Source organism: Armigeres subalbatus, unplaced genomic scaffold (assembly GCF_024139115.2).
Source record: "Armigeres subalbatus isolate Guangzhou_Male unplaced genomic scaffold, GZ_Asu_2 Contig1205, whole genome shotgun sequence".
NCBI classification, from domain to species: Eukaryota; Metazoa; Arthropoda; class Insecta; order Diptera; family Culicidae; genus Armigeres; species Armigeres subalbatus.
In genome coordinates, this window is record NW_026941963.1 from 5,731 (window position 1) to 77,604 (window position 71,874).

The 71,874-nt window shown below is 42.5% G+C and overlaps 2 protein-coding genes across 2 annotated transcripts; both read left to right on the forward strand.

Annotated features, from left to right (window-relative positions):
* Positions 1 to 35,296: 35,296 nt before the first annotated feature.
* On the forward strand, positions 35,297 to 36,484 carry LOC134202406 (uncharacterized). The gene has a single exon (XM_062677408.1). The coding sequence runs from the start codon at positions 35,297 to 35,299 to the stop codon at positions 36,482 to 36,484; it is 1,188 nt and encodes a 395-aa protein (XP_062533392.1).
* Positions 36,485 to 36,662: 178 nt separating this feature from the next.
* Positions 36,663 to 37,841, forward strand: LOC134202407 (uncharacterized). Its single transcript, XM_062677409.1, has one exon. The coding sequence runs from the start codon at positions 36,663 to 36,665 to the stop codon at positions 37,839 to 37,841; it is 1,179 nt and encodes a 392-aa protein (XP_062533393.1).
* The last annotated feature ends 34,033 nt before the right edge of the window (positions 37,842 to 71,874 follow it).

Below are 71,874 nucleotides of genomic sequence, written 5' to 3' on the forward strand. Positions count from 1 at the left end.
AGTAGAAGATGAATAATGGAAGTGACAGGCCGGAGTGAGGCGGCGAACGAGCCCACCCGGGTGGGACATCGCATCGAAGGGATGAAGACAAATGTGCACCGGGACGGGACCGGATTCACCTTATTGGCCGTCATTGGGCCGGATCCTAATGGACATCGATGGCTTTTTGTGCAGGGATTTCACTTTACCGGCAGGAAGCGGGCGGTGGATGGCGTCGTCTGGGACTGTCACATCAGCCCGGAGTGATTTGTGGCGTCTGGATTCGGAATGTTTAGTGACTGATGAAGATCGATCCGGAGGGGTTTTATTGATTCCATTGAATTGATGCAGATGGTGGAAAATTTTTGGAAGCTAACGATGAATGCGAATGCTGATGCTGTCATGGAAGAATTTTAATACAACATGATGAATTATCGTTTTTGATTGACTGGTAAGAGAGAAATGCTCAGAGCAAGACAGATACCTTGAAAAAAAATAATGCAGATGTTAAATAATTGACGAAACCTAAATATAAAAGATTTAAAAGCGAGTTGCGAGTTTCCCTTAAAGGAATAAAATCAAATCAACTTTAGATATTGTATACACCGGATACTTATACCATGACCAGTAGTGGCTGAAAAAAAAGTATTTGTGAGACCGCAGAGACCGTATATAAAAAGAAAGCGGAAGAAAGAATTTGGATTGCGTTCAAGAAAAGGCTAAGAAATCCTTTCTACACTTGGCGAATTGCCAGCAAGTTCAGCGGTTCTCAACCTTTTTCTTGAGAGGTAACCGTTCGAACTTTTGCATTCATTGTGGTAGTTACCTCTATTTTCGGGCATTAAATGACAATATGCGTAGCTAAAAAGAAACGTTAACTTAATTTTTTAATTTTAATTTTCATTATTCCGTGAAATTTTCCAATTTGAATTAATATTATACATCAGGCATCCTACACAACTTTGAGGACCTTTGGTTGCTTCTCAGAAGCCTCCTTCCGAGAGTTTCGAAAGTGTTATTTTAAAAGGTTTGGGAGCTTCCTTTCAAAAGACCTTTGAGCCTCCTTTTAAGAAGCTTGGAAGCTTCCTTTTCAAAGGCTTTGAAACCTCCTTTCCAGAGGCTTGAACGTCTGCTTTAAAAAATAACTTGGAAGACTCCTACCAAGCCTCCTAGAAGACCACTTTTTAAAGGCTTTTAATCCTCCATTTGAAGGGCTTTAGATTCGAAATGGTTAAAAACCTTAGGTCTATAAAAGTCAAGGACAGTGGAGGACAACCTAGAGGAACAAGGAGTACTACCCGAGAAATGGTGGCACAAAATGGCAGCTTTTCATCACATGATCCACAGGATGCAGACGATTCCCCTGAGCGAAGAAGGAAAAACGAAGGAGCTACAACACATCTTGGAAACAGCGAGGATCAATGGATACAAGGAAAGAACAATACAAGCAATCATCAACAAGAAGCAGAGGAACCTACGGAAAAACGAACTGACAACACTGACACCGATCGATGAACCGCTGAAGAGGGTATCGGTCCCCTATGATCGACACATCACCCACCAGCTACGCCATCGACTGAGGAAATTCGGCATCGATTTAGTATTCTCCAGCAGAAGCAATCAACTGAAGACACTGTTGGGCTCCACAAAGGATAGAGTAGAAATGTTAAATAAGGCCGGGGTTTATCAAATTAATTGTTCACAGTGTGATAAAGTATATGTAGGTCAAACTAAAAGATCGTTAGATGCAAGGTTCAAAGAACATATTGCAGAAGTAAGTAAGGCTAAGAGGGAAACTGATAAGGGATTAAATTATGAGTTTAGGTCTAAGGTAGCTGAACATGTATATCAGGAAAATCATTCAATTACGACATCAAACATTAAAATTTTAAGAAATGTCTCTTCTCCGTGGAAACTTGATGTTGCTGAGAGCTTGGAAATCAACCGACAGGTACAAACGCGGTTGTTGAATAAAGATCAAGGAAATGGTAGCTCCTGGCTCTTCAAGTTTATACCTAAGCATTAAGCGCATCAAGCGAGTAGAAATAAGCACCGTAGTAAGATAAGTACCTAGATAAATTATTATACCTACGCATAGTATAAATAGTGTAGGCTGCGATCATTTTCTTCAAGTCGAGTCAAGTACGAGACACTGAAGACGGCCTTACTGTTGAGGTCGAAATACGTATCTGTCAAGATACAATTAAGTGGTGGAATTCAATGGGATTGTATAAACTCGTCTTATGACAGGTAAAAACCTTATTTGAAAAGGCTTGGAAGCATCCTTTAAAGAGACTTGGAAGCCTCTTGCAAGGAGGCTCCTAAGCCTTTTGAAAAGAGGCTTCCGAGCCTCTTGAAAGGAGTCTTCCAGAACCTCTTGAAGAAGGCTCCCAAGCTTCTTGAAAAAATGCTTCTAATCCTTTTAAAAAAAGGCTCGGAAGAGGCTTCCAAGCTTCTTGAAAGGAGGCTTCAGGCCTCTTGAAAGGAGGCTTCGAGCCTCTTGAAAGGAGGCTTCGAGCCTCTTGAAAGGAGGCTTCAGGCCTCTTGAAAGGAGGCTTCCAGGCCTCTTGAAAGGAGGCTTGAGGCCTCTTAAAGGAGGCTTCAGGCCTCTTGAAAGGAGGCTTCAGGCCTCTTGAAAGGAGGCTTCCAGGCCTCTTGAAAGGAGGCTTCAGGCCTCTTGAAAGGAGGCTTCTGAGCCTCTTGAAAGGAGGCTTCCTGAGGCCTCTTGAAAGGAGGCCTGAGCCTCTTGAAAGGAGGCCTGAGCCTCTTGAAAGAAGGCTTCCAGGCCTCTTGAAGGAGGCTTCCGAGCCTCTTGAAAGGAGGCTTCCAGGCCTCTTGAAAGAGGCTGAGCCTCTTGAAAGGAGGCTTCCAGGCCTCTTGAAGGAGGCTCTGAGCCTCTTGAAAGGAGGCTTCTGAGCCTCTTGAAGGAGGCTTCTGAGCCTCTTGAAGGAGGCCTGAGCCTCTTGAAAGGAGGCTGAGCCTCTTGAAGGGCTTCCAGGCCTCTTGAAGGAGGCTCTGAGCCTCTTGAAAGGAGGCTTCCAGGCCTCTTGAAAGGAGGCTTGAGGCCTCTTGAAGGAGGCTCTGAGCCTCTTGAAAGGAGGCTGAGGCCTCTTGAAAGGAGGCTTCCAGGCCTCTTGAAGGAGGGCTGAGCCTCTTGAAAGGAGGCTGGAGCCTCTTGAAAGGAGGCTTCTGAGCCTCTTGAAAGGAGGCTTTGAGGCCTCTTGAAAGGAGGCTTCTGAGCCTCTTGAAAGGAGGCTTCCGGGCCTCTTGAAGGAGGCTTCTGAGCCTCTTGAAAGGAGGCTTCCAGGCCTCTTGAAAGGAGGTTTCCAGGCCTCTTGAAGGAGGCTACTGAGCCTCTTGAAAGGAGGCTTGAGCCTCTTGAAGGAGGCTTCCAGGCCTCTTGAAAGGAGGCTCTGAGCCTCTTGAAAGGAGGCTTCCAGGCCTCTTGAAAGGAGGCTTGAGGCCTCTTGAAAGGAGGCTTCTGAGCCTCTTGAAAGGAGGCTCTGAGCCTCTTAAAGGAGGCTTCCAGGCCTCTTGAAAGGAGGCTTGAGGCCTCTTGAAAGGAGGCTGAGGCCTCTTGAAAGGAGGCTCTGAGGCCTCTTGAAGGAGGCTTCCAGGCCTCTTGAAAGGAGGCTCTGAGCCTCTTGAAAGGAGGCTTCCAGGCCTCTTGAAAGGAGGCTTGAGGCCTCTTGAAAGGAGGCTTCTGAGCCTCTTGAAAGGAGGCTCTGAGCCTCTTGAAGGAGGCTTCCAGGCCTCTTGAAGGAGGCTGGGGCCTCTTGAAAGGAGGCTTCTGAGCCTCTTGAAAGGAGGCTCTGAGCCTCTTGAAAGGAGGCCTGAGCCTCTTGAAAGGAGGCCTGAGCCTCTTGAAAGGAGGCCTGAGCCTCTTGAAGGAGGCTTCCGGGCCTCTTGAAAGGAGGCTGGGCCTCTTGAAAGGAGGCTCTGAGCCTCTTGAAAGGAGGCCTGAGCCTCTTGAAAGGAGGCTTCCGAGCCTCTTGAAAGGAGGCTTCCGAGCCTCTTGAAAGGAGGCTTCCGAGCCTCTTGAAAGGAGGCTTCCGAGCCTCTTGAAAGGAGGCTTCCGAGCCTCTTGAAAGGAGGCTTCCGAGCTGTCGTAGCCAAGCAAATCCAAAAAGAGCCTGATAAGTTCTCACCATGATTGCATGACCAAGATCAGTGGTTCCCAAGTGTAAGAGATAGAACATGTAAACGGTGACATGGAGAAAGGATTGTTGATATTTTTCTGATTTTGATGCAGTATTGATGTTCAAGAGCCTGATAAGTTCTCACCATGATTGCATGACCAAGATCAGTGGTTCCCAAGAGTAAGAGATAGAACATGTAAACGATGAAACGAAAAAAAAAAAGTTGTTGATATTTTCTGATTTTGATGCAGGATTGATGTTCAAGAGCCTGATGAGTTCTCACTATGATTGCATGACCAAGATCAGTGGTTCCCAAGTGTAAAAGATAGAACATGTAAAAAGACGAAATGGAAAAAGGATTGTTGATATTTTTCTGATTTTGATGCAGGATTGATGTTCAAGAGCCTGATAAGTTCTCACCATGATTGCATGACCAAGATCAGTGGTTCCCAAGTGTAAGAGATAGAACATGTAAACGGTGACATGGAAAAAGGATTGTTGATATTTTTCTGATTTTGATGCAGGATTGATGTTCAAGAGCCTGATAAGTTCTCACCATGATTGCATGACCAAGATCAGTGGTTCCCAAGTGTAAGAGATAGAACATGTTAACGACGAAATGAAAAAAAGGATTGTTGATATTTTTCTGATTTTGATGCAGGATTGATGTTCAAGAGGCTGATAAGTTCTCACCATGATTGCATGACCAAGATCAGTTATTCCCAAGTGTAAAAGATAGAACATGTAAAAAGACGAAATGGAAAAAGGATTGTTGATATTTTTCTGATTTTGATGCAGGATTGATGTTCAAGAGCCTGATAAGTTCTTACCAAAATTGCATGACCAAGATCAGTGGTTCCCAAGAGTAAGAGTTAGAACATGTAAACGATAAAATGAAAAAAGGATTGTTGATATTTTTTCTGATTTTGATGCAGGATTGATGTTCAAGAGCCTGATAAGTTCTCACCATGATTGCTTGACCAAGATCAGTGGTTCCCAAATGTAAGAGGTAGAAAATGTAAACGGCGACATGGAAATAGGACTGTTGATATTTTTCTGATTTTGATGCAGGATTGATGTTCAAGAGCCTGATAAGTTCTTACCATGATTGCATGACCAAGATCAGTGGTTCCCAAGAGTAAGAGATAGAACATGTAAACGATGAAACAAAAAAAGAAAGTTGTTGATATTTTCTGATTTTGATGCAGGATTGATGTTCAAGAGCCTGATAAATTCTTACCATGATTGCTTGACCAAGATCAGTGGTTCCCAAGAGTAAGAGATAGAACATGTAAACGGCGACATGGAAAAAGGATTGTTGATATTTTTCTGATTTTGATGCAGGATTGATGTTCAAGAGCCTGATAAGTTCTTACCATGATTGCATGACCAAGATCAGTGGTTCCCAAGAGTAAGAGATAGAACATGTAAACGATGAAACAAAAAAAAGAAAGTTATTTATATTTTCTGATTTTGATGCAGGATTGATGTTCAAGAGCCTGATAAGTTCTCACCATGATTGCATGACCAAGATCAGTGGTTCCCAAAAGTAAGAGATAGAACATGTAAACGAAGAAACAAAAAAAAGTTGTTGATATTTTCTGATTTTGATGCAGGATTGATGTTCAAGAGCCTGATAAGTTCTTACCATGATTGCTTGACCAAGATCAGTGGTTCCCAAGAGTAAGAGATAGAACATGTAAAGGGTGACATGGAAAAAGGATTTTTGATATTTTTCTGATTTTGATGCAGGATTGATGTTCAAGAGCCTGATAAGTTCTTGCCATGATTGCATGACCAAGATCAGTGGTTCCCAAGAGTAAGAGATAGAACATGTAAACGATGAAACAAAAAAAGAAAGTTGTTTATATTTTCTGATTTTGATGCAGGATTGATGTTCAAGAGCCTGATAAGTTCTTACCATGATTACATGACCAAGATCAGTGGTTCCCAAGAGTAAGAGATAGAACATGTAAACGGCGACATGGAAAAAGGATTGTTGATATTTTTCTGATTTTGATGCAGGATTGATGTTCAAGAGCCTGATAAGTTCTTGCCATGATTGCATGACCAAGATCAGTGATTCCCAAATGTAAGAGATAGAACATGTTAACGATGAAACAAAAAAAAGAAAGTTATTGATATTTTCTGATTTTGATGCAGGATTGATGTTCAAGAGCCTGATAAGTTCTTACCATGATTGCATGACCAAGATCAGTGGTTCCCAAGAGTAAGAGATAGAACATGTAAACGGCGACATGGAAAAAGGATTGTTGATATTTTTCTGATTTTGATGCAGGATTGATGTTCAAGAGCCTGATAAGTTCTTACCATGATTGCATGACCAAGATCAGTGGTTCCCAAGAGTAAGAGATAGAACATGTAAACGGCGACATGAAAAAAAGGATTGTTGATATTTTTTCTGATTTTGATGCAGGATTGATGTTCAAGAGCCTGATAAGTTCTCATTATGATTGCATGACCAAGATCAGTGGTTCCCAAGTGTAAGAGATAGAACATGTAAACGGTGACATGGAAAAAGGATTGTTGATATTTTTTCTGATTTTGATGCAGGATTGATGTTCAAGAGCCTGATAAGTTCTCATTATGATTGCATGACCAAGATCAGTGGTTCCCAAGTTTAACATGTAAACGACGAAATGGAAAAAAAGGATTGTTGATATTTTTCTGATTTTGATGCAGGATTGATGTTTAAGGGCCTGAGAGTTCTTACCATGATTGCATGACTCTTCGTTTTCTTATGTTTATGTACAGGGCATTAAAATTGTTGGTAAGTTTCGTTTCAATTTATTATTATGATTATTGTGATTCTACATCTTTTCTATCTTTTCAGACTATAGAATTATGCCTGCTATATCCTGGAATATTTTAATAAAGAATTGAAAATTGAATGTAATTTATACAATATGTTCTAATGTTTTAGAGTAGAGGAGGAGAAGGATGTAGGGAAGCAATATAATAATAATAATAATAATAATCGAGTAGGTGGGAGCTGAAGGCCCAATTCCTAAGCACCAATGAAAAACCACCCTCGGGCGAGCACTGGCGCTTGAACCTAGCTATTTAGCACTGTAAAGAATTAAATAACTTTACAGAACCCGTAGCTTCCGGGAATGAAAGCACACCCAAATATGGAGTTACGCTCAAGAACAATACCACCCATGCGATTGCCCGAGGAGGGAGCCCCTACTGGAGCTGGTCCTGGAACGGGGGCAGAGCGAGCGGCCAGCGGCTAGAGGAAGGAGAGGTGCAACAGCGACCCTCTAGTCATCGGGCTCAGCCCGTGCTGACAAGGCAAAACAGAAACGGCAGCAGAAGAAATCACCAAGGCAATGCTGCACCTGCTGATGTTGCTGTGGTTGATCGACGTCAATCACTCACGTTAGCGGGCCGCCGACGGCAACGGATCATGTGGACAAGGGAGATGAATCAGTACGTGATCCGTTGCTACTACGTTTGCACCAGGATGGAGACGGATATGTCCGGCAGACCGGCGATGCTGGAGATGTTCAATGAGAGGCCTCGGTTTGCACCCCAGCTTGACCAGAACAAGTTGTACACACGCCAGAGAGCTATTATGTCACATAATATGCTGACTCCAGAAGACGTAGAGTACATCAAGCGGGAAGTGCAGAGGGAATTAGGAGAGGAGGAGGAGGCAAGATCGAGCGATACGTCGAGAAGGAGTTCTGTTGGGTTGGATGCATCAATCGCAAGTAACCGTCGCGATTCGATTGCACCCGCCGCTCCAGGACCAACAGTGGAATTGCAACGACAGCAATTGAAGGACGAACTAGCTAATCATATGGGCACAGCAGTTACACAGTTCCGTGGGACAGACCCCATGTCCCGACACCGGATACCCAAGTTGCAGTACTCCTATCGGTTGACGAGTACAGTAAGCATCCTTAACCAGGATATTTTGCCACAGTACTTGGAAACCGTGGAGAACCTTGAGGAGCTGCAATTTATCGTGTATTCGGCTGCAGTGGCTGTTGTAAGAACGTTGGGATTGCGAACGCGCCCACAAGGTGAGAGTGATGGACGCGCACGCCCCAAAGCACGAAAACCCGCGTGGATGCGACGTCTGGAGACCCGCATCGCCACACTGCGGTCAAAGGTTGGTCGATTAACACAGTACAAGCAGGGGAATCGATCAACCAGGCTAGTTCGGAATGTTGCTGAAATTGTGAAACCCACAGAACTCCGTGATCTCACCGAGGCGAACATAACTGAGATCCTCGACACCCATGTACAGCGGTTGAGTGCTCTTGCTAAACGACTGCGACGTTATGGAGAATGTTCGAAGAGGAAGGAGCAAAATCGAATGTTCAACATCAACGAAAGGGAGTTCTACAACCACATCCGAAACGACAAAGCCGACTTTGGCGAGGGCCTTCCGGAGATTGGAGAAGTCACGCAGTTTTGGTCCAATCTATGGGAGAACCCCGTCATACACAACGGCGACGGGGTGTGGATGGCAGAAGAAGAGCAATATTGTGGTGGAATTGGAGACATGACCGCTATCAACGTGACCGCCCAAGACATACGTGAGGCTACTCGGTATACCAGGAATTGGGCTGCACCAGGACCCGATTTTGTGCATAATTTCTGTTAAAAAAACTCAAAACGGTCCACGGGCGGATGGCGGAATGCTTCAACACGGTACTAGATAACCCCGGGCAGCTACCGGAATTCATCACTAGGGGTGTCACTTATCTTCTGCCGAAGTATTGGAACACTTTGAACCCAGTCAAATATAGACCAATAACGTGCCTTTCAAGTCTGTACAAAGTGCTATCCTCGGTAATAGCGAGGAGGGTACAGAATCATTTAGACCTTACCAACCTGATGACCGAGGAACAAAAACGCAAAACATGAGGCTGCAAGGATCAGGTCATCATTGATGCAGTTGCTGTTGGGCAGGCTACCCACAAGCAAAGCAACCTTAGCATGGCGTATATCGACTATAAAAGGCATACGACTCAGTACCTCACTCGTACCTTCTTAAGGTACTGCAGTTGTATAAGATAGACGGTAACGTCATCAGGCTAATGCAGCACGCTATGGGGATGTGGAGCACATCCCTACACATTACCGACGGAGAAAAGGTGTTACGGTCCAGGACTCTCAGCATCAGGAGGCGAGGCGATTCCAAGGCGATACCTTTAGTCCTCTATGGTTTTGCCTTGCCATGAACCCTCTTAGCAGAGCACTCAACCAACACAACTATGGCTATCATTTGAAGAGTGGGGAAAGGAGTACAAACATTACCCACACCTTCTTTATGGACGACTTGAAGCTGTTTGCGGAATCTGTGGAGAAGCTGCACCAATTTCTGCGGCTTGTAACGGTATTCAGCAACGACATCCGGATGGAGTTTGGTATCGATAAATGTCGATCCATACATCTACACCGGGGTCACCTGGTAGATGCCGACAGTTTCCGCGTCAACGAACAGGAGGAGATTCGAAACATGGTTGAAGGCGAAACGTACAAGTTCCTAGGTTTCCTGCAACTGAAAGGAATTCGCCATACGACGATCAAGAAAGAGCTGCAGGAAAAGTTCTTGCATCGTGTCAACGGTATTTTGAAGAGCCTCTTGGCGGCCGGCAACAAGGTGAAGGCGATAAACACGTTTGCTGTGCCTTTGTTGACATACAGTTTCGGTCACCACCCGACCATCGGACCAAGACTGACTTGGAGGCGTTAGAACGAGCAGTACGAGTGGCGTTCACTAAGCATCGCATGCGCCATCCAAAATCGTCCATTGAGAGAGTCACCCTGCCACGTACAGTAGGAGGAAGAGGCGTCACCGATATACAAACACTATGTGTTTCCCAGATCCAGCAGTTGCGAAGATACTTCGTGGAAAGCCAGAACCGCCACGAAATCTATCGCGCTGTGTGTGAAGCTGACCACGGATTCAGTGCCCTGCATCTGGCGCAGGAGGACTATCAGCTGAATTGCGACATCAAATCTGTCGACGAGATGATCGCATTGTGGAAGCAGAAGGAGTTACATGGGACGCACCCCATCAACTGGAGCTGGAATATATCGACAAAGCGGCGTCGAATACGTGGCTGGTGCGGGGTGAACTCTTCTCGGAAACAGAAGGATTCATGGTAGCCATCCAGGACCGGGTAATTGCGACGAAGAACTATCGGCACTATATATTGCACGAAAACGTGGAGGACCGCTGCAGGAAGTGCAATTCAGTAGGAGAGACGATCGAACATATCGTGTCCGGGTGTTCAGCCTTAGCTGATTCAGCCTATCTCGGTCGTCATAACGAAGTAGCCAAGATTGTGCACCAACAGCTTGCTTTAAAGCACAACTTGGTTAACCAGTTTGTCGCCTACTACAAATATGTGCCTGTCCCGGTTCTGGAAAATAGTTTCGTGAAGCTGTACTGGGATCGCGAGATCATAACGGATGTCCTCATTCGTGCCAATCGGCCCGATATTGTGGTCTACGACAAAAGGATGAAGCGGGTAACCCTCATCGACATTGCTGTACCGCTAGACCATAATGTCCAAACAACATTCTCCAACAAGATAACGAAGTACCACGACTTGGCGGAGGAGTTGAAGCAGATGTGGCACCTGGAGGACGTGCGTATAATTCCGGTTGTTATCTCAGCAACCGGAATCGTCCCGAAGTCTCTTATGAGATCCTTAGGAGAACTGGAACTGTCTCATAACCTTCATAGCATCCAAAAGACAGTGGTTCTTGGAACTTGCAGCATCGTTAGAAGATTCCTGAACCACCATAACTAATACATCCGGTGCAAACGTTTATTATAGGATTTTAAGTCAACCGGCGAATGAGATCCACAGAGCCTAATCCCCTTTGGCATTCAGATTGCCCGGGGTAGGTGAAAATTCCCAGCACGCTTGCTGAGGAAGTGCCAAAACTCTATAATAATAATGATAATATTAAAATTAGAATTAAAATTATTCCATCCTTTTCATTGGAGTAAAACATAAACGAAATACGCCATGTGAGAAAGTAAGATTATATATGTAAGAAAGAATGAATATTTCACATTTCGATAATGTTATCTAATTTATTTGAGTGTTTAACTTCATACATATTCGAAAAGTGTTAGACAATTTATTAGGGTGTTGGTCCCCAGGAAACACTCAACGAGAGCGAAAGATTGTATTTTGAGCGGAGAGCAGAATCGGGCTGACTTGAACAGTCTCTCGAAAAAAAAGAGCTCAGTTTTGTGACGAATGGTGTAGAGTACGGTTGGCAAAAAGGAGTGCAAAAAAAATGTAAAAAAAAGTGAAAAAATTTGAAAAAAATATACATAATGTTATTGTAATTTGTGTTTAATGTTAATATATGAAGAGAAAACCCGACTCACTTTATTCCCCACACGAGCCTCTTGAAAGGAGGCTTCCGAGCCTCTTGAAAAGAGGCTTCCGAGCCTCTTGAAAGGAGGCTTCCGAGCCTCTTGAAAGAAGGCTTCCGAGCCTCTTGAAAGGAGGCTTCCGAGACTCTTGAAAGGAGGCTTCCGAGCCTCTTGAAAGGAGGCTTCCGAGCCTCTTGAAAGGAGGCTTCCGAGCCTCTTGAAAGGAGGCTTCCAGCCTCTTGAAAGGAGGCTTGAGGCCTCTTGAAAGGAGGCTTCTGAGCCTCTTGAAAGGAGGCTGAGCCTCTTGAAAGGAGGCTTCCTGAGCCTCTTGAAAGGAGGCTTGGAGCCTCTTGAAAGGAGGCTTCTGAGCCTCTTGAAAGGAGGTTACCAAAGCCTCTTGAAAGGAGGCTTGAGCTCTTGGAAAGGAGGCTTCTGAGCCTCTTGAAAGGAGGCTGAGCCTCTTGAAAGGAGGCTTCTGAGCCTCTTGAAAGGAGGCTCTGAGGCCTCTTGAAAGGGAGGCTTCTGAGCCTCTTGAAAGGAGGCTCTGAGCCTCTTGAAAGGAGGCTTCTGAGGCCTCTTGAAAGGAGGCTTCTGAGCCTCTTGAAAGGAGGCTTGAGCCTCTTGAAAGGAGGCTTCTGAGCCTCTTGAAAGGAGGCTTCTGAGGCCTCTTGAAAGGGAGGCTTCCTGAGCCTCTTGAAAGGAGGCTTCTGAGCCTCTTGAAAGGAGGCTTCTGAGCCTCTTGAAAGGAGGCTTCTGAGCCTCTTGAAAGGAGGCTTCTGAGGCCTCTTGAAAGGAGGCTCTGAGGCCTCTTGAAAGGAGGCCTGAGCCTCTTGAAAGGAGGCTTCTGAGCCTCTTGAAAGGAGGCTTCTGAGGCCTCTTGAAAGGAGGCTTCTGAGGCCTCTTGAAAGGAGGCTTCTGAGCCTCTTGAAAGGAGGCTTCGAGGCCTCTTGAAAGGAGGCTTCTGAGCCTCTTGAAAGGAGGCTTGAGCCTCTTGAAAGGAGGCTTCTGAGCCTCTTGAAAGGAGGCTTCTGAGCCTCTTGAAAGGAGGCTTGAGGCCTCTTGAAAGGAGGCTCTGAGCCTCTTGAAAGGAGGCTTCTGAGCCTCTTGAAAGGAGGCTTCTGAGCCTCTTGAAAGGAGGCTTGAGCCTCTTGAAAGGAGGCTTCTGAGCCTCTTGAAAGGAGGCTCTGAGCCTCTTGAAAGGAGGCTTCTGAGCCTCTTGAAAGGAGGCTGAGGCCTCTTGAAAGGAGGCCTGAGCCTCTTGAAAGGAGGCTTCTGAGCTCTTGAAAGGAGGCCTGAGCCTCTTGAAAGGAGGCTTCTGAGCCTCTTGAAAGGAGGCTTCTGAGCCTCTTGAAAGGAGGCTTCTGAGCCTCTTGAAAGGAGGCCTGAGCCTCTTGAAAGGAGGCTTCTGAGCCTCTTGAAAGGAGGCTTCTGAGCCTCTTGAAAGGAGGCTTCTGAGCCTCTTGAAAGGAGGCTTCTGAGCCTCTTGAAAGGAGGCTTCTGAGCCTCTTGAAAGGAGGCTCTGAGCCTCTTGAAAGGAGGCTCTGAGCCTCTTGAAAGGAGGCTTGAGGCCTCTTGAAAGGAGGCTTCTGAGGCCTCTTGAAAGGAGGCTTGAGCCTCTTGAAAGGAGGCTGGGCCTCTTGAAAGGAGGCTTCTGAGCCTCTTGAAAGGAGGCTTCTGAGGCCTCTTGAAAGGAGGCTTCTGAGCCTCTTGAAAGGAGGCTTCTGAGCCTCTTGAAAGGAGGCTTCTGAGCCTCTTGAAAGGAGGCCTGAGCCTCTTGAAAGGAGGCTTCTGAGCTCTTGAAAGGAGGCTTCTGAGCCTCTTGAAAGGAGGCTTCTGAGCTCTTGAAAGGAGGCTCTGAGCCTCTTGAAAGGAGGCTTCTGAGCCTCTTGAAAGGAGGCTTCTGAGCTCTTGAAAGGAGGCTTCCTGAGCCTCTTGAAAGGAGGCTTCTGAGCCTCTTGAAAGGAGGCTTGAGGCCTCTTGAAAGGAGGCTTCTGAGGCCTCTTGAAAGGAGGCTTCTGAGCCTCTTGAAAGGAGGCTTCTGAGCTCTTGAAAGGAGGCTTCTGAGCTCTTGAAAGGAGGCTTCTGAGCCTCTTGAAAGGAGGCTTCTGAGCCTCTTGAAAGGAGGCTTCTGAGGCCTCTTGAAAGGAGGCTTCTGAGCCTCTTGAAAGGAGGCTTCTGAGGCCTCTTGAAAGGAGGCTTCTGAGCCTCTTGAAGGAGGCTTGAGCCTCTTGAAAGGAGGCTTCTGAGCCTCTTGAAAGGAGGCTTCTGAGGCCTCTTGAAAGGAGGCTTGAGCCTCTTGAAAGGAGGCTTCTGAGCCTCTTGAAAGGAGGCTTGAGCCTCTTGAAAGGAGGCTTCTGAGCCTCTTGAAAGGAGGCTTCTGAGCCTCTTGAAAGGAGGCTCTGAGCCTCTTGAAAGGAGGCTTCTGAGCCTCTTGAAAGGAGGCTTGAGCTCTTGAAAGGAGGCTTCTGAGCCTCTTGAAAGGGAGGCTTCTGAGGCCTCTTGAAAGGAGGCTCTGAGCCTCTTGAAAGGAGGCTTCTGAGGCCCTCTTGAAAGGAGGCTTCTGAGCCTCTTGAAAGGAGGCTTCTGAGCCTCTTGAAAGGAGGCTTCTGAGCCTCTTGAAAGGAGGCTTCTGAGCCTCTTGAAAGGAGGCTTCTGAGCCTCTTGAAAGGAGGCTTCTGAGCCTCTTGAAAGGAGGCTTCTGAGCCTCTTGAAAGGAGGCTTCTGAGCTCTTGAAAGGAGGCTTCTGAGCTCTTGAAAGGAGGCTCTGAGCCTCTTGAAAGGAGGCTTCTGAGCCTCTTGAAAGGAGGCTTCTGAGCCTCTTGAAAGGAGGCTTCTGAGCTCTTGAAAGGAGGCTTCTGAGCCTCTTGAAAGGAGGCTTCTGAGGCCTCTTGAAAGGAGGCTTCTGAGCCTCTTGAAAGGAGGCCTGAGCCTCTTGAAAGGAGGCTTCTGAGCCTCTTGAAAGGAGGCTTCGAGCCTCTTGAAAGGAGGCTTCTGAGCCTCTTGAAAGGAGGCTTCCTGAGCCTCTTGAAAGGAGGCTTGAGCCTCTTGAAAGGAGGCTTCTGAGGCCTCTTGAAAGGAGGCTTCTGAGCCTCTTGAAAGGAGGCTTCTGAGCCTCTTGAAAGGAGGCTTCTGAGCCTCTTGAAAGGAGGCTTCTGAGCCTCTTGAAAGGAGGCCTGAGCCTCTTGAAAGGAGGCTTCTGAGCCTCTTGAAAGGAGGCTTCTGAGCCTCTTGAAAGGAGGCCTGAGGCCTCTTGAAAGGAGGCTTCTGAGCCTCTTGAAAGGAGGCTTGAGCCTCTTGAAAGGAGGCTTCTGAGCCTCTTGAAAGGAGGACCTGAGCCTCTTGAAAGGAGGCTTCTGAGCCTCTTGAAAGGAGGCTTCTGAGGCCTCTTGAAAGGAGGCTTCTGAGGCCTCTTGAAAGGAGGCCTGAGCCTCTTGAAAGGAGGCTTCTGAGCCTCTTGAAAGGAGGCTTCTGAGCCTCTTGAAAGGAGGCTTCTGAGGCCTCTTGAAAGGAGGCCTGAGCCTCTTGAAAGGAGGCCTGAGCCTCTTGAAAGGAGGCTTCTGAGGCCTCTTGAAAGGAGGCTTCTGAGCCTCTTGAAAGGAGGCCTGAGCCTCTTGAAAGGAGGCTTCTGAGCCTCTTGAAAGGAGGCTTCTGAGCCTCTTGAAAGGAGGCCTGAGCCTCTTGAAAGGAGGCTTCTGAGCCTCTTGAAAGGAGGCTTCTGAGCCTCTTGAAAGGAGGCTTCTGAGCCTCTTGAAGGAGGCTTCTGAGCCTCTTGAAAGGAGGCTCTGAGCCTCTTGAAAGGAGGCTTCTGAGCCTCTTGAAAGGAGGCTTCTGAGCCTCTTGAAAGGAGGCTTCTGAGCCTCTTGAAAGGAGGCCTGAGGCCTCTTGAAAGGAGGCTTCTGAGCCTCTTGAAAGGAGGCTTCTGAGGCCTCTTGAAAGGAGGCCTGAGCCTCTTGAAAGGAGGCTTCTGAGGCCTCTTGAAAGGAGGCTCTGAGCCTCTTGAAAGGAGGCCTGAGCCTCTTGAAAGGAGGCTTCTGAGCCTCTTGAAAGGAGGCTTGAGCCTCTTGAAAGGAGGCTTCTGAGCCTCTTGAAAGGAGGCTTCTGAGCCTCTTGAAAGGAGGCTTCTGAGCCTCTTGAAGGAGGCTGGGCCTCTTGAAGGCTGAGGCCTCTTGAAGGAGGCTTCTGAGCCTCTTGAAAGGAGGCTGAGCCTCTTGAAAGGAGGCCTGAGCCTCTTGAAAGGAGGCTTCTGAGCCTCTTGAAAGGAGGCTTACGAGCCTCTTGAAAGGAGGCCTGAGCCTCTTGAAAGGAGGCCTGAGCCTCTTGAAGGAGGCTTCCTGAGCCTCTTGGAAAGGAGGCCCGAGCCTCTCGAAAGAAGGCTTCCGAGCCTCCCGAAAGGAGGCTTCCGAGCCTCTTGAAATGAAGCTTTTGAGCATCTTGAAAGGAGGCCTTTGAACATCTTGAAAGGAGGCCTTTGAACATCTTGAAAGGAGACTTCCGAGCCTCTTAAAAGGAGGATTCCGAGCCTCTTGAAAGGAGGCTTCCGAGCCTCTTGAAAGGAGGCTTCCGAGCCACTTGAAAGGAGGCTTCCGAGCCTCTTGAAAGGAAGCTTCCGTTTTATTATCAATATCACGGTTTCTACCAGGGCAACCATTTTTCAACGGTCTTCGAGACGCGTCTTGTGATTTAGCAAACCACAAACCATTTTCCGACAGTCTTCGATACGCATCTTGTGATTTAGCAAACCACAAATCATTTTCCGACGGTTTTCGAGACGCGCCTTGCGATTTTTCAAACTGAAATATATCACTCGTCATAATTTAACCACTTGAATTCAACTCACCTCATGAAATCAGCGACAGGATCCAAAAAATAGACTGGCAGGATCGCAAAAATGCCCTAAATGGCCGGAACGAAGTCATGACAGCGGCTCTCCGTGAATGCGTATGCACGCCGCGGAGTTCTGACTAGAAGAGGAAAAGTCATGGCTAGGCTGACCAGATCATTTCGGTGAAAAAACGGGACAAACGCACTTGAAAACGGGAGTGAGTGACATGTCAAAAAACCTTTTGACAAAATTAAAAAGCTGTGGATATTCCAAAATTTATGGGCATAATTTTCTAATTAAATTTCTGAAAGTTAGAGAAAATTTTTAGAGTGAATCATTCACCACCATAACGTTCTGTTGTATTAAGTAAGTTGAGGAAAAATACTATACTAAAAGTATTTCACTCTTAAAAGGGGTGCTGACAAAAACACAAAGGAACAAAAAATTACACATTATTCAATATTTAAAAAAAATATGGAATTCTGAAATTTTATTTTAATCCACTCTTAAACATGCATTAAGGATATTATTACTGGCCAATATTTAAAAACTTTTCTAATTCTGAACCATTGAAAATAACAAAAAACTGTCAAAAATAGTTACTTTTAATTATTTCCATGAATATGGTTGGCGCATGTGAATAAATGTTAAATCTAATCAATTCACAGTCCTTTTTGATCGAAGTTGATTTAAATAACGCTAAAAGTAGCCTCATCTTGTTCATCAATTTAGTTCCCATGTGCTTCCAAAAAGACGGGACTCATGCAATTTCGTCGTGAAACAAATCCTGGCTAATTTTCGGCTGATTTATGGCACGGACTCTTGAGTATTGTATTTTAAATCGGATCGAAATTCCAATTTTTTACAACGGAATCCCAAAAACCCCGCCCACACATATGGAAGCGAAATTTTTCCTCGTTTTGAAACTGCATTAAACTTGATTTTGTTCAGCTGATTTTTGAATTGAACAGTGGATGATTTTGATATATTCAGAATTTTTTAGAAAGACTTCGAATGATCAATTATATGTTTTTATATTTAGATTAAGCTTCAAGCACTTCTTCTATTCGGTTCAACCAAACTATTTTCTCTCCTTTCCCGCTTCTTCTCGTCTGAATTGACATTTCCATTTCAACGCTCATAGGGTGATCAGTCGAACCTGTCGCGCCAACAGCATGTTTTAGCATTGATACATACACACATACACACATACAGACATCACATCAATTCGACGAACTGAGTCGATCGGTATATAACACTATGGTTCTCCGTGCCTTCTATCAAACGTTTTTTGGGAGCAATCATATAGCCTTTCGGTACAAATTTGTTGTACGAGGGAGGCAAAAATTGAAAATGAACCTGATTTTCAGGATATACTTGCCAACCAAGATACCGGTCCGTTCAATCCGTTCAATCCAATTTGCTAAATTTTGAAGCCTTCGGAATAAGCAAAAAAAGTCATTGAAATGAAACTGTATGAAAAAATCTCCCGTTGTCACCTGTTGTCATTAACTGTTAAAAACCTTAAGAAAAGTCGATCCATGCAAAATACATAACGGCATAGATAGCATTATTTTAATAGCAATACTTATAACATAACATCTCACCCTTCTTGATGGGTCCACTTTCTTTGTATTTGGTTTTAGTTTCCTGAACTTGTTTAAAAATTTTTGGAGCTTTTCGGAAGAATCATTGAAAAAACGGGACAAATTGAGGTTTTTCTAGATTACGACGGGACAGCACAAAATGGTCTAAAAAACGGGACTGTCCCGTTAAATACGGGACGTATGGTCAGCCTAGTCATGGCTTGCTGCTCGCCGATTGACACGCTGATGTGTGTGAATCTTTTAATACACGATGAGGGTATTTTACTAAAACCCCACACTAACCTCTTGAAAGAAGGCTTCCGAACTTCTTGAAGGAGGCTTCCGAGCTTCTTGGAAGGAGACTTCCTAACCTTTCGAAAGGTGGCTTCCAGGTCTCTTGAAAGGAGGCTTCCCCCTTTATTTTGTTTCTACCAGTTTAATGTTACTTTACAAATACTAAGCGAGTCAAGACGAGACACTAAAGACGACTTTACTATTGAGGTTAAGATTCGTATCGATTGAATTGGATGATAGTCACTTGTTCTATGACAAGTGAAAGCACTCCATTTAATAGCGTTATTTTTGTATACCCAACATATATGTTGCTTCCAAAATACCAATGACATCAGAACTGAACGACATTAATCGATTGGAAGAAAATTTCTTATTTTCGAACGCAACGAAAACGAAAATCAGTTCTCCATTTTTTCTATAGAATGCTTTCCAAAAAGGTACTTAGGTGTGCTGCCTTATAGCACTTCTTTATCCGCCCATCGTTGCTTCGGCTATCTTTTACCCTTCTTACACCCTAAGAAGGGTATAAAGATCGCTTGAAAAACCGACTTTTTATCCGAGGCTCGGAGACCCAAGTCGTATATACCAATCAACTCAGCTCGACGAACTGAGCACATGTATGTATGTGTGTGTGTGTGCGTGTGTGCGTGTGTGCGTATGTGTGTGCGTTACAAAAATCTCACATCAAGATCTCAGCCGTCCGTGTACCGATTTGCACGATTTTAACACTAAACGAAAGCTATGACTTTGTCATTGTACGAGTTCAATCGGACATTTGGTTCCAGAGATATGTGAGAAATACGAACATGAAGTGCATTTTCAGAAAACTAACAAAATAATGTCACATGAATATCTCAGCCGTCTGTAAACCAATTTGCATGATTTTATCTTTAAACGAAAGCTATGACTTTGCCCATTGTATTTTGTTTTGCAATTAGACATTGGGTTCCGGAGATATCTCTGAAATACGAACATAAAGCATTAGACGTATCAACTTCACACATTGGTAAAATATGTCCCATCAAGATCTCAGTCGTCCTTGGACCGATTTGCGCGATTTTATCTTTAAACGAAAGCTATGTTTTTGTCATTGGACCCATTGATTTTTTCTGCAATTGGAAATTCGGTTTCAGAGATATCTGTGAAAAACGAATATGAGACATATTTTCAGACTACTAATGAAGAATTGTCACACCAATATCTCAGCCGTCTATAACCCGATTTGAACTCTTTTGGGCTTAAACAGAAGCTGTAATATTGCCATTTAAGGCGGCAAATCAAATCTGCAGTCTTTTTGTATTTTTTAAAAATTGTTAAATTTCCAGAAATATCCCTTTTTTATTTTGAAATCGTTAAAAGCATGATAATATCAGTTATTTTACATTCAATTGAAGGTCATATGCATAGAAATTGTAATATGCACTGGGCACACACAACCATTCAAAAGTGTAAGAAGGGTTGCGTTCACTGTAGGTGGATTAAGTCGGTTTTTTTTTCCTATTCACAAAACACATATCTTGGAGAGTGATTTAAGTGATGAAAAGAAAATGTGTTTCTATTGAATACGTGTTTTCTATTACAGGTGTCGGAAATTGAATGCAGGTATAAGAGCTTGGAAAACCTTTTTTTTCACTTCGAAGTGGGCACATGAAGGTGCCCAGAAATCAATTACCGTACATTAAGACTCTAATTGAGCGACGGATGTATTTTCTTCGGTTTTCCTTTGAGAGTAAAACACTGTCGACTAGCATTATCGGTGAGACTGTAAGTATTGGCATCAAACATCAGCCTGACACTATGGTAAGGTTCGGAGAAGTTTCCTGACACTGACTGTCAACAAGATAATTACGAGAATTTTTAAAAGATCTTTAGAACTGTAGACTCAAAATAGTTTATTATAGAAGAAAAAAATTAAGAGTTCTTTCCAAGCCTTTTCAAAAATTTCGAAAAATCTCGTTTAACTTTTCAAAAGGACCTAAGTAACATTTTTTTCAAGAATGAATTTGAATAGCGCAATCAACAGAACAACATGAAAGCTTTTTTTTGCTGTACTCAAATTAATTCATGAAAAAAATGTTAGTTAGCTCCTTTTGAAAAGTTCAGCGAGAAATCTCCTCGATCTTCGAAATGCGGTACCAAGGGAACAAAAAATGCCTTTGACGGATTTCATGAAATCTTGCCCATGCTGAATTTCAGGAAAATTTTCTTACGCAATCTCTACAGATGGCTGATATTCGTCAATTTTTAGCCGACACTCTGAAAACAAAACATAAATGCATGCAGCATGGTTGAAGAATCGTAAAAACGACAGCCTCCAATTCAATAGCAGCAAAAGCAAAATATCCTCACCTGCTTCGCGTCGCTAAATTCTATCTACGTGCTCGTTATCACATGATGGCTCAATATTCCTTCAATCATCATTGTGTCTCGATATTAACATTCTTCGCACGTATAATATTGCCGTAAATTCCGATTCCGCAATTTACGACCCTTACGACATAAGAAGGGCTAATATTGCGACGTTCTTCCACAGCCAGCGCAGCAGCCGAAGACAGCCAAGAACAACCAATTTACGGTGCGCCTCTACCAGATAGTGTTATGCCAGCCGAGAGTGGTACAATCTGGCAGCTGATGTTCTGTCAGACCGCGGCAGCGATCGAACGCTGCATTAAAATTTAATAAAGCCTCTTCCACAGAATGGGGTGACGACATCGGGAAATTTTGTGGAACAAAAAAAAGAACAATGCTATTTAGTGAAATTGGGACGACAAAGCTTTTAGAAATATGCGCTATAGTACGATGTTTCGTGTTCGCTCGATGGTGATTTTGATAGAGCATAGATTTTCAGAAAAAAAAATTGTGCAATGTAGCGTGTTCCGAATTTGTTAGCTTTTTTCTTTATTCATGGTTGCTTTTTTCTTCTTAGTTTATCTTGTCTTGATTTTTTATCTTCGTCATTTCACTGTTTATTTTCTGTTGTTATCTACATTCTTCTATTATTTAAACCCGATTTTTTTCTAAGCTTTTACTGGAAAAGTTGATCAAAGATTTGATTCAAATACATAAATATACATGAGGTATTATATGGTTAAACGTGCCCCTACGGTTTGAAAGACAAGCTAATCATGGTTTGATTTAAGACAACCGAATCGCACGATACCCATATCCGCCGGCAATCGGTTTTGACGTTTTTCACTCAATTGAATCTCTTTTATCAAATAAGCTGACAGATGTCAGTACCCCCGAGGCCGTGCCCTATTTTCCAATTATCCACAAGTTCGTTCGTGATGGGCCCCCTTGGCAGACATCACGTGGCACCGCAACATTCATCGCTTTGGCACCGTCCATTTCAAGCGTATCGATCGGGGCGGGAGCGGCAGGCAAAAAATACGAACGAATGCAGAAGATTGACGACCGGGTTGAATTAATTTCGACAGATCGGTTCACCCAAGCCCCAGCTCAGAATAGATAAAGCACGAGCCTGAAACCTGCATTCCGTCATCATCCGTTCCGTCCGGCCTACTAAACGAGCGAATTTTTTGTTTGCGACGTTCGCGACTGAATTTGGGCTATAAAAATCTAAAAATAACCACTTACTGGTTGGATTGTTGGATCGGGGCCAAAATGCCACCGCGGCAACATCCTCTGGCGTATGACCCCGCCGGAAAATGGCTCTTAGGATGATCTTTCTATTGACGTCACCCGCAGTGGTCGAATGTTGGATGAAATATCAACAAATCATTGGAAGCAGATAAAGTGCTTATTGAACCAGAAATAGTTTTCTTCAGCCAAATAAACCAACTTATTGAACTATCCGAACTTGTTTGTTGGGAACACCGGAAGTTCTTCAATTTCTCCGGAAGTTCCTCCAGGAATTCCTCCGAAAGTTCCTCCAGGAGTTCCTCCGGAAGTTCCTCCAGGAATTCCTCCGGAAGTTCCTCCAGTAATTCCTCCGGAAGTTCCTTCAGTAATTCCTCCGGAAGTTCCTCCAGGAATTCCTCCGGAAGTTCCTCCAGGAATTCCTCCGGAAGTTCCTCCGGGAATTCCTCTGGGAATTCTTCCGGAAGTTCCTCCACGAACTTTTCCGGAAGTTCCTCCAGGAATTTCTCAGGAAGTTCCTCCAAGAATTCCTCAAGAAGTACCTCCAGAAGTTTCTCCAGGAAATCTTCCGAAAGTTCCTTCACGAATTTTTTCGGAAGTTCCTTCAAGAATCCTTGCGGAAGTTCCTCCGGAAGTTACTCCAATAATTTCTCCGGAAGTTGCTCCAGGAATTCCGCCTGAAGTTCCTCGATGAATTTCTCCAGAAGTTCCTCCAGGAATTCCTCCGAAAGTTCCTTGCGGAATTCCTCTGGAAGTTCTTCCAGGAATTCCTCTAGAAGTTCCTCCGGGAATTTCTCCGGAAACTCCTTCAGGAATTCTTCCGAAAGTTCCTCCACGAATTTTTCCGGAAGTTCCTCAAGGAATTGTTCAAGGAGTTCCTTCATGAATTCCTCCAGAAGATCCTCCGGGAATTCCTCCCGAAGTTCCTCCAGGAATTCCTCCGGACGTTACTTCAGGAATTCCTCTGGAAGCTCCTCCCGGAATTCCTTCAAAAGTTCCTACAGGAATTCCTCTGGAAGTTCCTCCGGGAATTCCTCCGGAAGTTGCTCCAGGAATGCCTTCTGAAGTTCCTCCACGATTCTTCCGAAAGTTCCTCCACGATTTTTCCGGAAGGTCCTCCAAGAATTCCTCCGGAAGTTGCTCCAGGAATGCCTTCTGAAGTTCCTCTAAGAATTCCTCCGGAAGTTACTCCAGGAATTCCTCTGAAAGCTCCTCCCGGAATTCCTTCAAAAGTTCCTACAGGAATTCCTCTGGAAGTTCCTCCGGGAATTCCTCCGGAAGTTTTTCTGGAAATCGCTCCAAAAATTCCTCCGGGAATTCCTCCGGAAGTTTCTCCTGGAGTACTTCCGGGAGTTCCTTCAGGACTTCCTCCTGGAATTCCTTCGGAAGATCCTTCTGGAATTCTTCCGAAAATTTCTCCATGAATTTTTCCGGAAATTCCTTCAGGAATTCCTCAAGAAGTTCCTCCAGGAATTCCTCCGCAAGTTCCTTCGGGAATTCCTCCGGGAGTTTTTCCGGGAATTCCTCCGGAAGTTCCTCCAGGAATTCCTCCGGAAGTTCCTCCAGGAATTCCTCCGGAAGTTCCTCCAGGAATTCTTCCGAAAGTTCCTCCACGAAATTTTTCGGAAGTTCCTCCAAGAATTCCTCCCGTTGTTCCTCCGGAAATTTCTCCGAAAGTTGCTCCAGGAATTCCTCCGAAAGTTCCTCCAGGAATTCCTCCGCAAGTTCCTCCAGGAATTTCTCCGGAAGGTCCTCCAGGAATTCCTCCGGAAGTTCCTCCATGAATTCTTCCGGAAGTTCCTCCAGGAATTCCTCCGAAAGTATCTCCACGCATTACTCCGGAAGTTGCTTCATGAATTCCTCCGGAAGTTTCTCCAGGAATGCCTCCGGAAGTTCCTCCAAGAAATCCTCCGAAAGTTCCTCCAGGAATTTCTCCGGAAGTTCTTCCAGGAATTCCTTCGGAAGTTCTTCCACGAATTCCTCCGAAAGTTCCTCCCGGAGTTCCTCGGAAAGTTCCTCAAGGAATTCTTGAAGTTCCTCCGGGAATTCCTCTGGAAGTTCCTCTGGAAATTGCTCCAGAAGTTCCTCCGGAGGTTTCTCCTGGACTTCTTCCGGGAGTTTCATCAGGATTTCCTCCAGAGAATCCTTCAGATGTTCCTCCAGAAATTCCTCCAGGAATTCTTCCGAAAATTCCTACACGAGTTTTTCCAGAAATTCTTCCAATAATTTCTCAGGAAGTTACTCCAGGAATTCCACCGGAAGTTTCTCCACGAATGCCTCCGGAAGTTCCTCCAGGAATTCCTCCGGAAGTTTCTCCACGAATGCCTCCGGAAGTTCCCCCGGGAATTCCTCCGGAAGTTCCTCAGAAAATTGCTCCAGAAATTCCTCCAGGAATTCCACCATAAGTTTCTCCTGTAGTTCTTCCGGGAGTTCCTTCAGGACTTCCTCTTGGAATTCCTTCGGAAGATCCTTCGGATGTTCCTCCAGGAATTCCTCCGGAAGTTCCTTCTGGAATTTCCTCCAGGAATTCCTCCGAAAGTTCCTCCAGGAATTCTTCCGAAAGTTCCTCCTCGAATTTTTTCAGAAGATCCTCCAAGAGTTCCTTCCGTTGTTCCTCCGGAAATTTCTCCGAAAGTTGCTCCAGGAATTCCTCCGAAAGTTCCTCCAGGAATTCCTCCGCAAGTTCCTCCAGGAATTTCTCCGGAAGGAATTCCTCCGGAAGTTCCTCTATGAATTCTTCCGGAAGTTCCTCCAGGAATTCCTCCGAAAGTATCTCCACGAATTACACCGGAAGTTGCTTCAGGAATTCCTCCGGAAGTTTCTCCAGGAATGCCTCCGGAAGTTCCTCCAGGAATTCCTCCGGAAGTTCTTCCAGAAATTCCTTCGGAAGTTCTTCCAGGAATTCCTCCCGGAATTCCTCGGAAAGTTCCTCAAGGAATTCTTGAAGTTCCTCCGGGAATTCCTCCGGAGGTTTCTCCTGGACTTCTTCCGGGAGTTTCATCAGGTTTTCCTCCAGAGAATCCTTCGGATGTTCATCCAGGAATTCCTCCAGAAATTCCTCCAGGAATTCTTCCGAAAATTCCTCCACTAGTTTTTCCAGAAGTTCTTCCAGGAATTCCTCAGGAAGTTGCTCCAGGAATTCCTCCGGAAGTTTCTCCACGAATGCCTCCGGAAGTTTCTCCAAGAATTCCTCCGGAAGTTCCTCCCGGAATTCCTCGGAAAGTTTCTCAAGGAATTCTTTAAGTTCTTCGGGAATTCCTCCGGAAGTTTCTCTGGAAATTGCACCAGAAGTTCCTCCGGGAATTCCTCCGGAGGTTTGTCCTGGACTTCTTCCGGGAGTTCCTCTAGGATTTCCTCCGGAGAATCCTTCGGAAGTTCCTCCAGGAATTCTTCCGAAAATTCCTCCACGAGTTTTCCAGAAGTTCTTCCAGGAATTCCTCCGGAAGTTGCTCCAGGAATTCCTCCGAAAGATTCTCCAGGAATGCCTCCGGAAGTTCCTCCAGGAATTTCTCCGGAAGTATCTCCACGAATTACACCGGAAGTTGCTTCAGGAATTCCTCCGGAAGTTTCTCCAGGAATGCCTCCGGAAGTTCCTCCAGGAATTCCTCCGGAAGTTCTTCCAGAAATTCCTTCGGAAATTTTTCCACGAATTCCTCCCGGAATTCCTCGGAAAGTTCCTCAAGGAATTCTTGAAGTTCCTCCGGGAATTCCTCCGGAAGTTCCTCTGGAAATTGCTCCTCCGAAAGTTTCTCCAGGAATGCCTCCGGAAGTTCCTCCAGGAATTCCTCCGGAAGTTTCTCCACGAATGCCTCCGGAAGTTCCTCTGAAAATTGCTCCAGAAATTCCTCCAGAAATTCCTCCAGAAGTTTCTCCTGGAGTTCTTCCGGGAGTTCCTTCAGGACTTTCTCTTGGAATTCCTTCGGAAGATCCTTCGGATGTTCCTCCAGGAATTCCTCCGGAAGTTCCTTCTGGAATTCTTCCGAAAATTTCTCCATGAATTTTTCCGGAAGTTCCTTCAGGAATTCCTCAAGAAGTTCCTCCAGGAATTCCTCCGAAAGTTCCTCCAGGAATTCTTCCTCCAAGAATTCCTCCCGTTGTTGCTCCGGAAATTTCTCCGAAAGTTGCTCCAGGAATTCCTCTGCAAGTTCCTCCAGGAATTTCTCCGGAAGGAATTCCTCCGGAAGTTCCTCCATGAATTCTTCCGGAAGTTCCTCGAGGAATTCCTCCGAAAGTATCTCCACTAATTACTCCGGAAGTTGCTTCAGGAATTCCTCCGGAAGTTTCTCCAGGAATGCCTCCGGAAGTTCCTCCAGGAATTCCTCCGGAAGTTCTTTCAGGAATTCCTTCGGAAGTTCTTCCACGAATTCCTTCCGGAATTCCTCGGAAAAATCCTCAAGGAATTCTTGAAGTTCCTCCGGGAATTCCTCCGGAAGTTCCTCTGGAAGTTGCTCCAGAAGTTCCTCCGGGAATTCCTCCGGAGGTTTCTCCTGGACTTCTTCCGGGAGTTTCATCAGGTTTTCCTCCAGAGAATCCTTCGGATGTTCATCCAGGAATTCCTCCAGAAATTCCTCCAGGAATTCTTCCGAAAATTCCTCCACTAGTTTTTCCAGAAGTTCTTCCAGGAATTCCTCAGGAAGTTGCTCCAGGAATTCCTCCGGAAGTTTCTCCACGACTGCCTCCGGAAGTTTCTCCAGGAATTCCTCCGGAAGTTCCTCCAGGAATTTCTCCGGAAGTTCTTCCAGGAATTCCTTCGGAAGTTCTTCCATGAATTCCTCCGAAAGTTCCTCCCGGAATTCCTCGGAAAGTTTCTCAAGGAATTCTTTAAGTTCTTCGGGAATTCCTCCGGAAGTTCCTCTGGAAATTGCTCCAGAAGTTCCTCCGGGAATTCCTCCGGAGGTTTGTCCTGGACTTCTTCCGGGAGTTCCTCTAGGATTTCCTCCGGAGAATCCTTCGGATGTTCCTCCAGGAATTCCTCCAGAAATTCCTCCAGGAATTCTTCCGAAAATTCCTCCACGAGTTTTTCCAGAAGTTCTTCCAGGAATTCCTCCGGAAGTTGCTCCAGGAATTCCTCCGAAAGTTTCTCCAGGAATGCCTCCGGAAGTTCCTCCAGGAATTCCTCCGGAAGTTTCTCCACGAATGCCTCCGGAAGTTCCTCTGAAAATTGCTCCAGAAATTCCTCCAGGAATTCCTCCAGAAGTTTCTCCTGGAGTTCTTCCGGGAGTTCCTTCAGGACTTCCTCTTGGAATTCCTTCGGAAGATCCTTCGGATGTTCCTCCAGGAATTCCTCCGGAAGTTCCTTCTAGAATTCTTTCGAAAATTTCTCCATGAATTTTTCCGGAAGTTCCTTCAGGAATTCCTCAAGAAGTTCCTCCGAAAGTTCCTCCAGGAATTCTTCCGAAAGTTCCTCCTCGAATTTTTTCAGAAGATCCTCCAAGAATTCCTCCCGTTGTTGCTCCGGAAATTTCTCCGAAAGTTGCTCCAGGAATTCCTCCGCAAGTTCCTCCAGGAATTTCTCCGGAAGGAATTCCTCCGGAAGTTCCTCCATGAATTCTTCCGGAAGTTCCTCGAGGAATTCCTCCAAAAGTATCTCCACTAATTACTCCGGAAGTTGCTTCAGGAATTCCTCCGGAAGTTTCTCCAGGAATGCCTCCGGAAGTTCCTCCAGGAATTCCTCCGGAAGTTCTTTCAGGAATTCCTTCGGAAGTTCTTCCACGAATTCCTTCTGGAATTCCTCGGAAAAATCCTCAAGGAATTCTTGAAGTTCCTCCGGAAGTTCCTCTGGAAATTGCTCCAGAAGTTCCTCCGGGAATTCCTCCGGAGGTTTCTCCTGGACTTCTTCCGGGAGTTTCATCAGGTTTTCCTCCAGAGAATCCTTCGGATGTTCATCCAGGAATTCCTCCAGAAATTCCTCCAGGAATTCTTCCGAAAATTCCTCCACTAGTTTTTCCAGAAGTTCTTCCAGGAATTCCTCAGGAAGTTGCTCCAGGAATTCCTCCGGAAGTTTCTCCACGAATGCCTCCGGAAGTTTCTCCAAGAATTCCTCCGGAAGTTCCTCCAGGAATTTCTCCGGAAGTTCTTCCAGGAATTCCTTCGGAAGTTCTTCCACGAATTCCTCCGCAAGTTCCTTCCGGAATTCCTCGGAAAGTTTCTCAAGGAATTCTTTAAGTTCTTCGGGAATTCCTCCGGAAGTTCCTCAGGAAATTGCTCCAGAAGTTCCTCCGGGAATTCCTCCGGAGGTTTGTCCTGGACTTCTTCCGGGAGTTCCTCTAGGATTTCCTCCGGAGAATCCTTCGGATGTTCCTCCAGGAATTCCTCCGGAGAATCCTTCGGATGTTCCTCCAGGAATTCCTCCAGAAATTCCTCCAGGAATTCTTCCGAAAATTCCTCCACGAGTTTTCCAGAAGTTCTTCCAGGAATTCCTCCGGAAGTTGCTCCAGGAACTCCTCCGAAAGATTCTCCAGGAATGCCTCCGGAAGTTCCTCCAGGAATTTCCCTGGAAGTTCTTCCAGGAATTCCTTCAGAAGTTCTTCCACGAACTCCTCCGAAAGTTCCTCCCGGAATTCCTCGGAAAGTTCCTTAAGGAATTCTTGAAGTTCCTCCGGGAATTCCTCCGGAAGTTCCTCTGGAAATTGCTCCAGAAGTTCCTCCGGGAATTGCTCCGAAGGGTTCTCCTGGAATTCTTCCGGGAGTTCTTTCAGGATTTCCTCCAGAGAATCCTTCGGATGTTCCTCCAGGAATTCCAATTCTTTTGAAAATTCCTCCACGAGCTTTTCCAGAAGTTCTTCCAGGAATTCCTCAGGAAGTTCCTCCAGGAATTCCTCCAGAAGTTCTTCCGAACGTTCCTTCGGGAATTCCTCTGATAGTTCCTTCGGGAATTCCTCTGATAGTTCCTCCACGAATTACCCCGGAAGTTCCTCCGGGAATTCCTCCGGAAGTTCCTCCGGGAATTCCTCCGGAAGTTCCTCCGGGAATTCCTCCGGAAGTTCCTCCAGGAATTCCTGCGGAAGTTCCTCCAGAATTCCTCGGAAGTTCCTCCGAATTCCTCCGGAAGTTCCTCCGGGAATTCCTCCGGAAGTTCCTCCGAATTCCTCCGGAAGTTCCTCCGAATTCCTCCGGAAGTTCCTCCGGGAATTCCTCCGGAAGTTCCTCCGGAATTCCTCCGGAAGTTCCTCCGGGAATTCCTCCGGAAGTTCCTCCGGAATTCCTCCGGAAGTTCCTCCGGAATTCCTCCGGAAGTTCCTCCGAATTCCTCCGAAGTTCCTCCGGAATTCCTCCGGAAGTTCCTCCGAATTCCTCCGAAGTTCCTCCGGGAATTCCTCCGGAAGTTCCTCCGGAATTCCTCCGGAAGTTCCTCCGGAATTCCTCCGGAAGTTCCTCCGAATTCCTCCGGAATTCCTCCGAAGTTCCTCCTGGAATTCCTCCGAAGTTCCTCCGGGAATTCCTCCGGAAGTTCCTCCGGGAATTCCTCCGGAAGTTCCTCCGGAATTCCTCCGGAAGTTCCTCCGGAATTCCTCCGGAAGTTCCTCCGAATTCCTCCGGAAGTTCCTCCGAATTCCTCCGGAAGTTCCTCCGGAATTCCTCGGAAGTTCCTCCGGGAATTCCTCCGGAAGTTCCTCCGAATTCCTCCGGAAGTTCCTCCGGGAATTCCTCCGGAAGTTCCTCCGGGAATTCCTCCGGAAGTTCCTCCGGGAATTCCTCCGGAAGTTCCTCCGAATTCCTCCGAAGTTCCTCCGGGAATTCCTCCGGAAGTTCCTCCGGGAATTCCTCCGGAAGTTCCTCCGGGAATTCCTCCGAAGTTCCTCCGAATTCCTCCGGAAGTTCCTCCGGGAATTCCTCCGGAAGTTCCTCCGGAATTCCTCCGGAAGTTCCTCCGGGAATTCCTCCGGAAGTTCCTCCGAATTCCTCCGGAAGTTCCTCCGGGAATTCCTCCGGAAGTTCCTCCGGAATTCCTCCGGAAGTTCCTCCGGGAATTCCTCCGGAAGTTCCTCCGGGAATTCCTCCGGAAGTTCCTCCGAATTCCTCCGGAAGTTCCTCCGGAATTCCTCCGGAAGTTCCTCGGGAATTCCTCCGGAAGTTCCTCCGGAATTCCTCCGGAAGTTCCTCCGAATTCCTCCGGAAGTTCCTCCGGAATTCCTCCGGAAGTTCCTCCGAATTCCTCCGGAAGTTCCTCCGGGAATTCCTCCGGAAGTTCCTCCGGGAATTCCTCCGAAGTTCCTCCGGGAATTCCTCCGAAGTTCCTCCGAATTCCTCCGGAAGTTCCTCCGGAATTCCTCCGGAAGTTCCTCCGGGAATTCCTCCGGAAGTTCCTCCGAATTCCTCCGGAAGTTCCTCCGGGAATTCCTCCGGAAGTTCCTCCGGGAATTCCTCCGGAAGTTCCTCCGGGAATTCCTCCGGAAGTTCCTCCGGGAATTCCTCCGCACGTTCCTCCGCGCCTTCCTCCGGAAGTTCCCCCGGGAACCGCCCCGGACGTGCCTCCGGGAATTCCTCCGGAAGTTCCTCCGGGAATTCCTCCGCAAGTTCCTCCGAATTCCTCCGGAAGTTCCTCCGAATTCCTCCGGAAGTTCCTCCGGAATTCCTCCGGAAGTTCCTCCGGAATTCCTCCGAAGTTCCTCCGGGAATTCCTCCGGAAGTTCCTCCGGGAATTCCTCCGGAAGTTCCTCCGGGAATTCCTCCGGAAGTTCCTCCGGGAATTCCTTCGGATTTTCCTCCCGAAGTTCCTCCGGAAGTTGCTCCGGGAATTTTTCTGGAAGTTCCTCCGGAATTCCTCCGGAAGTTCCTCCGGGAATTCCTCCGGAAGTTCCTCCGGGAATTCCTCGGAAGTTCCTCCGGGAATTCCTCCGGAAGTTCCTCCGGGAATTCCTCCGAAGTTCCTCCGGGAATTCCTCCGGAAGTTCCTCCGGAATTCCTCCGGAAGTTCCTCCGGGAATTCCTCCGAAGTTCCTCCGGGAATTCCTCCGAAGTTCCTCCGGGAATTCCTCCGGAAGTTCCTCCGAATTCCTCCGGAAGTTCCTCCGGAATTCCTCCGGAAGTTCCTCCGGAATTCCTCCGGAAGTTCCTCCGGGAATTTCTCCGGAAGTTCCTCTGGGAATTTCTTCGAGAATTCCTCCGGAGGTACCTCCGGGAATTCCTCCGGAAGTACCCCCGGAATTCCTCCGGAAGTTCCCCCGGAATGCCTCCGGAAGTTCCCCCGGAATTCCTCCGGAATTTCCTCCGGGAATTCCTCCGGAAGTTCCTCCGGGAATTCCTCCGGAAGTTCCTCCGGGAATTCCTCCGGAAGTTCCTCCGGGAATTCCTCCGGAAGTTCCTCCGGGAATTCCTCCGGAAGTTTTTCCGGAAGTTCCTCCGGGAATTCCTACGAAAGTTCCTCCGGGAAAGATTCCAAGATAACGATCGATAAACTTTGCCTTATTGAACATATCGAGGAGCGAGAGGCATCGATGCCTGGATAGAGATGCGGAGCTTTTAGGAGACTGTCAATCACGTGCGAACAGCGCCATCTACCGCCATGTGCAATGATCAAGAAGGGAATTTGCTGACAGATAAAACCTAATTAGCCGCCAAGTGAAAGCAACACATCGAGACTTTGTTAAACGGTGGAAGTGCATCGGTGAGCAAAATAAACATTAGCGACGATGGACAAGCTGTGGAGTCCAAATGAGGTTAAAAAGCCATTAAACAATAAGGCTGCGGGGAAGAACCAGCTCCCGGCTGAACTTCTTGGTAGTGGTAGTGGGCAGCTTTATGACGTTCTGCACCATAGTCGAAGAGGACCTGAGGGTGCTAAACGTCCAAGGCGACTGGAAGAAATAAGTCCTGGATCGATCACAGTGAAGGAGGATACTCCATTCGGCGTAAGTCCATCGAGGAAACTGTAGCCCGTCTAGTATCAAGTATCATGTAACCGTTTTTTTTTGTACTAAAAACTTGATCATATTTATTGATCGATCGATTGTAGTAGATAAAAATCTGTAGAAGCTTAATTATTTTTAAGCCAACAGGGGTCAGTAATTGCTACTCGAGCGTGTACCAACTGTCAATAATAATATCGATTGTAAACGTCATAAAGAATCTTGACTCCGTAAAGCACGCCTGAGCCTGTGAGAAGCATTTTTTATATGATGTTAAGAAAATGCGCCACTGTGCATCGTCATTGCGGCGTTCTGCTTACAGGGGCAGTTCCCCAGTAGAGTGCTGGGCGTTCCATTCAATATTACTCCGACGGATGCTGTCTGCCTGCGGTTGACGACATGAGTCACTGCTACAAGGCTAGACCAATGCCAATGCCACGAGCGAACGTGTCATCGATGTGGAGAAATGATGTTAACCCTAAATAAATGCTGAACGGAGGAGGACTCCTCTCCTCTACCCTACCGGCACGTCGATATCGGACAGGATGGATTTCGGAATGTCGTCGCTTAGTTTGCATACATGCATGAAAAAGTGCTTTTTACGGAATGTTGAAAACGGAATGCGACAAAAAATACAGATACTCAGTACGTAAAATATGAAATACCTGCTACGGAATAGAGAACCAGACGAGCTAAAGCAATGAATTAACTTCCACAAAATTATTGTAATTGTTACGTAAAGGTATGTAACGCAATTGAAACTAAATAATAAAGTCGTTTTAAGTGTATCGAGCATTTCTCTTCTTCTTAAGGATAACGTATGGTCACCCTTAGTACGCACGCCGCAGAACTTAATATCCAATATTGAACATATCCGTGTTGGAATTTTATTCGGTCCACAATCGTGGAAAGGCCTCTTCGACCGCTATGACGCCAAGACGAGACAAGTAAAGCACGAATGAGTTGTCAGCAAAACCTTCGACGGGCATTTTCATTTTCCAGCACGGCACGCGCATTCATCATCAGTCCCCAGTTGGGAATGATTGATTCTCGCCGTTCGGATCCATCCGGATCCAAAGTAAATAATGGCCATAGTTTTCCGCTTGTGTGCTCGGAACGGACGGATGCGTCAAGTCGGCGCTAATATTTCTGTCGGTTTATTGGTCCTACCGGAAGGGAGAGCTACGAAATCCAATATACAGCGTCACGTAGACGTACACGCTGTGCAGTGCGCATAAATCAAATCGCACCATCAACAACTTCATCGGGTGCCAAAGGCTACTCATTCGGTGGTTCCGGGAGGTTTTTGTTTAAATTTAAGCGCGTTGAAATGAGGCAAACTGTACAATGTATGAAGGAAGGACAGCATTTGTGCAAATGATTTTGGTCCATCTGTTGTTTGGCTACTGAAAGTCAAATCCAAAGCAAGTTAATATATTAGAGGGCAAATGCTCACGTATTGAACAAAAACTAGATAAAATTTTTGTGATTGACTAAGAAAAAAGGTGAATAAAGAGATTTATCAAATGTAGTGAGCTGAGAGGACCCTGTTTTAATGAATTACAATAGATAGAAATCAGAGAAAAATAACAATTTTCACCACTAGAAACGAGGCAGATGGTTTCCAATATAGACACTGTAGATCTCATAGATCAGCTACGGCAAAAAACAACTGTAACAACTAAAAATCGACACTAAAGTGCAGCCCAATCTTGTTTGCGCTCGACTATGGAATCCACAGTTTCTACACGGGTTTTCATTTGTATGTTCACGCGATGTGCTGAAGTATATTCGCCGAGTGGCAAAACAATTTGTTATCCTGTTTCGACACATTCGACGGTTCGATGAATAAACTCAAAGTTTAATCAGACGTGGGCGCATATTTTCGTGAGCGTGAAAAGTGATTTATAACGTTGCTATATTTCAATCCGGGCGAGGCCGAGTGTCCGAACCGGTGTAGATACTGTCTGAAGCAACCATGGCCTGTAAGGACCTGGGTCAGGTGGAAAGTGATTTCCCCATGGCGCCTCTTGACCCACGTACCTATCTCCGGTATCAATCTATGTGTCCATCTACCCTTAGTGGAACTGTCCCACGCACGCTGCCATTTGACCATTGAGGCCAACCTGACAGTCCTACGGATGCCTCTCGTGCCGCGCATTTCGAAGCACTCTATGTCTTCACCGATAACGATGGCAATAGGCATCATACCGGTGATGACGCAAAGTCCATCGTGCGACACGGTACGGTACGCGCTCGCAACTCTTAGGCACATGAGGCTATACGTACTTTCTAACTTCGTTCTGTAGCAGTTAATACGCAGGGCCGTGCCCAAGCTGGCCCCCCATACCTCAGTATGGACAGAGCAACGCTAACCAGAAGCTTGCGCTTGCTGGCATAAACCGCAGAGCTATTGGACATCATCCGGGACAATGCCACTATAGCTGTGGAGGCACGCTTGCAGGCGTAATTGACGTGGCTACCAAAGGTGAGCTTATCGTCGATCATTACCCCCAAGAGTTTGATGGAGCGTTCAGAGGTGACCGTACAGTTGCCTGCCCTTATCACCGCTTGTTGCTCCGACTTTCGGCTGTTAACAACAACCACCTCAGTCTTGTGGTGAGCCAGTTCTAACTTCCTGGAACTCATCCACTCCTCCACTGTTGTGCTATTATGATCGCTTCCAGATACCCTCTGGTCTTCACGCCATTTTCGCTGCAGCGATTTCATGATCTGCGTTACCGCTCTTCCTATTTCGTTCCACGTATTCTCATTCTTTCACATTTCTTGCACGATGTTCTCGGGGTTTATATTACTAGCGCTGCCTGCTGAGAGCACACTTCGCTCTGTCCTGAATCGAGGACAGTCGAAAAACACGTGCTTCGGTGTCTCCTCGCAGTTCAGACAGGCCGGGCAAAGGGGGGACTCTGCGTGTCCGAATCTGTGCAAATACTTCCGGAAACATCCATGGCCCGACAGGAATTGCGTCAGGAAGAAGTTCACTTCCCCGTGGTTTCTGTCCACCCACAGCGACAGGTTCGGAATGAGCCGATATGTCTACCTTCCTTTCGAACTACTGTCCCAAGTCAGCTGCCACTTCCTCATCGAATCGGCTCTCGCAATCATGCGAGCACCAACTGTATGCGACACACGATCCCAAAATACTATTTTTTTGATCATAGTAGCTGTGTGGTCAAGAGCTCCAGTGACGACGGTCAAACAAATCGTCACGCGTCAGAAGCTTGCCGGTCGACTATAAATAGCCGGCGCATCAGCTGATTGGTTCATTATGACACTGGACGGCAACCAATCAAGACCACCAGCAGGAAGGAAGCAAGCCTATTATAATCATATTATAACTATAATCAATTATTAAATAAATATAATACAAGTTTGAAACCCTGCCTTCTTCTGCTGGATTCGTTGTCCTGCCGTACCAATCCCCGGTCCAATACTCCGCCATCTTATTTTGGATTCACGGCCGAATACAAAACATTGGTCCTTCGAACCGGATCCTGGACTGGCGAGCTGTTGTTAAACGGATATTTCGTGCGTGTTTTCCACCGATTTAACTGCAGTTCGGACGTATAACTTGTGAAGCGATTCTTGTGAAACGCCAAATGTTCCATTGTATAATTCCACCCAAGATGATGTTGTCCTGTACTCCACCCCGTAGAAACCCGGAAAATCCGGAAGATGTGAAACTGTTAATCCAGAAACGTGGTCAAGTGAAAGCAAAGGTCACGCGAATTTTCAATTTCTTGGTCACAGCAGAAAATGAAGACAGAAGGCTGTCACTTCCTCTTCTGCGGGTTCATTCCAAGAGCCTGCAGGTGATTTATCAAGAATATAACGATATCCATGATGCCATTGTTGCCGTCGTTGAAGAAGAAAATGTTACTAGTCAGGAAGAGAAGTACATTGAATTTGAAACTCTTTACAACGAAACCCTTATCAAAATAGAAACGATGATCGAAGCATTCGAGAAAGAAACCCGAGCAACATTGCCCGTACCTATGCCTGCGACTTCAGCTTCAGTAAATCAATCCTCAAATCAACCTGTTATCATTCAAGCTCAATCGTTCCGTACTCCCTTGCCAACCTTTGATGGTCGTTACGAATCATGGCCACGCTTCAAGTCAATGTTTCAAGACATAATGCAACGATCAAACGATTCTGATGCAGTCAAGTTGTATCATTTGGAGAATTCATTGAAGTGTGATGCAGAAGGTGTAATTGATTTAGAAACAGTTCAAAACAATAATTACGCTCGAGCTTGGGACATTTTAGAAGAACGTTTTGGAAACCAAAGGCTGATAATTGAATCACATATTCTTGCTCTACTGAATATGAAGAAGGTTTCAAGAAAGTCGTCGAAAGATCTCCGAAATCTCATCGATGAATGCACCCGTCATGTGGACAATCTACAAAAACTAAATCAACGTTTGACAGGAGTATCTCAACTGTTTGTGGTGACCCTACTAACACGTGCCTTGGACGACCAAACCCACGAACTTTGGGAAGCATCTATCAACCAAACCGAACTTCCAGAATATGAGCAGATGGTCGAATTCCTGAAGCAGCGGTGCGTGATTTTGGAACGTTGCGAACCCACGATTCTTGCTACAAAGACGTCAAATTTCAAAGCTTCGAACTTCAAATCTGGACCTTCTAGATCGTCACATGCTGCGACAGCAACATCCGAATATGCGTGCGACTTTTGTTCCGGTAAACATCAGAATTTCAAATGTCCAACATTCCAGAAGATGACTGTAGAGCAGCGTCAAGATAAGCTGAAGGAGATACATCTTTGCTTCAACTGTTTAAGTGAGTAGTAGTGCAACATGTCCTAGTGACAAATCATGTGGAAAGTGTTCCAAGAAGCATCACACTTTAGTTCATTTCGAGCGACGCGACAAGCCGGAAGTAAGAACTAATATACCAGCAGCATCAACCGAAACAGATCTAGTGCAACCAGCACGGGAGAGGCCTGTAACTGCATCTTGTTCCAGTATGTTCCGTCCACCAGTCAAGCAAGTTTTTCTGATGACAGCTATGGTGAATATTATGTCCAAGAGTGGCGAAGCTTATCAAGTTCGAGCATTGTTAGATTCAGGATCTCAAATCAATCTGTTATCGGAATCTTTGATGAAGAAATTGAATATTCCGAAACAACCGGCTAACGTTCCCGTTATTGGTGTAGGAGGTGCGAAATCTCATATACGCCATCGAGTGGTGGTGAGAATGACGTCCAGCTATAACAATTTCTCTGCCTACGTTGATTGCCTCGTCACGCCAAAGGTAACTGGATCCGTTCCATCAGCAAATGTTCAAGTAGATGCATGGAACATTCCCCCTGGTGTTATATTAGCTGATACATCATTCAATAAATCCCGTGAAGTTGAAATGCTGATTGGAGCCGAACATTTCTTCAATATTCTGAAACAAGGCCAGATCAAGCTTGCAGATAATCTACCTACCTTGTACGAAACAAAGTTCGGATGGGTTGTAACTGGTTCACTCGAAGAAACAGAGGAAAATTCTCCAGTATGTGCAAATTTGGCTGTGACCGACGGACTAGAAGCGTGTTTACAGCGATTCTTTCATCAAGAAGATAACACTGAACCAGACAATAATACTAATGAACAAGAACAATTTGAAGAACATTTCCAACGAACCTATCGTCGAAACAAAGATGGACGATTCGTAGTCCAGCTACCCTTTCGTGAAACAGTTCAACAATTAGGAAGTTCCAGATCGCTAGCATTGAAACGATTTCTGTTATTGGAGAAACGACTGGCGCGCAATCCAGATTTGATGACTCAATATGCTGAATTTATCAATGAATATCGACTATTAAACCATTGCCGAGAAGTGAGAGAAGAAGAAGATTCCCCTGGTCTTCAAACATATTATCTTCCACATCATTGTGTCCTCAAACCATTCAGTAGCAGCACCAAGTTGCGAGTAGTGTTTGACGCGACAGCAAAAACAAGTGAATTTTCTTTGAATGACGTATTGATGACAGGAACTAGCAGCCAAAGTGACCTGTTCAGCATCGTACTACGATTTAGGACTCATGTTTATGCCTTTTCTGTGGACGTTACAAAATGTAACGACAAATTCTCATCGATCCTTCCCAAACACGTTACCAGAGAATATTTTGGAGATGTTCCCCATCGGAAGAGTTAAAGGTATTGGAGCTTTCAACCGTTACTTATGGAACATCAGCAGCTTCGTTTCTAGCTGTAAGGGCACTTTTTCAGTTAGCCCACGACGAGAGAGAATTATCCGGAAGCAGCAGAAGTGATCTTGACCGATTCTTATATGGATGATTTTTAACCGGCTCAAATTCAATCGAAGCAACCAAAAATTACGTTGTGACCTAGAAGCGCTAATGCTGAAGGGTGGATTTCCGATTCGAAAATGGTGTTCCAACTCCGGTGCTGTGCTTGAAGGAGTACCTGACGAAGATCGAGAATCTCTGGTTACTATACAAGACTTGAGCGCAAATGAAGTAATCAAGACTTTGGGACTGCTATGGGACCCGAAGAAAGATCTGTTCCTATTTAATAAGTCATTTGAGCCAACAGACGATAAAGACAACGTGACAAAGCGACGGGTACTGTCTCAAATAGCGAAAAAAATCGATCCTTTGGGCCTAGTATCACCTGTGATCGTAGAAGCAAAAATAATCATGCAGAAAGTTTGGGCTACACAAATTGATTGGGATGATACTGTGGAAGGCGATTTATTGAAGCATTGGGTGGAGTTCAAAGCAGCATTAAGTCAACTCAATAATTTCAAGATTCCAAGATGTGTCGTTTTTCTTGAAACAGAAACAATGGAGATTCACGGTTTTGCAGATGCCTAAAAAATCTGCATATGGCGTCTGTATCTACCTTCGTTGCATTCGAAAGAACGGATCTGCAGAGTCTCATATTTTATGCAGTAAATCAAAAGTAGCTCCTCTTCATGAAATAACTATTCCAAGATTAGAACTGTGTGCCAATTTATTGCTAGCCAAGTTAGTAGACAAGGTAGTTCCTGTTTTGAAATTAAATATCCATGAAATCAAGTTATGGTCCGACAGTCAAATAGCCCTGGCTTGGATGAAGAAACCTTTGGATCGACTGCAGGTATTCGTTCGAAATCGTGTAGCTGAAATCAATAAGTTGACCAAGCATTGCCATTGGAACTATATTAAAACGGATCAAAACCCAGCGGACGTCGTATCCCGTGGAATGAGGCCAGCCTTATTAAGCAAAAACCAGCTGTGGTGGAACGGTCCAAACTTCCTTCGTGAAGCTAATTACAAAACAGAACCTATAGAAGATATACCCGAAAACATAATTCCTGAGCTGAAGGATGTTGTCATCGCAAATCCAATAATGAAGCTGCCTGAAACCTATTTCGACCGCTATGATTCATTTCATAAGGTGCAGCGTGTATATGCTCATATCGCACGTTTTGTTCGTCGAGTTAGAACAACCAAAGAAGAGAGGAGCTCCTGTTTAAAGCTGACCGTACAAGATATGCGTGTGTCAATGAAGTACATCATCTATGTTCTTCAACAAAACGATTTTCATGAAGAACTTCAGTGCATCAAACGTGGTGACATTCCAAAGCGTCTGGCTGCACTACAGCCGTTCATCGATGAAAATGGTCTTCTACGAGTGGGTGGACGTCTTCAAAACTCGAAATTGCCTTATGATGCCAAACACCAGCTGTTGCTTCCTCAGAAGCACCGAGTAACAGAATTACTGATCAAGAAAATCCACGAGGAACGTCTCCATGAAGGTCAATCCGGTGTATTAGCAGCCATTCGTCAACAATTCTGGATTCTAAATGCTCGTTCAATCATTCGCAAAATAATTCACAAGTGCATGAAATGTTTTCGTACCAAACCAAGAATGTATCAACCATTGATGGGAAATCTACCTGAGTTCCGAGTAAACATTGCTGCACCGTTCGAGCTAACCGGAGTAGATTATGCTGGACCAGTTTCAGTAAAAGAAGGCAAGCGAAAACCACGGATCATCAAGGCATACATCGCTTTATTTGTGTGTCTTGTTTCAAAAGCTGTCCATTTGGAACTTGTGTCGGACCTGACATCAGAGGCATTCCTGGCCGCATTGGATCGGTTCGTCAATCGGAGAGGTGCAGTTCGAAAAATATTTTCAGACAACGGAACTAATTTCGTCGGTGCATTTAAGGAGTTGCGTCAGTTGCGTACTTTATTTACTGACAAGCTTGTGAAAAATCAAATTGACAATTTCCTGCTACCACGAGAAGTCGAATGGGAATTTATTCCTCCAAGATCACCAAACTTTGGAGGTTTGTGGGAAGCTGGAGTAAAGGTAGTGAAATTACATCTTGCAAGAACCTTGGAAACCGCAACATTAACTTTTGAAGAATTATATACTGTGTTAACTCATATTGAGTCCATTGTCAATTCTCGGCCGTTATATTGCTCATCGGATGACCCAAATGACCTACAACCGATATCTCCTTCGCATCTTCTTCTTGGCAAACTAATGGAATCATTAACTAAGCCATCCTATGAAGATGTTCCTGCTAATCGTTTGACCAGATGGCAATATCTAAATCATCTGCGAGATCATTTTTGGAAAAGATGGTCAAAAGAGTATTTATCAACACTTCAATCAAGAGCAAAATGGACGAAGAAACAGCCAAATATTGAAGTCAACACAGTGGTTTTATTAGCAGAAGACAACCAACCAGCGCAAGTATGGAAATTGGGAAGAATCACTGCTGTTCGTCCAGGAAAGGATGGTATTGTTCGAGTTGTTGATGTGCGAACTACAACCGGCGTTTATCGACGAGCAGTAAGCAAGTTAGCTCCTTTACCTTTGCAGAACAGCATCAAAAATTAAAACCAAATTTAAATGGGGGGAGAATGTATGCGACACACGATCCCAAAATACTATTTTTTTGATCATAGTAGCTGTGTGGTCAAGAGCTCCAGTGACAACGGTCAAACAAATCGTCACGCGTCAGAAGCTTGCCGGTCGACTATAAATAGCCGGCGCATCAGCTGATTGGTTCATTATGACGCTGGACGGCAACCAATCAAGACCACCAGCAGGAAGGAAGCAAGCCTATTATAATCATATTATAACTATAATCAATTATTAAGTAAATATAATACAAGTTTGAAACCCTGCCTTCTTCTGCTGGATTCGTTGTCCTGCCGTACCAATCCCCGGTCCAATACTCCGCCATCTTATTTTGGATTCACGGCCGAATACAAAACACCAACCGCTCCACTAAGGGGTAACTGGACCAAAATCCTGGCCAAAATTATATTTCGGCGTTTTCTGGTAGGTTTTGCATTTATGATGCAAAAACATAGTAACAATCGATTTTAGAACATTTTTACAGGTGCAAATTCACCTACCAGTGAGAAATGACCTTTCTTGATATTTTCAAAAATGATTTTCAGCTCCTATTTCACTTGTTTATAAAATTTTGGCAGCGAAAGCTACCCAGAACGTACAATCAACACTGATTACTCACGCATAACATCAGTTGCATCGTAAAATTTGAAATTGATTAAACAAAAGTCTGACTATTGTTTTTGCACCCTTATGGATCGTTCATACACTTTTTGCTTAAAACATCTTCATCTTACAATAACATAGTATTGATTATTTTTGGAGAGGAAATGTTTCTTCTGTTTTGGTCCTATGTACAAGGTTGCCTCATATGGTTACTTCACTTAAGACCAAGTAGACTGCTTATTCGAATTGTTTCTATTTATCTTGAAGTGGCACTTGCCCATTTTATCGCCTACCCCATATTATTTCTTTGCTTCAACTTGTCTACATAATATCAACTATTATGTATTTAAGTTATATCGAGTTTTACATATCTGTTGTCAATGCAATCGCCAAATTCAATACAATCGATATTTAGATTTTTCATAAGATTGGTTAGTGGGAAGGAGATGAAAGATAATAGAGCATTCGCTATGCTTTGTAGAGTTTTAAATGAGTAGCAGATGCCCCAAACTAACATTATTATTTGAGGGTTAGGTTACAAAATTGTATAAAAAAGTTTTTTTTAATCGGCTCCGTAACGCCCTACAGCATTTGAGCCTACCAAATAAACGAATGAATAACAAAAAACAGAGTATGTTACTGTTGTATTCAATCATGTCTATGTGTCAAATGCCTCGAAAACCAGAAAAAGCTATCTGCGGAATTTTTCTGCCTATAAACTGTTGAAAACAATGGCGGAAAATATGAAAACAACCTATTTTGAAGTTACTCGCAAATTCGTTTGCGGACGAGTGCGGATGATCTTTAACCCGCAATGGAAAGATGAAAGCCTATATTTTCATGTGTGTACAATCTCGTAGCTGAATACGAGGGAGTACTTCTACTTTTTTAATAATGAAGTTTGTTGAAAAATGTCAAAAACTCCATGTTATTTATGTTTATGAAAACATATCTTAATGTTGAATATAATTCATTTCAACTCATGGAGGACCTAGGGCAGTCTATAAATTATGTTTTGTATACTATAAACCTAACATTATATGTGTTGTTTAGATTAGTCAGCAGTGGTAACCGATCTTTGTCTTACGGCACGCTAAAAACCATCAAATTAACATGATTTTTGATAGGTTGGCATTAATACTTATAAGGAACAAACGTAAAAATTTCAATGACACATAATGGAGATAATATTGAAGAATATTCTAAAAATATAATACTATGCAAAAGTTCGAAAAACGAGAAAGGGTTTTTGGCCAGCCATTTGTTCTAGCTACTCCACCGTGCGTTCCTCGCAGTCTGTTCCACTCACAGTCCTCCTCCAATAAGATGTTTATGGGGGTCATTCCTACTATGGCACAGACCGCATCCATCGATATGGTACGGTATGCACTTGCCACTCTCATGGCCATCAGCCTATAGGTGCTATTGAGCCGAGTCAGATTCCTCCTCGTGATTACATCAGCCGCGCAGACAGGAGCTCCGTATCATCTGAGAATTGACGTAGATACGCTGACCAGGAGTCTTCTCTTACTGCTACTAATCGCGGAACTGTTTGACATGATTCTGGTCAACGCTGTGATCGGTATAGTTGCCTTCTCGCAAACATAATCGACGTGGCTATTGAAATTGAGCCGGTCGTCGATCATTACCCCAAGGTGCTTTACCTCTCGCTTTGAGGCGATGGTGACTTCTCCGGCCGTAATCGTACTATGCCTTTCGGTTGCTGATCATCATCACTTCAGTTTTGTGATGTGCCAATGCCTCCTTTTTTCCACACATCCAGTTTTCGATTATTTCTATCGCCTGCCCTGCTCGTACTTCTACCTCTTCTATTGATTCACCGAATACCATGAGAGCCACGTCGTCCGCAAACCCAACGATCTTCACACCTCTTGGTAGTGTTAACTGCAACAGCCCATCGTATATCGCGTTCCATAACGTCGGCCCCAGAATGGAGCCTTGGGGAACACCCGCTGTTATGCCTATTCTCTTCAAGCCTTCGTATGTTTCGTAGACCAACGTCCTATTCTCGAAGTAACTCTTCAGAATTCTGCACAGGTACCCTGGAACCCTCATCCTGTGTAGGGAGCTGGCTATTGCTTCCCAACTGGCACTGTTGAACGCATTTTTCACGTCTAAGGTTACCACAGCGCAGTAGCGGTTTCCTCTCCTCTTTTGCTTCTTGGCTGCTTCAGCTGCTTCGACGACTATCCGGATGGCGTCAACTGTGGACCTGCTCTTCCGAAACCCAAACTGCATGCTTGATAATCCGTTTGCACCTTCAGTGAGGATCGCCAACCTGTCAAAGATGACTCTCTCAAGGAGTTTTCAGACCGTGTCTAGCAGGCAAATAGGCCTGTAGGCCGATGGATCTCCGGGTGGCTTACCCGGCTTCGGCAGCATCAGTACTAACTTTTGCCGCTTCCAGCACTCGGGAAAGTTTCCTTCGTCTATGCACTTCTGCAATGTGGTGCGAAACATGTCCGGATTGACCTGGATCGCCGTTTTCAAGACCAGATTGGGGATACCATCTAGTCCCGGAGCCTTATTAGTTTTTAGGCTTTTTGCTGCCGTAACCAGTTCCTGGTTAGTGACACGGGCTTCATCCCTACTGGTGTTGGCCTCACCATACGGTGTGAGAGGCCAGACTGGTGCTTCGTGATGCGGAAACAGTCCCTCAATAATTGCTTTGAGTTTTTCTGGGCTCCTCTCTAGCGGTATCGCTGGGCCTTTAATCTTAGCCATAGCGACCCTGTATGCATCCCCCATGGGTTTGCATTCGCGTTGTGGCAGAGCTCTTTCATGCAAGCTGCCTTACTGAGCCTAATTTCCTTGTTAAGAGCGGCTTTAGCCGCCCTAAACACTGCACAATGGTTCGAGAGCAGCCAAAACCTCAAGAATCGAAATTCGTGTTTCCGTCAGAATTATATTTTTCTCATTTTATAGAATACTTACGTGATTCAAATTCAAAATTTGAAGTAGTTCTGTTGAGTTTTGACTTTGTTACATCATTTTGAATTGAACATAAATGTAGATTTTCGAATAAAAACGCTGTTTGACAAAGCGTTTAGAACAGCATCGTCAGACCGCATCGTGCTTTCGTGCTGTGCGGTTCTTTCTCTCTTTGCGGAAGGAAGTTTTTAATACTACCCGAAGCTATTTTAATTTCAACGGTGCTTCTTAGCGCTATTTGTACCCACTGATCCCGTTACGATCTCTGCAAGGACCCGTGCCTTCGTTTTACGTTGGACCCGTTTGCGGAAGTAAAATTCCGACAAGCGGTGGTAATCCTGCAGGGACACCGTTCTGGGAAAAAACCTCTTAGAAGGTCACACGCTTAAAATCAATAACACAGAGATGTGTTTGCATCACACAAAACGGACCTAATGCGGAACATCCCCTAGATGAGCGACAGTTACACAGGCACAAAAATGCCTCGTACGGTCGTGATAACGGTCCTTTTCAACATGTTAACGTTTGTACAGATTCCTTGTTTCATGAGGAACCAAATACTGTTGAAAATATTGAAATCCAAGCTTCAATAAAACCACACGAGCTATTTTTGTGGCTGTGTAACTATCGCTCATCTAGGGGATGTTCCGCATTAGGTCCGTTTTGTGTGATGCAAACACATCTCTGTGTTATTGATTTTAAGCGTGCACGTCTCCACGCTCAGCAATGAGTATTAACAAAAACAATAGGAAGGGGGAGTCTCTGAATTCTCCACTTCCTTCAAAGAAACAAGGTTTCAAGACCGTCCTGCCCAAGCGCGGAAAAAATAGAAGGAAGCTGGAGAATTCAGATATTCCTTCTAACTCTAATATCGGAAATAATTCTTCTCCAATCGAACTGAGCAATCAGTTCGATTTGATTAATGATGAAATAGAGCAAATCGAATCTACCTCTAGCCCAGGTGATTCGATTCATGCGAAAAAGCAAAGGATTCCGCCAATTGTGGTATCTGTTGCCGAGTTTTCTGGCTTCCGGAATGAGATTTTGAGTAACCTTCAGGGGATCAAGGTTTCATTTCAGATTGCTAGGAAGGGTGACTGCCGCGTTTTGCCGGGATCCTTTGACGATCGCAAACGTCTTCTTCACTATTTAACTGAGAAGCGCCATAAATTCTTCACATACGACGACAAAACTGAGCGATTGTTCAAAGTCGTCTTGAAGGTCTCCCCAGTGAAGATAAATCACTGGATGAGATTAAAATTGAAATTTCTCAATTACTTGGATTTTCACCAGTCCAAGTAATTAAGATGAAAAAGAAATCCCATTCTGGTACTTCCCAGAGGGCATTTCTCAAGAATTTTATTTGGTTCATTTTAACAAAAGTGAACTAAATAATATGAAAAGTTTGGAAAAGGCCTGTATTATGTCTCATGTCCGTGTTACATGGGAACATTTCCGCAGGCGTGGGGAAATTTCCAAAACCCTACCCAGTGCCGTAAGTGCCAAAAGTGGGGTCATGGAACCAAACATTGTCACATGGATGCTAAATGCATGATTTGTGGTGGAACCTCTCACGCCAAGGACGCATGTCCTGTGAGAGAAGATTCCAATAAATTTAAGTGCGCAAACTGTGGGGGCAATCATAAATCCAATTTCTGGGAATGCCCTTCACGCAAAAAAGTTTTGAATTCCCGTGCAAAATTGATGACGGGAAATTCCAATCGGATCCCAGATTCGACGGGTAGAAATTTTTCAAACGCTCAAATTTCGAAACCGGTTACCGGTCGAACAATTCATACCCACCACAATTCACAAACAAATTTTGCCGCTCGTCAACGGGTAACAAGCACTTCAGTAAATTCCAATTTTTCGAATGTACCTACGTATGCAAACATCGCTGCTGGTAGACAAAATTTCTCTTCTCAAAATGAGGTTTATACCCATGTCCCAACGGAAAATAACGGTCATGTTGCCAATTCAGGTAGCATGACTGCTTCCGATTTTGATTTTTTAACTGAACAATTGCATCACATGATTGATGCAATGTTCAAAGCAAATACCATTCCTGAAGCTGTTCATGTTGGTATAAAGTACACACAAGAAATTTTTATCGGACTCCGTTTCAATGGCTCCAAATAATTGTGTGAAAGTTCTAAATTGGAATGCCCGCTCTCTAAAGGGTAAGGAAGATGAATTATTCAACTTCCTTTCAGTTCATAATGTGCATATTGCCATTATAACTGAAACGTATTTAAAACCAGGACTCTCCATTAAAAGAGATCCAAACTATTTTATCTACAGAAATGATCGTCTTGACAGCGCCTGTGGTGGGGTCGCCATCGTCATTAATAGACGTATCAAACATAAATTATTTTCTTCGTTTGAAACCAAAGTTTTTGAAACCTTGGGAGTTTCTGTTGAAACAAATTTTGGACAATTTTCCTTCATTGCAGCCTACTTGCCTTTTCAATGCAATGGGCAGCAAAAGAATTTGTTGAAAGCTGATCTTCAAATTCTGACTCGCAACAAATCAAAATTCTTCGTAATTGGTCACTTCAATGCCAAACACCGTTCATGGAATAATGCTCAAAGCAATTCCAATGGTAAAATTTTATTTGAAGATTGTTCTGCGGGATATTATACTATTCAATATGCCAATGGACCAACTTGTTTTTCTTCCAGTCGAAATCCTTCTACAATTGATTTAGTTTTAACGGATTCAAGTCAGCTGTGTGGCCAATTGGTAACTCATGCTGACTTTGACTCTGATCACCTTCCTGTGACATTTGAAATCTCACAAGAAACCATTTATAATCCAATCAGCTCTACTTTTAATTATCATAGAGCTGATTGGGATTTATATAAAACGTATATCGATAGGAACTTTGATGTTGATATTCCTCTCGATACCAAAAGTGATATTGATAATGCTCTCGTATCTTTGACAAATTTAATTGTCGAAGCCAGAGGCATTGCAATTCCGAAATGTGAAGTTAAATTCAACTCCATTATTATTGACGACGATCTTCAGCTACTGATCCGTCTTAAAAATGTGAGAAGAAGGCAATACCAAAGAACTCGCGATCCCGCGTTGAAAGTTATTTGGCGAGATTTGCAAAATGAAATTAAAAACGTTTCGCTATTCTGAGAAATACCAACTTTGAGAATAATGTCTCGAAGTTGGATCCCAGTTCGAAACCCTTTGAAATTAACAAAAATTCTTAAAAACCTCAAAAGCCAATTCCAGCGCTTAAAGAGGGAAATAAAATTTTATTAACAAATGGCGAAAAGGCTCAAAAACTTGCTCAGCAGTTCGAGAGTGCCCATAATTTTAGTCTAGGTCTCACTAGTCCAATTGAGGATCAGGTTACACGGAGCTTCGAAGACATTCTCAATCAAGAGAATGTTTTTGACCCTTCGTTGGGAACTAATTTGGATGAAGTGAGATCTATTACTAGAAAATTTAAAAATATGAAAGCCCCGGGTGATGATGGTATTTTCTACATACTTATCAAAAAACTTCCTGAGAGCTCTTTATCCTTTTGGTTAATTTATTTAACAAATGTTTTCAATTGGCATACTTCCCAGATAAATGGAAAAACGCCAAAGTTGTTCCAATTTTGAAGCCGGACAAAAATCCAGCTGAGGCTTCTAGTTATCGCCCAATCAGTTTGCTTTCTTCAATAAGCAAACTGTTTGAAAAGATTATTTTAAATAGAATGATGGTTCATATTAATGACAATTCTATTTTTGCTGATGAGCAATTTGGTTTTCGCCACGGGCATTCAACCACTCATCAGTTATTAAGAGTTACGAACTTAATTCGGCTCAACAAATCTGAAGGATATTCGACTGGAGTTGCTCTTCTTGATATAGAGAAAGCATTTGACAGTGTTTGGCATGGAGGTTTGATTGTAAAATTGATGAATTTTATTTTTCCTCTGTACATCATTAAACTGATCCAAAATTATTTATCAGATCGCTCGCTGCAGGTAAACTATCAGAATACTAAATCTGATAGATTACCTGTAAGGGCTGGTGTCCCCCAAGGCAGCATACTGGGGCCCATATTGTATAACATTTTTACTTCTGACTTACCTGATTTACCACCAGGGTGTCAAAAATCTTTGTTTGCAGATGACACGGGCCTTTCAGCCAAAGGGCGAAGCCTTCGTGTCATTGTAGTAGATTGCAAAAAGTTTGGATGTTTTCTCCACTTACTTGCAAAATGGAAAATTTCTGAATGCTTTCAAAACTCAGCTTATAATTTTCCCACATAAGCCGAGAGCTTCTTATTTGAAACCTTCTAGCAGACATATTGTCACTATGAATGGGGTTCCAATTAATTGGTCTAGCGAAGCTAAATATTTAGGACTTCTGCTAGATCAAAAATTAACTTTTAAAAATCACATTGAAGGCCTTCAAGCCAAATGTAACAAATATATTAAGTGCCTATATCCACTTATAAACAGAAAATCAAAACTTTGTCTTAAGAACAAACTTTTGATTTACAAACAAATTTTAGACCTGCCATGTTGTATGCTGTGCCAATATGGGCTAGTTGCTGCAATACCAGAAAGAAGGCACTCCAGAGGATTCAAAATAAAATTTTGAAAATGATTCTGAAGTTGCCTCCGTGGTATAGTACCAATGAACTTCATAGAATTTCTAATATTGAGACATTGCAACAAATGTCCAACAAAATAATTTCAATTTTAGACAAAAATCGTTGCAATCTTCTATTGCAACGATTAACTCCTTGTACCCTTAGTATAAAATAGGTTAAGTTTAGTTTAAGTTGAAAACATTGTAATTCCTACATGGTTCAATTCAACCAGAGGAAAAAATTCTAACTGCCAGAGGCAATTGAAATGTATTAATAATAACTAAAAGCGTAACATAGCAAATAAGGATGATAGTGTTAAGAAAACACGGAACACCTAGTCTCAGAGATGAATGCATGTATTAGATAATTAGCAAATAAAATTAGTTAAAAAAAAAAAAAAAAAAAAAGAACAGCATTGTACGGCTTCAATTACATCGCAAACCCCAATATTATTTCAAGACTGCATTGTCGGGATCTTAAATAGTATGTCTATGTCAAATATTGGTGACAGAACTCAATTTAGTTAACTTTGAATACAAAATTAGTTTAAATACTCACAATTTTTAGATTGAACTGCTCCTAAAGTATAGGCGCCGTTGAGTGCACGTAATAATTCTATGCTTATTACAAAGCTTAAAGCAATAGCTTTCTATTCATCACTATTTTGTTTTGCGAAAAGTTGCGATAAGCTGTTTTTTTAACGTTTTAGTTTGAAATGTGCATAGTATTTTTTGGTCTGTTTCTAACTGAAACCTTACAAATGCGTATTTTTTTCACAAGAGCCTTAAAAATGCCCTTTTATTTAAATTATTAGATTGAAGCATGAAACGTTCGATATAATTATTTAATATTTAAACATGTAATGAAAGCATTAAATGAAAGCTGAAAAATGAAATGGTATCGTAGACTAATTATTCAATGATGGAATCATTTATATACTTTTATTTGAATATTTTTATTGCTGTTTTAAGTGAAATAATTGAAACTATCCAAACTTCCCAAACGACTAGAAGATATTACGCACAAGGTTTCTTATTTTCAAAATTTTCTCCAAGGAAGGAAAAGGAAAAGCCTGTTTCGAGTCAAGATTATGAAGAATACAAATGTAAGTACACAGTTGTAATAAAAGTTGTTCGTTTGTCATTCAAATTAATTGATTCTTTTCAAATACAACTTTTTTCAAAAATATTCCATAATTGTGGATGTTCCAAATAAAATTATTTGTCTTAGCACATGCACAGCCAGTATTTAGCAAGCAAGTCTTTTGATACGAACATTATTTATAGCTTTTTTTTCACTTTTCAAAAGACGAGTTTGTACTATCCCATTTAATTCCACCACTTGAGTCAAGTAAGAAAACCAATAACGGCCTTACTGTTGAAGTCGAAATACGTAACTGTGAAGTAACAATCAAGTAATGGAATTAAATGGAATAGTATTAACTAGGCAATTATGGTAAGTGAGATCATCTTTGTTGCGAAACAATCTGTTTTCAAAATACGAATTTAGCAGTAAAATGAAAGTATTTACTATTCACAGAGATGCCTAAAACGACTGTATATTGCCAAAGTAGTGCTTCCAACACCCACGTTTAAGTCTGTATGTGACAAAAACCATCGAAATACCATAATACAAACATAAGGGATATATTTAGGGACATTTTGAGGTTTTGGCCAACCTTTGTTCTGGAGCGAACCACTCTGGCGTTGATAAAAGGGCGTTTTTGGCTGTAGCCAGTTCGCTCTCAGCATTTTCTGCTCTCTGCGTCAGATTATTCCAATCTGTCATTGCTGACCCGAGGGCTTTTCGGATTCTTATTCCTTCGCTCATTGATGTCCTTGTGCACGTTGTGTTTCTTATCGACGAACTCGTGGAGCTCTTCTGCCCACCTCTTTGCGATAAGAACCTCCGGCTGTTGTTGAGCTCCTTTATCTGCTGACGCTCGCTTTTATGGTCTTGGCTGCTTACTTGAGTGGTTTTTCGCTGTAGTACCTCTCGATGTTGTTCTTCTTCTTCTTTTTCTTGGGTTTGCTGAGGCGGAGACCTCGTCAGCCCGCTTTTGGCGAACGGGCTCACCCCACTTGCTCCTTCGTTGCTTTCTGGAATTTTATTCATGATAAAAGGGTCCCCCCTCCGGGCCGTTATCTCCACCTGCTGCAGGTAGTCGCCTGTTGTGATCCCAACAGTCGAACTATTAGCCTGCTTGCCATTTCAAAAAGATGTTTTTTACTCAGGAAACAGAATAGCTCGACCGCCATCTCATAGATACCTAATCCTATCCATAAATCAAGATTCATCCGATGACGTTTGCCGTTGACCAGTATACCATAATCAGGATCTTACTGGTATCAATCCTGATGTGCCGGTTGGCACTCCTGCTGGGCTTGTGTGCTTTGAGCGGCGCACGTTCGCTTTGATAAAGCCTGCTTACGGACACATACAGCTTTTCATAGAGGTTTAACAGAGCCCACTTTCAACCCCACCACGTCCTCCCTAACTCGCAGAGGCCGTGGGGAGAGGTCGTCAAGCCCTTGGACATAGTCCCTGCTTTTTTTTTTCTTCCTAAACAATGGAGGGGGAATCTGCTCAACAGACATCCTGGGTTGACCAGGAAGTGCTGGGTTAGGGGCCACCTCCAATGAGGGAGGCAGGACTGCATCCCCGACCAGCTAAACCGTTTCCATTGCCGCCAAGCCCATCGTCCCTTCGGTACAACCAGAAAGTAATGCTTCAAAGGGGGGCCAGTGCATGACGCACCCTCGAGGTTAGCTGCAGCAGGTCCTTGCAGCATCGAACATCGTGACTCGCTTTTTTAGAAGAACACGTATCGTGCCAGCGCATTGCCGGCTTTCCAGGTGGCCTTACCACGCCCTATGTCCTCGGAAGGTGGGCAGGGTTGACTTCGCGCCTGCTTCCCTCTGCACGACTGGTATCAAGAATGATGATGCCGCGTGCACTTGAAATTGACCTTTCTGCGATAGGGCCTATTCGCCAGCACACAGAGGGACTTGCCGACGCGAGGCCTACGCCTGCCCCAGCCTTGACGAGGACCCCTTTCCGTCATCGGGCTCGGAACCCGCCCGGTTGACCGACGCCGCGAAAGCGACGATACCATGTTGTTCTTCGCGCTGCCACTTGTTCGATAAAAGGATCGAGTTCGACCACAGAGCATGACCACCGGTATGACCCATGAAGCCGACTCCGATCCCTTGGACCACCTCTTATTTGCGCCAGAACTAGCCATCCTTGAGTCCACGCGCCACCTTCTGTGTAGCTCCGAGACGATTTGGGCGATAGCCGATAAAACGGCGTTCCAGCCAACTTCGTCTTTACACATCCTCCGAACTAGGTTGTCCGGGGTAGTGTCCAGACCACATGTGGCAAGCATGTGGTCATGCATTGCGCGAAAACGTGAGCACACGAACAACACGTGTTCCGCCGTTTCCTCTAAACCTGCGCACACCAAACACTCGGGCGAAGCCGAGCAAGCCAGGGGTGGCATTGTGCATCTCGATTCGAACGTAATTCTATCGAGTCGAACATGTTTGGCATTACGGGTTTCGATTCGATCTCGAAAACGACTCATCGTTCGAGTATGCTCGAGGAGGTACAAGAATAACGAAATGTTTTGGCATTATGGAAACTCGTTAGCACACTGAAAAACGACTCAAGTCGAATGAAAAACACTCGTCACCTTTATAGCTTTCGAATGTTGTTCGAGAGTTTTTTCTTGCTGAAAGTTTTTAACTATATTTGTTATTATTTCTCTACGGGAAGAGAATAAATGTTTTATTATTGTCTCTTGAGGAGAAGAATGTCATTAGTATACCTACTTTTATAGTTTCCAGACAATATACAATCTCTAATTATCCCGAAATCCGCGTAAAAACAACTTCAACTAAAATCGTTTTTTTTTTAAGTTTTCACGTATTTTTGACGATTTCGATAAATCGCGTGATAAATCTATGAGGAAAATCTGCGTAAAAACGTGTATATTCCAAAATCTACGTAAAAATAGATGAGGTAAATAAAAAACGCACATGAGAAGACCCTAGTGCATTTAACTAAAATACATGGAAACATCAAAGTAATTTATTATCGAATCCTTTTTTAGCTTTAGATTATTTAGCTCAAATTTGGATCTGTGGCATACACTCGAATAAACATAAAACTTATAATTTGTGTCGTAACAATATCTCAATTTACAAAACATGTCGTATCGGCATAATATTTTAATCGGTTGCAACTGCTCAATAAATAATATTGCTTTTTAAAGTCATTGAGCACAATTTGCTTGTTTATAAATTAACTGCCAATTCATGCCCTGAAGGATGCCTTTCCAACAGGCAACATGCTACACGCAGATGAAATTACTCTTATTCTCTCTGTTCACTCACATTCGCCATGCGCTGAAGGTTGTCTCTCCAGCGGGCGGCATACTAAACACGGAGACAGCTATCTCTTATTCTCTCTGTTTACATTTCGTTTGACAGAACATACTCGATTGAACTAGTACAGCACCATTCGAAATCTTGTACTGCGACTGATTGAAGTCGAACGAAATAGATAATGCCGCAATTTTTTCGAATCGAATCCAAAAACTTACGAATCGAGTGATTCGATTCGAGATGCGCAATGTCACCCCAGCTGCTTTACCTGCACTTTGATTTTGCAGCACGCTTAAACGCCGGGCACATCGAACCCCCCATGGGGTGCTTGCTGTTCACAGCATTGCTGGAACAAATCAAACAATTGGGAGGGTTCGTGCAGCATTGTGCCTTATGTCCCTCCAATCCGCAGCGTCGGCAGAGATTGCTTCTGTCAGGGCCTTTGCAGTCCCATTGCTTGTGCCCCGGTTCCAGGCACTTGAAGCAAACATCGGGTTGCTCGTATATGCGCACAGGGCATACCGACCATCCCACCTTGACGCTCCCTTACTTGACTACCTTGGAGACGTCCGCTGCAGATAGCCGAACCAATGCTACCTGCGTCCCTGCCGGACCTTTCCGTAGCCGAACGGCTGCGGTGGGCGTCTCCACTTCACACTGTCGCCGCAGTGCCGTGACGAGCTCTTCGACTTCAGTGATCTCGTCCAGGTCTTTAACCCTTAGATTCACCTCCGTCGTGAGTGCCCTCACCTTGACCGTCTCGCCTAGGACCTCCTCCGCCAACTTCTTGAAGGCGGCGCCCTTTTGCGAGACGCCCCGCTTCAGCTCAAAGATCATCTCGCCCATCCGGGTACGTCTTATTCAACGTACGTCGGCGCCGAGTTCACCGAGCTTGACGTCACTCCTCATCGCCTTCAAAACATCCGAGTACTTAGCCTCGTCCGCCGTGATGACTAGGGCATCGCCCCTGGAGCGATTGGCGCCTACCCTAGACTTCTTGCTACCCTCATTCGCCTGGGCCTTCATTTCGGCCCTTGACGTCTTCGGTTTCCTCTTGTTCTTGACCAGGGTCCAGGAGGCGTCATTCCCCTCTATTTCCCTGGTCTGGTGCGGCTGAGAACTTTCAGCCTGCCGTAACCCCTTACCACCGTCTTGCCTGAGTGGACGGACCTTTCCAGGTCCTTCCTCCCCCGGTTTTGGAGGTACCTGGCCGGGGTTCAGCTTCCCAGCCCCACTACCCTTGTTCGGGGTAGTAACCCTCCGGGAGCTCATCCCCTGGAGACTGTCTCCCCCGTTTTTGTGTCTGCTCCGTTGGAGCAGTCACCCCCGACGTACCCGCAAATACTTGAACCTCAGTCTGGGTAGACTTTGGCACCACCGTCTTCGCTGGCACGCCTTCGGTCGATTCGACCTTGCCCGAGTCCGCGAATCCTTGGGCCTCAGTCTGGGTAGACCTCGACTCCACCGATTTCACGGGTTTACACTTGGCTGTCCCAACCGCCCTCTCCAGCTTGGCGTCCAGCATCGACTTTCGAAGTTTCTGCAAGCTCCTCTTGAGGTCCTTGCTGATATTATGCTTCGATGACGCAAAGTCGATGATGGCGTCCAGCTGTTCCGTCGCCACCTCGAAGGCCGAAAGCCCATCGCGTTTGCGGTTCATCGCCTCCACAAGCCATGGGCCGTCAATAACCCCTACCGGCGTTTTTATAGCCGAAAGGAAGGTTGAGTGACCCACGCTGGCGCTGCGCACTGAGCTGCCGACTATTGCCTCTGGCCTCCTAGGCGGAGACCTGAACAACCCACCTCTTGCGAAGGGGTTGTCGCCTACACTACTACCACTAATTGAAGAATTGACTTGGTTTTCCATTTTGGTCCCACGAGTTGCTTGGGAAAAGAGGTCCACCACGCCAGAGCCCAGCATAACGCGGTAAGGGACAATTACTGTGGAGGGTGCCCAGGTATCCCACAGGCTCCGTTAAAGGCCCAGCTTATTATTTCACCCCCCTGGCCATGCATCCCCTCGGCACGGGTCGCTTGACGCCTTGGGATTAGGGGTTAGGGACGATGGTCCCGGTCTAACTCGCAGTGGCCATGGGGAGGGGTCGTCAAGCCCTTGGACAAAGTCCCTGCTGCCCCCAAAATAGTCCCTGCTGCCCTGATGTGTTTGTGTGTGTGTTTTTTTTACAAGAGAGAATGCATTTACACACTAACCCAGCACACGTGCATTGTAGTTGCCAAACTACCACATGGAAGTGTGCTGGAGTGTCGGACTCGACCGTACCGGTAATACCGACTAAATTCCCTTGGGCTCCGCCATCGTTTCCCCCAGGTACTACCTCCCAGTACCACTTTTGGGGGATGGCAGTACTTAGCGTACTCGCTCATTCTCACTCACACAGGCACCCGTCCCATGCGAGTCTTACTTGGGTGCTCGCTCTATCGCACCCTCTAACGGCACTTTCGCTCTAACTAACCAATCACAAGTTAGTACTGCTCGTCGATTGCTGCTCGGCGCGCCAGATTCTCTGCAAGCTGCCGGCAATCTGAGTGGTTGCAGTCGAGACTGCGTTCCACTTCTCCACCGCTTGACACATCCTCTGGATGAGGTTATCCGGAGTTGGGTCCCGGCCGCAAACGTCTAGCATTGCTCTTCTTTCGACGTCGAAGCGAGAACATACAAACAGTATGTGCTCTGCAGCTTCGTCAACACTTGGGCAGTCAGGGCAGACGGGGACCTATGCGTGCCCAAACCTGTGGTGGTACTGTCGGAAACAGCCATGGCCTGACATGAATTGTGTCAAATGGAAGTGAACATCCCCATGGGGTCTCCCCACCCAGCTTGATATGTTAGGAATCAGCCGGTGGGTCCACCTACCTTTCGAGGAGTTATTCCACTCGCGCTGAAATCTGGCAACCGAATTCACCCGGGGACGCTCGCGGGCTCCTCTGGTGCCACGTAGCTCAAAACACTCCTCGTCTTCCCGGATGACCCGCCCGACTGGCATCATACATCGCTATCACGCAGGATGCGTCGTGCGATACCGTGCGGCAGGCCGATATCACTCTGAGATACATCAAGCGGTAGGTGCTCTCTAGTTTCTGCAGGTAACTGATTACCTTCAGTGCTTTGCCCAGGACGGGCCGCCGTACCTAAGGATAGATGCGGTAGCCTATGTCTACTGGCGCACACCTTGGAGCTGTTGGACATCATCCTCGATAATGCCGCCACAGCAGTCGAAGCCTTCTTGCACGCATATTCGACATGGCTACCGAAGGTAAGCTTGTCGTCTATGATGACCCCAAGAATCTTCAGACTCCGCTTTAAAGTGATCGCGACGTCTCCCACGTGAACAACTGCATGTTGTGCCGACTTACGGTTACTGACGATAACCACCTTCGTCTTATGCTGAGCGAGCTCAAGGCCTCTCGCACTCATCCAGTCCGCCACAGTGCTGATCGCGTGTTCTGCGGTTAGTTCTACTTCAGGGATTGACTCCCCGTAGACCTCTAGGGTTACATCGTCAGCAAAGCCGACGATCTTCACACCAAGAGGGAACTTTAGCTTCAGAACCCCGTCATACATCAGGTTCCATAGTACCGGGCCCAGGATTGATCCTTGCGGGACTCTTGCGGTAATGGGAACATTTTTCTGACCGGCATCGGTCTCGTATAGCAGCACATGGTTCTGGAAGTAGCTTTCCAAGATCCGGTACAGTCCCACCGGCAGGCTAAGCCGGTGTAACGGGAGCGCGACGGCATCCCAGCTTGCGCTATTGAATGCGTTCTTCACGTCCAGTGTCACCAACGCACAGTATCGAATTCCTCGCCTTTTCCGTTGGATCGCTACCTCTGCAGTCTTGAGCACTGAGTTGATAGCGTCCACCGTGGATTTACCCTTCCGAAAACCAAACTGGTTACTCGACAGGCCGTTCGTACCCTCTGCGTACGGGGTGAGCCTGTTGAGGATGATCCTGTCGAGCAGTTTACCCGTCGTGTCGATCAGGCAAATTGGTCTGTACGCCAATGGGTCGCCCGCAGGCTTCCCGGCCTTCGGCAGCAGTACCAACTTCTGCCAAACCAAGATTTTCCTAAACCTTTTGAACGAACGAGAAAGGCACCATCACCGCTAGGTGGATTAATCTGGGTTTTCAAAATATCAAAAGCTTTTCATAAAAAGAACCCTAGCAGCACAATCCAGTCCGATTTGATTGCAGCAACTCAAATGTGACTAAATTCGGTTGCATATGGGCTATAGAAACTTTTGTGTAACATGTGTGCTACTCGGGAAATATGATTTAGGGTCATTTGGCAGAATGCTATTTGGACTAAAGGGTCATTTGGTCGAACGCTGATTGGCCGAGTAGTTTAAATTGGTTTCCTTATTAAGCGAATTGAGATGTACAAAGTGAGAATTGAGAAGCGAGTAATGAGATGTTTGGAGTGAGTACAGAGTAGTAAGAACTGAGAAATTAGATGGTCGAAGTGAGTATTGCGTAGTGAGAACACGAAAGTGAGATAGGAATGAGGAAGAATTAGAAAAAAGAAGAAAGGCCGAAGAAAAAAGTTAAAGGAAGAAAGAGAAGAACAATGATGAAGATAGAAAGGGAGACCAAGAATAAGGTTGTTGGAAACAAGAAAAAGAAAGAAGGAAGAAAAACAAAAGAAAGAAGGAAAAAGGGGAGAAGGAAGTTCGAAATAATAAATACTTGGCTAAAAATTTTCAATTTTCACCTCACTTTTCTCTTCTCATTCCTTGGTCCTCACTTCTTACTTCTCATTTCCCACTTCAACCTTCTTCTTTGTTCACTTCTAATTTCTCACTACTCACTTCTCACTTCGCACTTCTCCCTTCTCACTTCTCACTATTCACTTCACACTTTTTGCTCCTCACATCTCACTCTTCACTTCTCACTTCAAATTTCTCATTTATTACTTCTCACTTCTCACTTTTCACTTCTCAATATTCATTTCTAACTTATCACTTCTCAAATTTTTCACTTTTAACTTCTCACTTTTCACTTCTTACTTCTCAATTCTGACTTATCATTTCATACTTTTTATTTCTTACTTCTCTCTTTTCACAATTTACTTTTCACTTCCCAATTTTCACTTTTCACTTCACAATATTCACTTCGAATTTCTTATTTCTCACTTGTCACTACTCACTTCTTACTTCTCACTTCTTACTTCTCACTTTTAACTTTTGACTTCTCTTCTCTTCTTGGGGGGCCGTGGCCCCGGCCCCCCACAAATCTTACGTACCAAAACCAACCTTTTTGTACATTTTGGGGACCCCACAAGCTGTCGGCTCAGGGGCCTCCTTCCGGCTAAATCCGTCCCTGGACTAAAGTATCGACTTACGGAGGTAACGTAGTACCGTCGTTGGGGGTGACAATGGGTCAAATGGGTGTGAGAATGGGTCACTGTTTCAAGTACTTAGAATGCTAGTAGAATAGATTGAATGTATCTGAGGCCAAGAAGACTAAAATATAAAAGACCTTTTTGACCCATTCTCACCCCCAGACCCATTATCACCCCCGATGGCGGTATGATAAATTCAAGGAACTTTGAATTTCATCGAGTAAGTGAAAATATCGAGTTAGGCAGTGAACTCACTGTATTAAATGTATGCACTTTTCCGGTCAAAAAATCAATTTCTGGAATCTGACAGTGCTTCGAAAAGATTTCTTAGGATTTTCCATCATGTATATTTTTGAAAAATGTCAGGGAAAATTTCGTTAGGTCTTATTGTATTTATAGATTCTCTTTGACATCTCTCCATATTTTCCCATAGATTTTTTTTTTTATGAAATCCTTCGGACAAAAATCACCGAAATTGCAGCACATATACTTCATGGAACAATAATCAAGCTTGAAACTCATCCCGCCTCGTTAAATTAATCAAATTCAAATCACACTTCACTTCTGGCCCTTAAAAATCAAGCCCTAATTCGATAGACTGAATTCGTACCCAATTGCTGCCATTGAGTACCGGCAGTGAATCCATGAATATGTATTTCCAATCCGCTCGGGGACGTGACGCGCTGAGTCGGAGTTTTATCTTCCAATTGGCCCGTTCTGGAATACCAGAAGAGGGGTACCTGCCGCCAACAGGCCACATGCACATACCTACATATGTTCGAATGCAGCACGTTTCCAGCCGTTGGTTGCCGCCGTCATCGGTATGTGTGGTCGTGTATGTGTGCCTTGATTTAAATCCGATTACCAATTTGACGATGCAGCTCGGTATAGAAAGCTTTTTTAGATGTTCTACCTTTTCCGTCCTAAAACCTGACAAAAGTCAAATCCGCTTCGAAGGTTGTGAACACACCGACGACGATCGGCGTCGAACGAGCAGCCGGTGTCAACGTCGCCGGAGTGTTATTTGTGTTTGTCGAATTGATCAGAATAATAATCAGAAAGTTTGTGTTCATGTTGTGCCATTTTGGTTCACTGGAGAAGAAGAAAGGGAAAAAAGAGTTGGCACTTGTGTTCTGGATTTTGCATTTTCGCTCCAGCAGCTTCCATGGAGCACATTGGGACAGTGGAGCACATTGGGACAGAGCTACATTCCCGTTGGATATTGAACTTTTAAAACGTTCGGTTCCTTACACAAAATGCGTCGGACTTATATGTAGCTTTTGATTGCTTGCCAATAATCATCTTGTAGATTAGTGTATCGAGTCTTCTAAACTACATTGATTGAGGCACATATAAATTTTTTAAGACTTCAATGGATTAGTCACTATGAATATGCATGTCAAAGGGAAAAACAGATCCTTTACACCAAAAATATAATTTTGCTCCACGGTGCGCTGGCAGACGCGTTTGGAGTTTGCTCTCTGGCGCTCGATATTTGCAAAGTGTCACTTTGCGTAATGGCGAGGAAACACATTCGCCAGGATTTTCAGACTTTGGGACCAACCGTGGAACTGGGGAAGGATAGTGCTATGTGTTTTTTGTTCGTCCTTAGAGCATTGAAAAGCACGACTCGCAGTTCAAAGGCAGCTCAAAATAAGATGTGAGCACCCTTTTCCTAATGATCATTATCACGTAGCGCGCGTTCCCTTTTTGGCTAGTACTTTGACACGTTGCTGCGTTTATTCCTTTCACGAGACAATAAATGGAAGGTATTTGGAAATTGTGAAAAGAGTAGGTACGTGAGCTGGTTGAATTTTATCTCAAGGAAGGAATACGAATGTAGAACATTTGAGTGAATAGTCAAAAAGACGTTTTTTGGAATAATCTGTTACCACCGAAATTAATACAAACAATATAGGGGAGACTGGGTAGACTTGATCCCCTTTTCTGATTTCCGATGTATCACAGCCAAAAATAAATAAACATACGCGATTTCCACACAGACTCTCTAAGAAATATAGTATTTAACTTTGCTGATGTATGACAGTCCTCAAATTATTGTTGTTATTGATACACAATCGATTTTGTAGAGTGCTGTCAAAAATCTACTTTTAAAATATTCGGGGGAAATTGATCCCTCTCCAAGAACTTGCTTTGATAAAATTAGAAAGGTGCCCTAAGATTTTTTAAATATTTTTCCTTCAAAATACGCGCAATTTTCGAATTGCTGTGCGTATACATGAACGATTTTTGTTATTGAATTCGACAGTACATGCAATTTTAAAATTTGGGGAGACTTGATCCCCTTTCTATGATATCCACGCAATAAATAATGTTTCCTGTCAACCTTTCATGAAATCTGTCAAATCTACAAAAAATCAGAAGCCTGAGAACAGATTTATATTTTTTTGAATTTTTTCGCCAAATTTTTGTATGGGTTACTAATGGGGGATCAAATGTCCCCATATTGTGGCAATAACTTCAAATCCAAATATCCTAAAACATTGATGGAATGTTGACATTTTCATCAGTACAAATCATTAAGCACATTTATGGCTTTGTGCTGTGAAAAAACGAAAGCATTTGGTCATTGTTATGAAAAGTTATTCAAATTTTGCGTGGCCAATAAAAAAATCTTTAGGAAGGTCAAAACATACAAGTCGCTCTGCAGAATAAATAAAGTTGTCAATCCAAAAAATAACTCACCACATAAAGGTCATTTGTCTAGAGGATCTATACTAAAAAATACGCTAGAACAAAACTACTTTAGTTCTCGATAAAGCAGGGGGTGATCAAGTCTCCCCGGGGATCAAGTCTACCCACCTTCCCCTAATAAAAACGTTCATTTCGTAAATGGTGTACCAATTTTGAGATTTTTTGCAAACTCTAAGGCCAAAACCATCAAATCGATTACATTACACGTTGATAAAAATATCCTTATCAAACTATTTATTAATTTATAGAAAATTTAAGGTGGGAAGTATTTTTATGGATTTTTTAATGGAAGAAGGGAAACGAAGAGACAAGACGGCTTTTATCTTGGATGTTGATGGACTCATACCTTCCTTATATATACGGTGTCCTAGAAATTCTAGTTTTGAAACCCCGAACTCGCATTTAGTTCAATTTAATTCAACGCCTCTATCTTTGAATCTTTTAAGAACCTAAAAATAGTGATTTGCATTCCACTTATTATCTTTATATTTACATAAAAAATGAATATTCGATTGAATCTACCTTTTCCAAATTCCTGTCATGTATCTTGTAACCGTACGGTTACATAGTTATTAAAAGTGATGTGGTATCGTAGGACAAATTATTTTGTTAAGCGAGATAACGTTCGTTTCAAATATTGCGGGCGGCTGGATACCTAACGCTTCGAACGCGTTGGATTGGGGCTGGTGTAAATACAGCTTACTTGGCGGATGCACAGGAACGTAAAAGAGGAGCGAAAATATGAGTGCCTGAGTGGATGGAAGTGTTGGGCGGTCTTCTGAACGGTGTCGAGGACACAGTGTGCGTAGACAAGGCAAACCGGCAGGTGGTAAATGCCCTTCGGTACAGAAGACTTTTCACTGCGAATTGTGCACATAAAACGTGGCCCTAGAACTCCGGCGCCTTTATTCAGCAGTATCGAGTGTCCAACTCCCCCGATCGCGGTTAGTCCCGCCCATTTGACTTGGACCAATATGTCCTGAAGCCTCCGTGTAAGAGAATCAGCCGAAATACCGTCAGCCACCGAACGTGGCCCTCTTTGCGGCTACCGTCGCTTTCTACTGCTACCGCCGGCCGCTAAACGCAGCCCTTTCAGCCGCTACAGTCGACTCCGAGTAGGAGAGGCCAATCAAGCTACCGCTGGTCACACGCGGCCCTTTTTGGTGCTACCGTCGCCTCCGTGTAGGAGAGGCTATTCAAGCTACCGCCAGCCACTTAACGCGGCCATCTTTGCTGAAACCATCACTTTCTTCTCGGACCATGTGCCCCGTCGGCTCCATGAACAAAACAGCCATTGAATCTGTGTCAAAAGGTCGAAGGTCAAAAGGTCCAAAGTCAAATGGTCGAAAGACAAAAGGTCGAAAGGACAAAAGGTCGAAGGGTCAAAAGGTCGAAAGGACAAAAGGTCGAAAAAAGTAGTGAGTAGTGACAAGTGAGATGCAAGATGGAAGTAGTGAGCGTGAAGGGAGAAGTGAGAAGTGAAAAATTAAAAGTGAGAAGTGAGATGTAAGAAGTGAAAGGAGAGGAGGAGAGGAAGAAATAAGAAGTAAAAAGTGACAAGTGAGAAATGTGATGTGAGAAGTGAGAAACGGAGAAGTAAGAAGTGAGATGTAAATAAGAAGTGAGAAGGAAGAAAGAAGAAAGGAGAAAAAAGGAACAAAGAAGGAAAGAAGAAGGGAGATGGAAGATGGAAGAAGGATAAAAGAAGGAAGAAAGAAAAAGGAAAATAGAAAAAGGAAGAAAGAAAGAAGGAAGAATAAGGAGAGAAGACAAAATGAAGCAGAACAAAAGAAAGAAGGAGGAAGCAAGTACAGTAAAACAGAAGAAAGATGGAAGAAATAAGGAACAAAGAAAAGAGAAATAAGGAAAAAAGAAGAAAGAAGGAAGGAAAAAAGAAGGAAGAAAGAAGAAATAGAAGAAATATGGAAGAAATAGGGAACAAAGAAGAGAGAAATATGGAAAAAAGAAGAATGAAAGAAGAAAGAAAGTAGGAAGAAAGAAGGAAGGAAGAAGGAAGGAAGAAGGAGGAAGGAATAAGGATGAAATAAGGAAGAAAAAAGATTAGAAAAGAAAGTAGGAAGAAAAACAGGAAACAAGAAGAAATAAAGAAGGCAGAAAGTAGGAAGAAAGAGAGAAAGAAAAGAGGAGAAGGAGAAGAAAGGAGGGAAAAAGAAGAAAGAAGAAAAAAGGAGGAAGAATGAAGGTGGAAAGAAGAAATGAAGACGGAAGAAAGAAAGAAGAAAAACGGAAGAAAGAAAGAAGGAAGAACGAAGAAGAAAGAAAAAAGAAAGAAGGAAGCAAGGAAGAAGCAAAGAAAGAAGGAAAAAAGAAAACTCAAAACGGCTACGCAGTCTTTAAGGATTAAAACAAGATTTATATTTGTCCATTAGAAATAAAGAAGATGAAATATGGATGGAAAAAAGAAGTAAGAAAGAAGAAATTGAAGGAAGGAAACAAATTAAGTGAGAAGGAAAAAGGAAGAAGGAAGAGAATAGAAGGAAAAAGGAAGAAGAAATCAGAAAGAAAGAAGAAAAAAAAAGACCTTTCGTCCTTTCGACCTTTTGACGCAGTTTTTTTGTTTCGACCTTTTGTCCCTTCCTTTTGATCCTTCGACCTTTTGTCCTTTCGACCTTCTGACCTTCGACCTTTTGTCCTTCGACCTTTTGACCTTAGACCTTTTGTCCCACAACCAATTGTACGGTCATCAAGCTCAAGCTCAAGCTATTTACGTCAAATGTGAATTCTCCCACTAAAATTGGTTTCTCACGATTTGTTCAGCCTTATGTGATTCAGCCTTTAGTGGAAGACCCGGCTCAAGCGGCTTCCTTTCGGATTGGTAACAGCTCCTGAAATCTTCCAACGCATTATGGAAGAAATGCTTTCAGGTTGTGAGGGTACTTATTGGTACTTAGACGATGTTATCGGTTGTAGGACAGAAGGTCGAAGGTCAAAAGGTTGAAGGACAAAAGGTCGAAGTTCAAAAGGTCGAAGGACAAAAGGTCGAAAGGACAAAAGGTCGAAATAAAAAATCTCAGTCAAAAGGTCGAAGGTCAAAAGGTCGAAAGGGAAAAAGGTCGAAAGGTCGAGGGGACAAAGGGTCGAAACAAAAAATCTGAGTCAAAAGGTTGAAAGGTCAAAAGGTCGAAGGATAAAAGGTCGAAGGGCAAAAGGTGGAGAGGACAAAAGGTCGAAGGTTCAAAAGGTCGAAGGGATAAAAGGTCAAAACAAAAAATCTGAGTCAAAAGGTCGAAAGGACAAAAGGTCGAAGGGACAAAAGGTCGAAAGGCCAAAAGGTCGAATGGACAAAAGGTCGAAACAAAAAATCCCAGGCAAAGGGCGAAAGTAATAACGTCGAAAGACAAAAGTCCGAAAGCAAAAAGGTCAAAGGTCAAAGGTCAAAAAGTCGTAGATCAAAAACTCGAAGGTCACAAGATCCAAAATCAAAAGGTCAAAGGTCGAAAAAGTAGGCAAAACGTCGAGAGTTAATCAACCATTCTTTTGCACATTTATGTTTCACCTGATAATATTTCATTGTTGAATTTTTCCTTCGTTTAGTCATAGGCTATTCTTTCGAGATTCGCATATTTATATTTATTTGTGTTTCACCTGATTATTTTTGTTGTTGAATTTTTCCTTTTTTTAAACATAGGCTTTTCTTTCGAGTTTCGCACATTTATATTTATTTGTGTTTAACCTTATTTTCATTGTTTATTATTTTCCTTCTTTTATTCTTAAGCTTTTCCTTCGAGTTTCGAATTTTTATACAGTGTAGACCCGATTTTGTCACTCCCCGATTTTGTCTACCCCCGATTTTATCACGTTTTCGACCCGATTTTATCACGTCCCGATTTTGTCACGTTTTCGACCCGATTTTGTCACCCCAAAAAATTTTGTCATTCTTTTTATTTTCGTAAATAATACCACAAACAACATTGATTTTCATGAAATAACTTTCACCGCCTGTAGTTTATTACGAACGACTTCTGAGTACCTGGGAAATATTCTGTAAGCAATTTCGACAAGAAATAACGGGTACCGTTTACGCATTTGGCCTTTCCAAGGCATAAAATGATTCATATTTGTGGAATTAATTAAAAAAAATGGAAATATTTTTTTTCAATTTTGTCACATACCCTGTTTTATCACCCCAAAATTCACCAAGGGGGTGATAAAATCGGGATATTACTGTACCGCATATGAAATACCAATAACACATGATAACATTTCATTCTAAAATTTCCCTTTTGTTCAAACATAGGGTATTCTTCAGAGGTATATTGTAAAATCAATATTTTTATCAAAGTGTTGCTTACTAACTTAAATTGTAATTCCTGAAAATATTTCTTCACTCATTTGCATAAAAATGATCTATTGAAATAATTCATTTTAGCTTAACATAACGTCTTCTAATGACATTGATTTAATTTTCATGTGCATACATGATGATACATTTTTGTTAACAAAATTTGTTTTTAAGTAACTATAAACGAATACAATAAATTTATTTTTGTTATTTGAAACCGCTACGTTACGCTGTATAGTAGGGAGGGGTATGGAATTGCCAAAATTGGCGTTTCGTGATTTGTGAACGTTTGCGTTTCATTTTGAAGTCAACTAGAGACTATCCAACGCCCAAGACCGAGTTTAGACGGTAAACTTTGATTTTTTGCAGTTTTTATTGTTCAGATTTCAAAAGTCAACCGTCACCGTTTTTTCTGATGAAATCACCATAAATGTATTGCTTAAAATGTGTCCACATCGGTTTTGGAAAGCAAAATTGTGATTTTGAGCAAAAACAAATATTTGGTGTTATAGGGTTAAGTAAACTTTAAAAAGCGTCTGTTAAAATATAAGACATACCTCGTAAGAACAGTCTGTGATTAAAAAAAGGAAACTTCCAATCCCTGTTTGTTCGAATTTTTCTCTGTCGACCTTTTGTCTCTTCGAATTTCCGTCCTTTCGATCTTTGACCCAATTATTTTTTCAAGCTGTTTTTCCGTCAACCTTTTGTCATTTTTTCGACCCTCTTTTCCTTCGACCTTTTGTCATTTAGACCATTTGTCCTTTAAATTTGTTTACTTTCGACCTTTTGACCTTCGACCTTTTGTCCTTTAGACATTTCATCCTTCTGACTTTTTGTCCTTTCGACCTTTTGCCCTTTCGACTTTTTATCCTTTCGACAAATTGTCCTTTCGACCTTTTGTCCTTTCGACCTTTTGTCATATCAACATTTTGTCCTTTCGACCTTTTGTCCTTTCGAGCTTTTGTCCCTTTGACCATTTGTCCTTTCGATTATTGTTCCCCTTAGAGACACCGTGTTATATTTTAATCCTTTTAATCTTATCATCATTATGGTTTCCACTTGAGGTTTAAATATGCATGTTATAAAAATACATATTAAAAGTATGCGTCGACACTTGTTGTGACGAACCATCCAATTTTTGTTTCAAAACAAATAAATACATGAAAAAAATCAATTGTTTTTTTAATTGAAAAACGATATTGAAGTTCTAAACTACGAAAGTAGAGAAAAGGAACATCCTCACCGATTTTCTGTTGACCACTTCCGAGAGTTCCGAAGTCCCTGAGAACAGTAGCGGGAAAGCGACAACTCATCCGCAACAGCAATTGTATTTTTTATAGCCGATGACACGCGGCGACGACAATGATATAAGTTTACACAAATGACTTGATGCCAGCGGAAACCCATTTGAAATCATCGCGTCAACCGGAACACATTAGTTCCCAACAAAAAGTGGTTGAAAACCGAGCAAACGCTCGCGCACTTCACGAAATTATTTATCTGGCGAAATTCTAAGTCATAATAGGGGGAAAATCCCGGGGTGTAGCACCAGCCAAACAAAAATATCGGGAGCGAGAAAAAAATAAACTGTCAAAAAATAAACATAGCCGACCAGGCGCAAGGCTTACTTCGATCTCCAATTCACATTTGACGTTAATAGGGGCACAAACTAAAATGATCCACAACCTTCTTGCGACTTCTTGTTGTGTTTCAATTTTTATACGGAATTCTTATTTTTTAGTTCATACAGCTCAAAACATTTTGAGGTAACATAGAAAGGAACAAGACTTTATTGTTCTTGGTTCTTCTATTTGGTTTTTGATTCTTGTCAAGATTACTTTCTTATTTTATTTATTCTTTAATCTTCTCCCTTCTTCCTTCTACTTTTTCCTTCTTTATTGTTCCTTCTTTCTTCCTACTTCCTTCTTTTTTTTCTTCTTCATTCTTTTTTATTTATTTTTTTTTCATTTTTTTTTCCTTTTTTTCTTCTGTAACCCTTCCTAATTCCCTTTTTCTGTTCCTTTCTTCTTTCTTCGTTCTACCTTTCTTCTTAGTTTTTTCTCCATAGTTCTTTCTTCTAAATTCCTCCTTCCTTGTTCAGATTTAGCTCTTCCCTCTTCTACCTTCCTTGTTTCTCATTTCTTTTTCCTACATCATTTTTTCTGATTTCTTCTTCTTTAATTTTTTTTAATTCTTCTTGTTCCTTCTTCATTCATTCCTTTTGCTTTCTAAATTTTTCCTTTTTTTCTCCTTCTTTTTCTTCGTTTTTCTTCTTCTTTATTCCTTCTTTCATTTTCTTGCTTTTCCTCCCTTTTTGTCTTCTTTCCTCTACCTTCTTCCTGTTCCTAGTTTCTTCTTCCTTTTTTCTTATTCTTTTTTCTCTATTTTTCCCTTCTACATTCTTCCTTCATCTTTCTTTCTTCTTTCAACCTTTTTTCCTTTTCGTTCTTTCATCATTCTTCGTCTTTTTCCTCCTTCTTCCTTGTCTCTCGTTTCTTTATCTTTCTTTCTTCTTTCGTCCTGATTTCTTCCTCCTTCATTTTCCTTTCTTTTTCCCTTTTTTCTTCTTCTTTCTTTTACTTTATTCCTTTTTTTTCTTCATTCTTGTTCTTCTTCTGTCTTTCTTCTTCATTCTTCCACCCTTAGCCTTCCTTCTTCTGTCTTCCTTCTTCTTTGTTTCTTCTGGCTTCCCCATTATTCCTTCTTCCATATTTATCTTACTTTTTCCTTCTTCTTTCTTCTATAATTTTCCTTTTTCTTTCATCTTTTTCCTTCTCCCTTCTTCCGTCTTCTCTTTCCCTTCTTCCATTTTCTTCTTTCTTCTGTCTTCCTTGTTCCTTGTTTCTTCTTGCTTCATTACTATTCCTTCTTCCATCTTTATCTTACGTTTTCCATCCTCCTTCTTCTATTCTTCTTTTTTCTCTTCCCTTCTTTCTTCTTTCCTCCTTCCTTCTTTTCTGTGCATTTTTTTTTTATTATTTATTCTTTATTCTTTATTCTTTATTCTTTATTCTTTATTCTTTATTCTTTATTCTTTATTCTTTATTCTTTATTCTTTATTCTTTATTCTTTATTCTTTATTCTTTATTCTTTATTCTTTATTCTTTATTCTTTATTCTTTATTCTTTTATTCTTTATTCTTTATTCTTTATTCTTTATTCTTTATTCTTTATTCTTTATCTTTTATTCTTTATCTTTTATTCTTTATTCTTTATTCTTTATTCTTTATTCTTTATTCTTTATTCTTTATTCTTTATTCTTTATTCTTTATTCTTTATTCTTTATTCTTTTATTCTTTATTCTTTATTCTTTTATTCTTTATTCTTTATTCTTTTATTCTTTATTCTTTATTCTTTATTCTTTATTCTTTATTCTTTATTCTTTATTCTTTATTCTTTATTCTTTATTCTTTATTCTTTTATTCTTTATTCTTTATTCTTTATTCTTTATTCTTTATTCTTTATTCTTTATTCTTTATTCTTTATTCTTTTATTCTTTATTCTTTATTCTTTATTCTTTATTCTTTATTCTTTATTCTTTATTCTTTATTCTTTTATTCTTTATTCTTTATTCTTTATTCTTTATTCTTTATTCTTTATTCTTTTATTCTTTATTCTTTATTCTTTATTCTTTATTCTTTTATTCTTTATTCTTTATTCTTTATTCTTTATTCTTTATTCTTTATTCTTTTATTCTTTATTCTTTATTCTTTATTCTTTATTCTTTATTCTTTATTCTTTATTCTTTTATTCTTTATTCTTTTATTCTTTATTCTTTTATTCTTTATTCTTTTATTCTTTATTCTTTATTCTTTATTCTTTATTCTTTATTCTTTATTCTTTATTCTTTATTCTTTATTCTTTTATTCTTTATTCTTTATTCTTTTATTCTTTATTCTTTATTCTTTTATTCTTTATTCTTTATTCTTTATTCTTTATTCTTTATTCTTTTATTCTTTATTCTTTATTCTTTATTCTTTATTCTTTATTCTTTTATTCTTTATTCTTTATTCTTTATTCTTTATTCTTTATTCTTTATTCTTTATTCTTTATTCTTTATTCTTATTCTTTTATTCTTTATTCTTTATTCTTTATTCTTTATTCTTTATTCTTTTATTCTTTATTCTTTATTCTTTATTCTTTATTCTTTATTCTTTATTCTTTATTCTTTATTCTTTATTCTTTATTCTTTATTCTTTTATTCTTTATTCTTTTATTCTTTATTCTTTATTCTTTTATTCTTTATTCTTTATTCTTTATTCTTTATTCTTTTATTCTTTATTCTTTATTCTTTATTCTTTATTCTTTATTCTTTATTCTTTATTCTTTATTCTTTTATTCTTTATTCTTTATTCTTTATTCTTTTATTCTTTATTCTTTATTCTTTATTCTTTATTCTTTATTCTTTATTCTTTATTCTTTTATTCTTTATTCTTTATTCTTTATTCTTTATTCTTTATTCTTTATTCTTTATTCTTTATTCTTTTATTCTTTATTCTTTATTCTTTATTCTTTATTCTTTATTCTTTATTCTTTATTCTTTTATTCTTTATTCTTTTATTCTTTATTCTTTATTCTTTATTCTTTATTCTTTATTCTTTTATTCTTTATTCTTTATTCTTTATTCTTTATTCTTTATTCTTTATTCTTTTATTCTTTATTCTTTATTCTTTTATTCTTTATTCTTTATTCTTTATTCTTTATTCTTTATTCTTTATTCTTTTATTCTTTATTCTTTATTCTTTATTCTTTATTCTTTATTCTTTATTCTTTATTCTTTATTCTTTATTCTTTATTCTTTATTCTTTATTCTTTATTCTTTATTCTTTATTCTTTATTCTTTTATTCTTTATTCTTTATTCTTTATTCTTTATTCTTTATTCTTTATTCTTTTATTCTTTTATTCTTTATTCTTTATTCTTTATTCTTTATTCTTTTATTCTTTATTCTTTATTCTTTATTCTTTATTCTTTATTCTTTATTCTTTATTCTTTATTCTTTATTCTTTATTCTTTATTCTTTATTCTTTTATTCTTTATTCTTTATTCTTTTATTCTTTATTCTTTATTCTTTATTCTTTATTCTTTATTCTTTATTCTTTATTCTTTATTCTTTATTCTTTATTCTTTTATTCTTTATTCTTTATTCTTTATTCTTTATTCTTTTATTCTTTATTCTTTATTCTTTATTCTTTTATTCTTTATTCTTTATTCTTTATTCTTTTATTCTTTATTCTTTATTCTTTATTCTTTTATTCTTTATTCTTTATTCTTTTATTCTTTATTCTTTATTCTTTATTCTTTATTCTTTATTCTTTATTCTTTATTCTTTTATTCTTTATTCTTTATTCTTTATTCTTTTATTCTTAATTCTTTTTTCTTTATTCTTTATTCTTTATTCTTTATTCTTTTTTTTATTCTTTATTCTTTATTCTTTATTCTTTATTCTTTATTCTTTATTCTTTATTCTTTATTCTTTATTCTTTATTCTTTATTCTTTATTCTTTATTCTTTATTCTTTATTCTTTATTCTTTATTCTTTATTCTTTATTCTTTTTTCTTTATTCTTTTTTCTTTATTCTTTATTCTTTATTCTTTATTCTTTATTCTTTATTCTTTATTCTTTATTCTTTATTCTTTATTCTTTATTCTTTATTCTTTATTCTTTATTCTTTATTCTTTATTCTTTATTCTTTATTCTTTATTCTTTATTCTTTATTCTTTATTCTTTATTCTTTGGGGTCATCCACAAATTACGTAAGGGTTTATTTGCCATTTTTTGTACCCCCCTCCCTCCCTTGTAAGGCATCATAAGATTTTCAAAGACCCCCCTCCCCTCCCTAACATCTTAGTAAGATTTCATTTTTTTTCATTAAAATTATTCAAAGTTGCTTGTGAAATGTTCTTAAAGCAGTTTATGTTTTTATTGAAACTTTGAATACAAAAGAAAGTAGAATAAAAAAATAATAAATCAATTTTGGCGCAAACGAATCAGCAGAACCATCAATTTATGTGCTCTTACGATTCAGCAAACATAAATGATTATCAGCTGCTGTGAACTCATTTGTTACCCAGGCTTCGACGGCTTGAACCTCAGCAAAATAATCGTCCATTGATTGTTGCGTTGAGTTGCGTTGTCGGTATCAACATCCTCTTCATCCATCCAGTCAACATCTTCAGCTCCTGTGTAATCGTCACGGATCACACACAGCTATTCTTTACATCGGCGAGCTGCTACTCGCACGGGACGAACTTTACCAGATTGTTTGTTGCACGAAGATCCATGAACCGATTTAGTGTGTATTGTGTATACCAGCAGCTTTCATCGATGCCAAATACAAACCACAAGTCTTACAGGTTCCTTGCTTGATTTCATTA

Coding starts and splice junctions, on each gene's coding strand:
- LOC134202406 (XM_062677408.1), top strand. CDS start 35,297: ATGATGTTGTCCTGTACTCCACCCCGTAGAAACCCGGAAAATCCGGAA.
- LOC134202407 (XM_062677409.1), top strand. CDS start 36,663: ATGTTCCGTCCACCAGTCAAGCAAGTTTTTCTGATGACAGCTATGGTG.